The sequence below is a fragment of the Anser brachyrhynchus genome, assembly GCF_964034855.1.
Source record: "Anser brachyrhynchus genome assembly, chromosome: 2".
NCBI classification, from domain to species: Eukaryota; Metazoa; Chordata; class Aves; order Anseriformes; family Anatidae; genus Anser; species Anser brachyrhynchus.
This window is the reverse complement of record NC_137695.1, coordinates 146915994-146976941: the sequence shown is the minus strand read 5'-3', so window position 1 is coordinate 146976941 and position 60948 is coordinate 146915994. Positions and strand designations below refer to the sequence as shown.

General features: G+C 41.2%; 1 protein-coding gene and 2 long non-coding RNA genes across 5 annotated transcripts; 1 reads left to right on the top strand and 2 right to left on the bottom strand.

Moving 5' to 3' along the window:
- Window positions 1-5568: 5568 nt before the first annotated feature.
- On the bottom strand, window positions 5569-21061 carry MED30 (mediator complex subunit 30). Of its 3 annotated transcripts, none has more exons than XM_080581684.1 (5): window positions 20984-21061; window positions 20681-20876; window positions 19312-19470; window positions 15268-15378; window positions 5569-5809 (listed from the first exon to the last, which is right to left on the bottom strand). In XM_080581684.1, the coding sequence occupies exons 2-5, from the start codon at window positions 20852-20854 to the stop codon at window positions 5714-5716; spliced, it is 540 nt and encodes a 179-aa protein (XP_080437810.1). In that variant the 5' UTR covers window positions 20855-20876; window positions 20984-21061; the 3' UTR covers window positions 5569-5713. The 3 variants fall into 3 exon arrangements, with proteins under 3 accessions (XP_080437810.1, XP_080437812.1, XP_080437811.1); XM_080581686.1 differs by lacking the exon at window positions 5569-5809 and adding an exon at window positions 11120-13063; XM_080581685.1 differs by lacking the exon at window positions 5569-5809 and adding an exon at window positions 13123-13416.
- Window positions 21062-24229: 3168 nt separating this feature from the next.
- LOC308189435 lies at window positions 24230-44872 on the top strand. The gene is made up of 4 exons (XR_013946369.1): window positions 24230-24947; window positions 27248-27326; window positions 42496-43269; window positions 43658-44872. It is a non-coding gene; the product is annotated as an uncharacterized lncRNA (long non-coding RNA).
- Window positions 40012-42638, bottom strand: LOC308189436. Its single transcript, XR_013946370.1, has 4 exons — window positions 42527-42638; window positions 42371-42421; window positions 41199-41314; window positions 40012-40497 (listed from the first exon to the last, which is right to left on the bottom strand). It is a non-coding gene; the product is annotated as an uncharacterized lncRNA (long non-coding RNA).
- Window positions 44873-60948: the final 16076 nt, after the last annotated feature.

The following is a 60948-nucleotide window of genomic DNA, read 5'->3' as shown; positions in this document are numbered from 1 at the left end:
ACCGCCCACATTGAACAAAAAATATACGTAACCTATGCAAATGCTCCCTAAGCAGCATGTGGTTTACATAACAATTTATATGACGATGGCTACTTTATATCTGAGGCAAAATACGACCGCATTTTACACATGCTTGGATCCCCCTGTGCCTCTGCACTGGAACAAACGTGCTCTCCCAGCGTGGACTGTGACAAGAGCTCACACTGCACAGCATGCGAGTACTGCAGTTGTTTTTAATCTCCGGTGGTGAAGGGCGGATAAATAGCCTCACATTTCCCTTCAGTAAATGGCCTCGCAAGTCCTGCTGGATCAACAGACGGGAATCAGGAATCAGTTACTTCTACAGCTTGGTAGCAAGATCACAGATCTGTTCTTCCCTAGGAAATGAACCAAAGCTAAGGGAGGGAGGCTGGGGATGTGGGGAGGGGAGGTAGGGAGGGAGAAACAAGCTGCTGCTTCATTTCCCTTACTGCTCCGATTCCTCTGTAATAGAAATCCCATGAAGGCACCTTAACCCAAAGAGGAATTTCAGCAGCAAATCATCACAAAGAAGCCAGGAAAGCCTGTTTAATACTTGCAGGTGGCACCTTGTCCAGGTGCTCTCGGGAGCTCACCACCTGACAAACAGCCATCTGATTACACAGACACTTTATGACTGTAAAATATAAAGGCAGAAAAACAAGTAAAGTCAGTTTAGTACACCTCTTGCTTTACCAATGCAAGATAGGATTTAATTTTTTTATTTTTTTTTTGCCTTTTCCCAATCCATTTTTCTAGTCTTTTTGTGCCAAATAGTTTTAAAATTTACAGGTAACCAAAGCAACACCTTTTAAACTCCTGGGGAAATTAATATTCAAGAGATGTCCCATCCCCAGCTCCCTGTTGGTGTTTGGTGAAATAACTTCAGCGGTTGCTCACCTTCTTTCGCTATTCTGTACTATAGGCGCTCCAAATCGCTCTAATTCTCTCTTCTCTCCTAAGCATTTACCCAAGATTTTCCCTATTTGAGCTTTCTTTTGGCTTTCAGAAGTTATTGTAATGATTTTTCATATGGTAGCACATTGGCATTCTTCTTTTTCACTGTGTGAGTAACATGCTGACCCCAAAACTAATGCAGCATTTCATGCAGAATTACTGGTCTCAGAGCAGGAGCGCTCCCACTTACACTCCCTACCATGCAGTATTTGGTCATGCACCCCAGAACTGCAGTGGCTTTTTTCCCCTTCACTGCATCCCAATTACCTCTTTAATGCGGTTTAAAGTGTGTTTTTTTCCAAATCCTCTTTCCCTGCCGCTATTTGAGGGCCAATTTGTGTGTCTAAGTTTTGATTGTTGCTGTTCTATTTCTTTGTATTTTCCCTTTATTTGAAATTCTTCCCACTTCAACAATGTACTGCAGTAATGGGCTGCTTTCATGATCTTCTTTCCCCTATGACTGTAAATACCGGTAAAACCTCTACATGATGATAAAAACAACTGCATTGCTGTTCCCTGCTACTCAGACAACTTTAAAATCACATCCTTCTTCCTATTTTGGCAATCTGAGTTTATTTTTCAAGTGAGATTTCATGAGAAAGAGCACACATCTAGGAAAGGATTTTGTTGTAGGATATGTACGTAATGCCCTTGTTTCAGCCACTCCTTTTCAGTTCTGTTCTAGCGCATTACCCTATAGCCTTGTAGTAGGGGCAGTTGTCTGAGAAGGGAAGGTGAGAGCACGAGGGGCTGGAGAGGGACTAGCAGATCAGGCCTCTTGCAGGATTTGGGCAGAATAGCACGGGGTTTACACAACCTCAGCAGTGATTATCAGGTATCAGCTGCTAGGGGTGTGTATGAAAGCAGAAGTCTAAGTAAATAGGCAGCTGAACATCACAGCATGTGATGAACTGAGATGCTCCTGGTGTTAAATGCACACAAAAAATGTGCCTCTGCTTATTTGCATCAAATACATCTATATTTACTGGGCCTCATGCAGTGAAAAGCCCTGTAAAACATTTATTCTGCTTCTGACCATATTCACATCAGTACATACAATACTCACGCCTCATAGTAGCGTTATTTGCTGCGTAGTGTTGTAACAGTTGCTAGAATGCTTTCCCCATGCAAAGTGAGGAAAAAAATCCCTTAAAATTTACACAGAAGCTAGATTTAACAAGATGAAACAAATGCAGCATAGTGAAACTTTAACTCCTACATTATATCCAGTTATCCATTACATTTTCTTAAATAAAAACCGGCATTGGTATACAACCTATTGTAACTTTCATTATCACCCATCAATACACATCAGCCAGCTTGCTATATTTGTGTGTAAAAATAGAATAACCTCCAATTCAGAAAAAAAAAAAAAAGAAAAAATACCTTTTATTTCAAAGTCATCCAGCACAGCAATGAAATCTTTGTTCTTATGAAACCAGAATCCCTGACCGTCTCCACCTAAATCCATTATTTACAGTGATGAATTTAAGTAGCACTTGTATACAGGCTCCAATTTCTCTATCAGTAAGAAATACTATGATCAGGGCAGGTTCTTTATAGGACAACAAAAACAGCCATGGTTTATTAAAGCACTCTGGATGTGGCCTTGCTGCCTCTGTGGAAGTCAAGAGGAAAGGTAAACTCTTTGCATCTTTCCTGAACGCTGCATAAATCTGCTCTGCGCAGTCTTTTTCGTGTAAATAAACCTTGGACCCTCGCATACTGCCTAGCAGGCATCTTCGTGTCGTCATGCTGAGTTCAGTGCACTTACTGAACTCAACGCTCAGTATCTGTTATATTATCTGGAAAGCTGCAGGATTAACGGTTTCATCTTGAGTCTGTGTTAACTTGGGGTACTCCTACAAACATGCTACAAAGTCCTCAACATCCCACTTCCACCGCCCCTGTTCCTTTCTGGGCCCTGAAAACCCCATCCAACCCCTCAAACATTTTTATATTCCAACAACAGAACCACCCAAGGTTTTGGTATCTGCTCCCAGGACTGTTTTAACATTAATCCAGCTTCTGCCTAATCTGAAACACAAGAAATAGTCAATGATATACAAATAAAACATTAAAAAATCTGTTATTGCTTTGCTGGTATTTGTAAGTATTACAGTTGGTGCCATTCCATTAACCAGCAGTTAAAGTTCATTTAGCATTAACAAAACATTAATTTTCAGCACACGTTGGTGCCCAGTCATTTCTTTAAGTGTTCCACAGTTGAAGTACTGCCACTTTTCCTAAACCTGTCATCTTCTTGACCAAATCCTACACTTACTCGTGGATGTGGTAGCACATGAATTATATACACTACCCTTACTTTCATCTGTGTAAGTCAAAGTGTATGGTTTTGGTCTTATACCTTGCAAAGTTCCCATTTTGACAGTATTTCCTGTGATAATTTACAATTCTGTCAATTCCTACACTTTGCAATTTAGCTACTGCACTATCTATTCTGGTAGTGGTTTAAAGTGTTTTCTCCTCTCTCCCAGATGAAAAATTGTAGTATAAACCTTGGCTACTGCCAGCAGCTGCACGGAAGAAGCTGAATATTGTATCAGCCTGACATCTACTTGCCGTATTTGCACTCTCGTCCACGGTTTAGGTGACTTCTGGACCATTTATATGCAATAAAAAAGCCAACAAATTTTAGAAAGATTTAATGAGAAGACGTGGATATTAAACAGGCAGTAGAGGAAGGGACAGACTGATCTCCATTTTCCATAATTATTCCAAAACTATAAGAAAACGCTAAGTACTGAGAATTTTACCTCACAATTAAAATATTGGTTCCATTCCAAAATCCACCTGAAATATTTCTTAGGCTGGATGCATGCTTATGTGTACACTAAATAGAAAGGTGACACTGTACCTTGCAAATACAAAGACATGCCTACGTTGTAAGCAAACAAAACCAAAAAATCTCTATTAGCAACCTTCATCTCATTTTTAAAGGCTTTCTTCAAAAAATTAATCAATTTTGTCTCTACCTATGAAATAACAATGACTCTCACGGATGAAGAAATCAGCCATCATTCCTGACTAACAGCAGTGCTGTAGTGGACAATCTCTAAATGGCAAATGAACAGTTCTGCTGCTGGCTTTGCCACTGAGTAGGCTAACAAGCCTTCCATTTGTAAGGTGGAAGAAAAGTGACAGACCTTACTTGTTAGGTGTTTTGAGACCTAGTTAGATCTAGAAATTGTCACAGGTATCTATTACATTCAACACCAGGTAACTAACCAAGATGTTTTCTAAGTATGTATCCATCCATCTTTTAGATCTAAAGCCTTCAAAAAGAAAAATAAAAGACAACTACGTTGTACCTAACGTCAGGAAAAAGTCACACATTGTTAACCAGGTGATCAGACCTATTAATAGCTGATTACCTACCAGTGATTTTTTACTTCAAGGAGTAGGCAAATGGGCTAAAATTATTAAAAAGCAAAATAAAAACAAAAGACCACTAGAACAACAAACCAGTCTAAAATTTTTAAAACCATGCATCTCTAGTCAATGAGAATTCAGTACCAAAACCCCATATATCTTGCAAAAGGTTAACACTTAACTGGACTCTTTAGAAGGTTCTGAGCAAATCTTCCAAAGAAAACTATTAAGGAATCTAAGTGGGCATGGAATGAGAGTTCAAAAATAAAATATAAGAGGCAAGTCACAAGAATGGTTAGTTTTCAACGTGACAAATATTAACAATCAAGAGTTCTAAGGATTTGTATTGAAACAGTATTATTTTAGATATTTATTTATCCTTAAAAAGAGATACATAGCCCGCTTGCAGAATCTATGGATAATAAAAATTAAGAATATATTCTAGACTAATGGAAACCGTGAGGAATACCAGAGACAGTACAAAGAAAGATGAAGGCTGATGACTAATTCAAGATAATGAACTGCTCGTACATGTCAATGGTTTTTGGGACTGGAAGGCATAGGAAAAGGATTAATGAAATCTTTTCTCAGTGTAATTCAGTAAACAAACGTATTCTAACCACACAGGATGCTATATGAATATTAGACCTGACAATGTCAGGAGCAGTACTCAAGAAATGGTAACCTATAGTTACAGAAGAAATTAAGGTTTGAGAATATATACAATCTTCATTTAAAATGACTTACTATATCCATGAGAAGATAGGGGTAGTTTTACGTAGCTTTTGAATTTTGCTCCAATTTACCTAATACCGCAAGCATGCAGTAATAGGCTATGGGATAAAATGAACTTAAGAGGCACAGTAGCCTATAATTTCTGTTCCTACAACACGAAAACATAGGCCATCCTAATATTTGATCATTTATTTCAGTCCTGTAGCTTACTGGAGCTACTTTTCTCCATTGCAACTTTTCCTCTCTATAGATGTGGTTTGCACTGCAGAGCAGCATGCAGATTTTAAAAGCAGTGTATTTCAGTGTATTATAAAAAAATCCTGAAACACTTCATTTATATAGTCCCAACTTGCATAGCAATCCAAATTATTACCATAAATTACAAAATTTATTATATTCACCCTAAGCGAATCACTCAGGTACAAGCTGTAACATGAATCTTTTGTAAAAACAACGCCAACACCATTTATCACAGAAAAAACATTTTAATACTGAAGATGTTTCAAATATTGCTTCAATATGGTTGTAGGAAAAAAAAATCTTAAAACAAAATTAAGCATATCCAAACAAATTTGTATCTTTTCCAATTACAAAGTTCCATTTTCTTTGTTCAGTTTCGCATTGCCAACATGGCATTTATGTCCCAAATGAGATTCCGTAACTGATCCATGATCTGCTTCAGCTGCTGATTCTTCTGTTTCAGTTTCTGTGGGAAGATTTTATGAGAAAATTTTTGTGATTAGTTGCAATAGTACACTCGGAAATACAAAAAAAGTGTTACGAAATGCTACATGTATCTTTTTTCCCAGCTGTCTGAAGGTAACATTAGTGGGATAATACATTATCTTTAAAGTACAATCTCAAAATACAAGCAAGACTAATGACCTTTGCTAGAGAGGGAATGCTGATTCTTTTCACAGCAGTCTTAGCATCAAAACACTTGATCCCTTCAACAAGTGCAAGCCTGGGGGGATTGGCCCTCTCTTACCAAAGTCCAAAAGGCAGCACTTTATGTAGGGAGAAGGAATTGAAAATTCAGACCAAAAGAGGTCAGGGAACAGGAAAATTTATGTTAATATATGTTGTATAAGTTGGGTGCTCAGAAAAGTGAGGTATTAACAGTCAAAGTCTGAAGAAAGCACAAAGTAGAGAGAGCGCCAATCAAGCTTTTCCAGCCCTTCTGCCTGCGTGGGTCCATCCCGATGTGCTAAGCAATCCTGTCTTCCCACGTATGCCGAATTCTTTAGAACTGGATACTTGCTTTTGGAAGCAAAAAGCATTTGACAGAACAGCAGACTCACCTTTATTTGGGTGAGTAACCAGAACGCAAAAATTATGTCTCTACAGAAGAAAGATCAACGCATTAAGCCACTGCAGAATCTCCCTTACCTTTCATGTTCCACTATAATACACGTATTTATTGTCTGATTTATTCGTTTTCCTGCTCAAATCAAAGCTGTCAAGAACTAAGTTATGTGTATTGTTAACAACAAACCTAGGCCCTTCATTTCATTCAAATTTGATAAGATGTCAGCCTTCTCACATCAGAGATCAAACTACTTATTCATAAGGGAAGTCCAGAGTTCCAAGTAAAGCCAAAGCACAGGGAAGACTTGCTACCATTCAAAATGTTTCAGGTTTGACAGAACTTTGTTCTTCTGCACTACACAAATGGCAGTACATTAAAAGAATAACTCAGATCAGTAACGTAACCAAAGTAACTGTAACCGTGATAAAAAAGTAACAAAAAAAGCAGTATGCTGAAAATCAGAGTCCTGAATTTTGATGTGAACAACACACCAATATTTTTGGGATACCAGGGTAGTCAGATGGAAAAGAAGTCCGGAGAGGAAAAAAAAAAAAGGAAGCCTATTCGCTTCAGACCTGTAAAAATGGTCTTCAGTAATACAGTAATCAAGAAAGGGAAACATCCCTGAACACAGACTTTGGTGAACACATTCCCTGGAAGCAAATAGAGACTACACTCAATTTCAGACTCCTGAGAAGCAGGTAAGACAGATGTAGGTCAGTTCACGTGCACTAATTTGGGAGTTCTAACCAAGCATTTGACAGACTAAGAACTATTTTAAAGGTAACTGTGCATTTATCTAATCCTTCTTTTCCAGTTGCTAATTCAAGACTTCACTACACACAGCACAGATCCAACTCCTAAAGACAAGAAGACAACTGAGAAGCACGTAGCTATGACAACATTCAAATGACAGAATTTTGTCTCCCTCCAAAGCCAATGACATAACATCTCGATGCTTCAGAAAGCGCAAGAGGGATGAGATAAACAAGCACTTTCATACCCATGACATTTTAAGATATTTCTGTTTGCCATCCTTAACATTCAGTTTCAGAGAAATCAGCGAATGTTGCATCAAAACTACTAGTTTAATGCAAGCTGCCACTCACCGATACTGAGGGCATGTCATTTCACTATTTTTCAAAGCCTTCATCAATACAAATGAAGGCTGAACAATCAGCGATGATTATTCAAGTCGCAGGTAGAAAGAACCACCATTAACCTTCGGTATTGCAGACTGTGTTCTCTCTCCCTCCCTTTCTAATTGTACTCTTACCTATTTTTATGTAGATATGCTCATATGAACTTTACAGAAGTTACGCCCAAAAGACTCATTCTGGAAGACAATTATTTTCATTTCTTCTGCAACTGTTATGAAATAGTAAATTACTTGATCTTTGCTCCATGCTAGACAAGGGAAACTTCACATTGGATTTCATTTGTTTTCAAAGGGTCTGTAAAGAGAAGTAGTATACAATTTCACCCTATCTGAAGATAATTTTAGATCCTTTTCTTTGGTGCTTTATTTTCTTAGCTCTTCTATTCTACTTTTTCCAGAGACAGGAAAAAAAAAATCTAAGACGAAGCACCACGTCTGGACTGCAAGACTGAAGAAAGAATAAATGGGGAGGAGGAAAGAGCATGGTATCCTAGCTGAAATGCACGTAGTGATCTTTGTTACCAGTCTTTGACAGACCATGGTCCCCACCACAAACTGCTACAAAATTGATAGCTTCTGTGCCACTGGCAGTGCTGGCCTCTGCTTCAGGTTTTGCTGAATCAATAAGAACATCTCAAATTAGCCTTGGGAAGAGAGGTGGAATGGCCTTCTTGGGGAACAGGCAAGTTCAAAATGGCCCTCTTGGGAAACAGTCAAGTTCTGTAAGAAGCTTCTGCGGTGGTGACAAATTTTTATTTCAACAGATTGCTTGCAAGTTGTCTCCCACTCTTTCCTCCTTCTCCTGAAATGACTTAGTTGAACTCTGGACCACTTCTCAGAAATAATGGCTGTATGAAAGAAGAAAAGGCACTTCATCCTACATACATACTGCAGCTTCTGTCTGCATCTGTTTTAAGACGGTATAGAAGAAATGTATGAGGCAGTTTATAATGAGTTTCACTGATCTAAATTCACCTTGTATCTGACAGGCAAGTTTCAGGCTGGATGTTAAGAGAAGGTTCTTCACTAAAAGGTGGTCGGGCACTGGGACAGGCTCCCCAGGGCAGTGGTCATAGCACCGAGCCTTCCGGAGTTCAAGTGTTTGGACAACGCTCTCAGACACAGGGTCTGATTTTTGGGTGGTCCTGTGTGGAGCCAGGAGTTGGACTCAATGATCCTCATGGGTCCCTTCCAACTTGGGCTGTTCTATGATTCTGTTGTTGCCTATCATGAAGGTGATCTCCCTGATCAGTCCTGAGAGGTTTTCTGTGGTGATACTAATTTTCAATGTGATTACCCCTACACTTTGACTGGTGCTGCAAATATTATTGCCACTTAGAAAGGACTGCACTCTTCAGCAACCGAACAGACCTTAGTAGGTTTAGGTCAGGTAGGGCAATTGCAAAAACACATACATAAGCACAAAAAGCAGTAAGTGAAACAAAGAGGGAGAACCATAACACATATCCAGACAATACCCATCTTTTGAGAAACTCGCAATAAACAACTTGACATGTTTCATACAGATTTGGATTCAGAAGGACATAGTAATTTCAACTTTGAAATCAATTTTTGACTTAAATTCATTTTTGGTCCACTTTCATTTCATTTGAAATCAGTGCTGTCTAGGCTAATCCACAGCCTTCTATCAGACATGTATCAAAACTTCCCTTTGCACGCTGATCCATCTCTCTCCTTGTATTAAGCTCAGTTATCTTTCAGATTTTAAAACCTAAACATCACCATGAGTCATTCTGCACTCAATCTATTTGTTAAAATTCTCTTCTTCAAGCAAAGACAATAGTGTAAACTGTGGAAGAGTCAGATTACATTCCAGCTGATGCTTGTAAAAATATATCAAAGGTATGTGCCTGTGTTTTAAAGATACCTCTTCTGCTTAACCCAAAAAAAAAAAAAGAATAATTCTTCTGAATACTGTGCCAGCTATAGTTTATACCTGCTCTGGTCAAGACCTGCAACAGTAAAGTCCAGCAGTGCATCCAACTTAACAGAGCATTAGATGTTTACCATAGTAGTATCTTTACTTGCATAAATCTCAGAGATTTAAAAATAACTATGTTTGCTTTGTTGAATACCACCCTACTATTGGGAGAACTTGTATCCTCTTCTTTTTCATGAGTATTCCACTACTTCTGACCATTAAATTACTGTATGAAGTGATTGTTGAAAGTCTTATCAAGATGACAACAGCCTCTGCTTTTTCATGCAAGTCAAAAAGAAGAAATTTTTACAGAAGCAATGTTTATGATAGGTGAGAACAAGTACTGCCTGCCCTGGCAATTTATACTGTTCTTTTTTTAAATGACTCCTTCATAGTGCAATCTCTGAAGTGAGGAGGTGGGAAAACCTTTTTTTTTTCTTCAGTTTTATAGTCAGAAGACTTGCAATGTTACGTGCACAGAACAGAAAAAAGTGATAGAGAAAAATGCATCAGTACTTTGCTCAAACTCTCTTACAGCTGCCAGGTGACATTCTAAATCATGGCTACTCGATGTATACCAAGGCATGCTTTCCATTCAAATTTCACACATCCAGCTACTTATATATTTTTTAAGTGGTTAAAAAAAGTATTAATCACTGAAACAGTAACCACTGGACAATTAAATATATTAATTGTTCATTAACTACGGCTTTTTCTGATCACAGGCTGTTCATAGGCAGCTGTTTTATCCTTACGGAAATGAGAGATTGAGTTTTCTGCCTCTCTCCAAGCCATACAGGTGGAAGGAAACTGCTCACCTTCCTGAAAAAAGCAGAGGCACCACTGACAGCCTGTGCTCCACTACATGCTCAGTACTTTACGCACATTGAGCCAGGCAGCAATTTCATGTATCCACTGCTGTGTTGCTCAAAGAGGAATAAGAGTGTTCATTAAACTAGTCAAATGTTTCCTTTACAGTGATTATTCATCATTCAGCAATGAAGTCTGAGGCCTTATTTCCTTACGCTTACCTGTAAGCGATGTAACTTTTCATGGAATTATCCATTTTACGGTGCTTCTCCACCACATTCCTTGGTGTTACATTTCCATTCTTAACATGAAAAACCACACGGATGTGTAATGCCTACTTACAGGCATCAAAGTAAGTCACAGGAAGACTATGGATAAATATGGATAAACCTGGGATTCTTCTAATTTTATTTTATCTAATTTTACGAGGCGAAGGGGAGAGCAGGAAATTTTCTTTGCTTAGACATCGGTAAGGCTTTTGACACACAGTCTCTCGTAGTATCGTTGTGGCCAAGTTGGTGAGATGTGGTTGGGGTAGGTAGTTTATAAGGTGGCCAGTTTTCCACCAAGACTACTGAACTCCTAAGTGCTGCAATCAGCAGTGTTACGTCCAAGTGGCAGTCAGTTACTCCTGGTGTCTCTCAGGATTGACAGCAGGGCCAGTACTCCTAACACTCTCGTTAATGACCTATTCACACTTAATGACCTAATCACCGTATCAAGTTTGTGGGCAATACCAAACTGGGGGAAGCGGCCAATATGCTCAGTGCTAGGATGTCCAATTCAGAGGGAGCTCAGCAGGTGGGAGAGGCAGGCTGATGCCTATCTCAGGAACTTCAACAAAAGCAAGTGGCAACACCCCACACCTGAGACAGAATAAACTCCTGCAACAACAGTACAGGGCGAGGGCTGACTGAATACAAACAGCTTTGCAGAAAAGGGCCTGAGGATCCTTTTGAAACTTTCTGACACGCTGAATGTGATTTAGGCAATCTCCAGACCTCCTACTGAGCCTAAATTCTTCTAGGGTTCTGTCGTTGCAGACAGCCAGTTTGGGTGCCCAAACTGGCAAAGAACTGTGCACTGTGCAGATTAATGTGCTGAGAAGGTGCCCATGTAAACAATTCTTCCTCTCTCGCTGAAGGGTTCCTTGGTGTGCATTTGCATTTGGGGTGAAAAGAATTCTACAAATACAGAACAAATTAAAAATACATGCAAATACGGTGATGGATAGCTTTAAAAGAATGCAAGTTCGCAGCATTAAAAAAAAAAAAAAGTAGTTTTCAGGCAAAGTTCTTCCCTGAGAAGAAAGCCTAGTTGCAAATTGCTGTTATTTTAAGGACTACCTCACAAAACAACATCAGCTCCAGTGCACAATGGTTTTGTTACCAAAAAAGCCCCGAGGTAAATTCATAACAACTTAACTCAGAAGCCTGTAAATTGTCTCTTCCCCTCTTAGCAAGATCACTGTTAACCACTTAGCAAAGATTCATTAAGGGTATCAGATGCGATTATTTTCAGGAGGGCTACCTGCAACGTGTCAGCAGTATTTTCACATCTTTTCATTTTCAGACAAATGTATTGAGACTACTAATTATGCAATGGTTTTCCTATGTACTCATTTGAAACCAGACCTGCAGCATCTGAAAAAAACAAACCTGTATTTGCTTTATTTCTAAAAACAAACAGTAAAGAAAATGTAGCAACACAGATTACAGCATTCTCACTCTGAGATTTGATTTTCTGTCTTAAGTCCTGCTAAATGTACTACAAGACCTGAGCCTGACATCTTGAAAATATTACAGATGATGCCGTACTCGTACGGTTAGACACCTGTAGGCAGAAGATTATGTACAGATATGAAGACAATTGAGTACATTTTTGTAACAGCTGCCAATTGTTGCAAATAATAATCACCTTCAATAATAACTTGCAGGACTTGGATTAGTAGACCAATGCAACAACTAAACTGATTCCGGAACAGTAAATTATTTATTACAGAAAAAGAGTGAAACATCTCACCAATTTACAGCTCTGGCAAGCAAATACCAATAAAAGGAATAAGCAACAATTTTGGGAAGAACAGGAGAGAATTGTCTCACACAAAAGGTAGAGCTAGTTAGTGCTGACTAAACAGCTTTTTGTTTTGCTTTGGTTTTGTGTTGTTTTTTTCCTTCTAATAGCGGTGCATACTTACAAGCGTTCTGTTTAGTAACTGCTTGTATGGCAAAAGCCCCTTTTGATTTAAGCCTAATAGGCTCCATTTAAAGTTATGGTTGCTGGATATTATTGAATTGCTAGGACAGAAATTCATTACCTTGTAAACTAATCTATGTTTTTAATTAACGGACAGGGACTTCGTAGCCAAGGACAGGGCATTAAACTTTCTGACCTAAAATGTAAGCCTAATGCAGCTGAATAAATAAGATGTCACTATACAGTAAGCTGATATCAGAAGCTACTGCAGTATTTGAGAGTACTGCTGCATCAACAGGTTCTTCTGCCCCAAGAGGGAGGAAGCGAAGGAAGCACACGATGGTCCCCCCACCTCCTCTGGACAACTGCTGGAGCAAAGCAGAGCTGTTACGTTTCAAGTCAGTGGTTCCTGGAAGGAGGCACGTCTTTGTGTGAGAATACATGAGCCACGAGGTTTTATATGATCTACTCGTTTCCTTTGTGCTTCCAACTGCAGGGGAGTGTCTTTCATACACACACAGGGCCACCAAAGAGATCAGACTTACTAGGAAGTCAAAGCAAGAAGGACAAAATTAAGTGACCCATGCACGGAAGGTCCAAGAATTCAGATGGGTTAGGCAATAATGCTTTTTTGATACCAGTAGCATGAAAGACTGAAAAGGTAACTGCCCATCACAGCAACCAGGGTGAGCTGAGAGCGGGACAAGCAGCTGCAGGGAGAAGACAATAGGTGAAGAATATAAAAAGCTTCTTCACCTGTCACACTGATTTCCCTGTCACAGCATTTTCATCAACATTTTATATTACTGAAATTTTGCTGAAAGAAATTAAGCAAAACTGAGCTGGAGATGGACGTTACATATTGCAGAGGACTGAAAAGCTGTCAGGAGTGCCTGCCTGTTAAGAAACAGAGAGGGCTGTTAAGTCCAGCAGCCAGTGACAGAAATTAGATCAATTAACCTGATTCTACCACATTTTCTTTGCAAAAGTATGAATTGTTTCCTTTCTAGTCATGAAAAGTAAAGCACTTCCTGTTCTGTAATGGATTAAAATTTGGTCTTGGAAATTGGAGAAACACAAAAGAACGGAAAAAGAAAAACAGTGAAATCAGTGCAGTTTCAAAAAGAAGCAGTTTAAATTTCTGTTGCAGTACATAGTAAGTATTTGTCCACAAAAACACTACAGAAAGTTCAACTAACTTCTGAAAATTTACTGTTGAAAATCTGGTGTTAGGCATTTAAGTGTAAATAGAGGATTTCAGACCAGATTTAAGTGCCTGTTTGAATACATCCTTAATCGCTGATTTGCTACTAATGCTCCTGTAACCCCACCAACCTTTTCAAGATTTAAGGCTCATCATAAACATTTATGAAATTCTCTTCACAAGATCACACCAAGGAGGTTTAAAAACACATTAGCATACAAGTACAACAACAAGGGCAAAAACATGTCATAAAACTATCAAAAACACAGCAAATATGGACAGTTAAACTTATTAGCACTTAAATATTGCAAATAAATGTGCATAAATTCACAGTATAACATTACATACAATATAATATATACAACCCTGCTACATCAGCATGCAGCAGAAAGAATACAACAGTGAAGCTGACAACTGCTTTTCTCTACATTCACAGTCCCCGTTTTTGCTTGTACCATATGCATGAATTTTTCTAAATAGGTTTTAAAAAAATTGGTACATCTCTAATTGTTGAAGACAAATGAAAATATTGGAAATATTTAAAAAGACAAAAATCCACCAATTATTCTCTGCAAGAAGATTTATTTTAGACATTCACTTCCTTTCTTCTGTTGTTTTGGTAGATTATGCCTGCCTTTTAACAAGAATTTACAGATATTACAGCTACACAAATATTTAGAAAATCCTGTCTTTGTACTTTACAGACTGAAGGAACACTGCTCAATATTGTGGTCTGGTAATACTACTTATTTTTAATCTCAATATTATATTAGCATTTACTATAGAATATTTATTTTTAGATTTGAATTCATCTTTAGTAATTGTACTCAAATGCGTACTGCCACTCGAAATAAAAATTTAACAGCATCTTTATCACATGTGGCACATTTTTTCTGAATGTGTCAAGATTCTATGAATGCTGTACTTAACAAAAGAAACGTTCTTTCCTGAACTGACAAAATATAGAAAGTAACCCTGAAAATTCTCTACCAATACATATTGTAATATTTACATACCTGATGTTTAATACTCATTTTTTATGTACTTGCACAATAAAAGTTTTGGAGTGAAGTAAGTTCAACAGGCACCTTAACTCTAACTCCATGAGGGTGGTGAGGCCCTGGCACAGGCTGCCCCATCCCTGGAGGTGCTCAAGGCCAGGCTGGATGGGGCTTTGGGCAACCTGGGCTGGGGGGAGGTGTCCCTGCCCATGGCAGGGGGGTTGGAAGCAGATGGTCTTTCAGGTCCCTTCCAACACAAACCATTCTTTGATCTGTACTACCAACATCTAGTGGGCTAACCATAAACTCAATATACCATTTCAGAAGAATATATATTAAAAAGAGCCACAGGTTAAAACTGTTATGGTATCTAAAATCTACAGCGAGAGCTACATCCAGAAGGATTTGTTTACTAGCGGCAATTCTGAAAGTTACATGCAAGAAGTTTGATGGTAGTCATCACACATACAGCCTTCGGTGCAGCAGGCTAGAAATCCAAGCAACATTTTCTGTTTTATGTAAGTCAATTTAAAACTTTCTTACCTTATTTACTTCCATGATTTCCCTTCTCTCTTCACTAGCAAAACGAAGCTGACTAGCGGCACCACGATCATCGTGCTTGGAGCCATCTTCTTCAACATACGGAATAAGTTGCTGAGAAGACAAGAAACATCAGCTTTAAAAAAAAAAAAAGAGGGAGGGGAAAAGGAAGAGAAAAAAAAATGAAAACAGGAGATGTATAAATTACTAATATTTTCTCCAAAGGCTCAAACTTCCTGAAAAGAAAGGAGTGGAGAAAGCCTTCCTTCATCACCTCCAAACCAAAGGCCTAGACCTAAGCCATCTCACAAGTGCAGGCACAACCCAGTATTAGCTTTTTAAGATGTTTATCACAAGTAATACTTGTATTCTTGAACTCTATAGACTTTGTTTTTAAAATTTACTGTTCCACATCATGAAATAACACAATGGTGAACTTACCATTTTTGTCAATTATTTCAGTGATGCACTAAACATAATTTATGACTGGCTTTACACATGCAGATTAGCTACTTGGTTAATACCCTAATTATCACTTACTATTTTAGTGGGTGTCTGTTTGGCTATTCTTGAAACCAGACACACAGTTACCTAATAGGAGTTTCTCCGTAAGGATTTTCCACTGGTATCTCCTCAGGCATGTAACACACTGTCTTTTTTTATAAGGTTCTACAAAGCCAACCTTTGATAAAGAATTTTTAAATGAATACTAATGTACGTTCCTTTCCATAACAACAACAAAACTGAAGGATCAGTAAATGTACTAGATAAAAAACAAATACACGCTTTGTCTCAAAACATTCGCAAGCTAACATCTTATTCAAAAAATAATTATAAGCTGTAACGTTTTATATATAACATACATACTCAAAGTCTACAGTCTAACAGTCTATTTTTCCATCCTGAACTGCGAGAAGCTAAAACTGATAGCAAAATTACACCCTTGTTAATATACGTATGTATCACAGACAAATGAAAGACAAGTAATTCATGCAAATGAGCAAGAAGACATTAGCCCAAAAGCCAGGGGACGTGTCGCTCATCAAATACACGTTAACTTGTTGCTTAAGTTGAGGTGTAATATTATGAAGCCTTCAGCTGCGTCCTTCAGCATTCTGATGTGCTGTAACTGTGTGTAACTCACTGAAAATTGAATTATCTTCTACACAAGCTTTTATCAGACCATTCTCATGAAGCTTCTCAAAATGGACAAAAAGTACCATACTAAGCTTGGCCATGAAAAATTAGTAAAGGCTCACAACTTGTTGCATCTCCATACTATAAAGCAAACGTAGTGTAGCCAGTATGTACTCCTGGAAAAAGCTCCTTCTCTCACTTATGGAAAAATAACATACATCCAGAGTAGATGGAATGTTATCCCCTAAAAACCTCCCATCTATCAGAAAAGCTAGGAATTCAAACAAAGAACTACAATTAATACACAAATAAAGCAGTTCTCTCTAGAGAGGGAATTTTGTAACAAGATCTGCTTCACAATCATCTTGTAACTTGTTACATTGGTTAAAAGGAAGTCAATAAGAATACCTATTAAACTAATAGCATGTAGTAATGAAAGAAATATAACATTTTAATATCAATATTAATAGACTAAGGAATATTAATAGGCACTGATTTTATTGATAGAATGTAAGGACAGAATTTCTTGCCATAAACAAGATGCAAATAGGAAATAAGAGAGAGAAAACAACAAAACGTTTTAGGTAGTTTCTCAACTCTACGTGGAGATACCTCATGTAGGTTATGAAAGGTGTAACGTAAAACTAAGTTTTATAGCCTGGACATTCAGAGGGCTTGCCTTGGGATCTCTGCATTAAACAGCAAGCTAGCAAACTCCTGCACACCATCTGCAATAAAACGGATAACGCGCAGCTAAAAATATACGCCTGCTATTGCACAGCAAATAGGAGTTACATTAATATACCTGACACCAATTGTTGAAGCAGATACCTGATTTTGCAGTTACTATAGACTACTCAGGAAGAAGTGCAGTGACAAACACTGACACTGATTAGCTGCGTATCATAGAACAGCTTGGGTAGGAAGGGACCTTAAAGATCACCCAGTTCCAACCCCCTGCCATGGGCAGGGACACCTCCCACCAGCCCAGGTTGCCCAAAGCCCCATCCAGCCTGGCCTTGAACACCTCCAGGGATGGGGCATCCACAGCTTCTCTGGGCAGCCTGTGCCAGGGCCTCACCACCCTCACAGTGAAGAATTTCTGCTTTATATCTAATCTAAATCTACCCTCTTTCAGTTTACAACTCTTCCGCCTTGCCCTGTCACTGCCTGCCCATGTTCCAGGATATGCAGAGATATGTTGGAAATTTAAGGGAAGAAGACAGGTTGAGGAAATATGGACATATATGTTACACCCTTTCATAACTAACAAAAGTTAAACAAAAGTTCAAAACTACAAGACAAAAAGATCAGTAACAAAGGCATTGCACATAAGTATTGTCAGACACCGATTGCTAAAGAATTAGACAGGGAGCCACAGAATAATTGTCTTGTTCATTGCAGTATCACACGAAGGTTAATAACTGGAAAAAAAAAAAAAGGAAGAGCAGCATACATCTATTCCACTAGTGAGTCAGGAATCAGTTAAGTGAAAGGGAAAAGCCATTAAATAATTTGACTGATTAAAGAAGAGATTTGTTGATATTCTTCAAAGATAAGGTTAGAATGTCAGTCATTAAACAATATGATTGAGACTATCACTTAAAAGCCGAAATAGGAATTTAAGAAATCAGATCAAGATAAACGATGTGACACTTTCATTCACCCTAACTCATAAAACATGAGGAATCGGGCATTAACTTCAGAGCAGCAAAGACCAAGCAGATAAAAGGAAAAAGAAGTCGTCCAACTGTTGATATAAAAACTCTGCTGTGCATAAGGTTATCACTGAGACCTTATAATATAAAAGAGGAAAAGAGCAACCTCCCCAACCGTACGTGAAAATAAGACAGATTGAAAGCCTCTAAAGGGGATTCAGCTATTAAGCTTTTGCACACAAGCCAACTCTAACAAACCATGAATAAAGTGTTTGTTTTTGTTGGTTTTTTTTAAGGACAAGTTATCTCACTCCCTCAGTTGTTGTAAGGCTCCCCCATAGTTTCTCTGAAACACACAGCAGTGACCGCTGACAGAAGGACATGAAGGACATTACTGGTCTAGAACGGTCTGCAAAGAATGGACTCCATTTCTTTATTCCTATGCAGTGAAGGAACTCAAATATAAAACATTACGTTTAAATGGTTGATACTCAGTGGGCAATCAGAAGTCGATACAGTAGCCTCTAAATCCAGAGGTCAGTAATTAAAGATCATCAGTTTTGGCTGATAAAGAGCTGTAAGAATTCAAATCATAACATAAAACAGGCTTAAGAGTATTACAAAGAATCATAAACGACTTATGAGGGGGGAAAATAAATTTTGATTTTACTAGAAAAAGCATTTTTATTATGAAAAACATTTGGCCAATCCTATTTAAGTATTCTGTTGTTACCTTTCCCACCACCACTGCACTTTCAGATTTGGTTCACATTGGCTCAGAAGGTTAAGGATAGCTAAGTGAGGAAACTATGAAGGCACAGGCTGATGGGCAGAGCAAGGGAATAATAATCCTCATTACTCAGGCCGCCAGGCAAGCAGGTGAGGGCTTAAAGCAGACTAAACCAACCTCTTTAAAAAAAAAAAAAAAAGACCCTTTTTTCCTAGGGGAAAAATATCAGTGAATCAGAAAAGAGGCCTGAGGAAAAAGGAGGAAAAAGGCTACAAATTTAAATGAAGTTTGATTTCAAAATTGTACCGCTTCCAGGTGGTAAGAATTGGTGAAACTTTCACACTAACATCGCCATGTTTCAAACAGCTCCTAATAATAAACAGGATTCAGCCCACAGAAGTATTTCAGTCTCACTTAAAACCTGTTTGCTCCAAGCCTGATGCAACCCGTGAGAAGGGATGATATGCTAAACACAGTGCGGTGATTCTGAGTTGTTATTTGTACATATAGACGGCTACTTACTTCGATGGGAACAGGATCAAGCCCAGCACAGTTCTCATTGCATTTGTCATAGACTAATCTCAGTTTTCTGAAGAGTATCGATAGCTGGCGGAGGTGTTCCTGCAGCTTTCCCAGTCTGTCTTGATACGTTCCAGTGTGATAAGTAACACCATTTGGTAACTTAAAGGAAACAAAACCCAAAAACATTAAAAATATTTCTCTCATAGGAGTTAAATAACCTAAAAATAAATTTGAGGATTTTTTTGTACATTTTAAAATAAGATAATCACACTATTCCCATAAAAATCACTGATATTTCTCTTGTTTTTTGGTACAATTCTGTATTTTCTCTGCACATCTCACGTACCAAATCACTACTCTCAAAGAGCTTCACGTATTCTACATGTTGGTCACTGTCAGTCCCTCTGGAACTTTCAATGAACGCCTTCAAAATGCTTAAGCATTGCTGTTACCTGAGTATTATACTCTGCGTCAAGAAACGATTCAACGTCTGGTCACAGTTCAGACAATCAAAGCAAATTCAAAGTTAGCAAATAACGTATCTGTACCTAAAATAATTACAAAAGGAAACTTCCAAAGACATGAAAATACATAGGGAACAGGGGGGATCACTTGCATGTTTATCTTTGAGGCTGAGTGCGAGCACTTCTGCTCTCAGCAGAGAAACGTGACCCAGGTTTGTACGTTTTCTCAGTAAGTAACTACAACAAGGATTTTGTCCACTTTAACAACATGAAAAACGTCACAAAGTTTTGGTGGAAAACATTATAGAAGAATGAAATCACTGATCAATGACAATTCCTCTAAAATTACTCCCCGGAGGTTAATAAAAACACAGAAAAGTAAATGGCATATAAATACACTTCACTATTCTTAAAGGAAAACATGAATATCAAGTGTATTTAGAGCACATTTACAGTGGGCAAAAATAACAATTGGTCATTTCTGAACATTCTCCATGTTCCCTCAATATACAGCAGCACACACTGCTCCAACCACCACTCTCTTTTCAAAGCACTATGACTTTAGAATCATTAGGGCTGGAAAAGCCCTCCAAGACCATCTGGTCCAACCACCCCACTACCACCAATGCCACCCACTAAACCATGTCCCCAAGCACCACGTCCAACCTCTCCTTGAACACCCCCAGGGACGGTGACGCCACCACCTCCCTGGGCAACCCGTCCCAGTGCCTGACTGCTCTTTCTGAGGAGAAATGTCTCCTCATGTCCAACCTAGACCCCCCTATGATCTAGTCATGCATGTAAATACCCTTAACTATCCCCAAGCAGACACACTTGGTAGTGAAAACACTAGGAAGGGAACTGAGGACCGCTAAACCAAGCGACCCCGGCAGCAGCTGCCTGACCTGCATGTTCCTGAGGAGCTGGAAGATCTCCATGGTTCGGAACACGATGTCCTGCACCGTCTCCTGCCCGATGCGGCACAGCGACGCCGTGTTCACCTCCCGCGCCGCCTGGGCCTGCGCCCCGGAGAAGGCCCCGGGGGGCATCGCCGCCCCGGCCAGAGGCGGAGTTGACATCTCCGCCGGCGGACCGCTCCCACTGTTTAAAATTAAGACGGAATGATTAAATTATTAATTGATCCTGTCATAACAAGCCTCGGAGCCCCCCCGCCGCCGCCGCCCCGCCCGCGGACAGGCCCCACACACCGCGGGGCCCGCCGAGGCCGCGTTGCCCTGGCAACGCGCGGGCGGAAGCGCTCGGCGGCACCCGGAAGCGCGGAGGAAGTGACGAAATACAAAAGGGGGAGGGGGGCGGGGCGAGGGGCGGGTGGCGGCCGTTGGGCTGAGGGGGCGCTGAGGGGGCCCCGGGTGCCCCGGGTGGGGCCGGGCTGGGCCGGGCTGGGCCGGGCCGGGCCGGGCCGGGCCGGGCCGGGCCGTGCTGCGCCGCGCTGCGCTGCGCTGCGCTGCGCTGCGCTGCGCTGTCGGGGGCGGCGGTGGTGTGGGAGCTTGTCGTGGTTTTGGGGGCAGTTTTTGCGTTTGTCTGGATTTTACAGATAAATTAGAACCCAGGTGTGCCCGCCCGGAGTCTTGCAGCTCAGTTTTTGGGGTTGGAAAGTTAGGTCAGAGCCTTAACATGTCCACACGTGTAGCGCTAGAGTCATAAAATGGTTCAGGCTGGGAGACACCTCATAGACCACCCAGTTGCAACCCCCTGCCATGGGCAGGGACACCTCCCAGCAGACCAGGCTGCCCAAAGCCCCATCCAGCCTGGCCTTGAGCACCTCCAGGGATGGGGCATCCACAGCTTCACTGGGCCGCCTGTGCCAGTGCCTCAGAGAATCACAGCATCATTCAGGTTGGAAGAAACATTCAAGACCATCAGGCCCGACCACCCCCCTACCACCAATGCCACCCACTAAACCATGTCCCCAAGCCCCACATCCAACCTTTCCTTGAACGCCCCCAGGGACGGTGACGCCACCACCTCCCTGGGCAACCCGTCCCAATGCCTGACTGCTCTTTCTGAGAAGAAATGTCTCCTCATGTCCAACCTGAACCTCCCCTGGCACAACTTGAGGCCATTCCCTCTGGTCCTGTCACTGGTTACCTGTGAGAAGAGGCCGACCCCCAGCTCCTGACACCTTCCTTTCAGGCAGTTGTAGAGAGCAATGAGGACTGTCCTGAGCCTCCTCCAGCATCAAACGCTACTAAAATCTAGGTAGACAGCAACCACAGACGTTACCTCATCCCACCCTCTGAGTGAAGAATTTCCTCCTAACCTCTAATCTAAATCTCCCCTCTTTTAGTTTAAAACCATCCCCCATCGTCCTGTCATTATCTGATTGAGCAAAGAGTTTCTCCCCATCTTTTTTATCAGTCCCCTTCTAGTAGTAAAAGGTTGCAATGAGGTCACCCCAGAGCCTTCTCTTCTTCAGGCTGACCAGCCTCAGCTCTCTTTCTCTAAGCCTTTCTCTGTAGCAGGCTACCCCTGTAGCTAATGCTGGCAAGGGTTTGCTCATACCATTTTGATAGGTCACACTGATAAATTATCAGTTGTGTGTTTATAGATGGTATATCTGGACATAGACACACCTACATTAATTTTATACGTCTATAGGCATACCACTACATCTTGAATTGGTACTCTTGTTAACAGAGAAACAAAATAGGATAGAAGCCTTCCCCTATCCCAGTATTTATATGGCTATAAAACACTTCTGTGTTGTCTACCTTCTCTGCTTATCCTACACTAGCATAGTTGGTACAGTTTCAAAGAACAGACAATGCTTTCTGTGCAAGGAAAAAGAAACACCCTATAAAAGAAACAGGGAAGGGGTTGTGAGGACTGATAGGTATGAATAGACTATACAGTACCTACTGCTTATTGTCTGTCTTTATAATAAAAAGCAAATTTCTTCATAAGCAAAATTGGTGTCAAAGTATCTCTTTTTGCAATTGAGGTCTTACCTAAAACTCGGAGTGGTTTTGACAATAAGTGCCTGAAAATGCGGAAGAGGGCATTTATTGTAGTTGTGTTGTATTAAAACTGATGTTATGAATGATCTTTTGTACGAAATGCATTGCATTTGTAATGCAGTTTAAAAAAAAAAAAAGAATTGACTCATAATATACCCCTTTTGTTAAAGAAGAAAGCAGTCAAGGAACACTCAGAACCGTACAAACTTGCTGTCAGAGGCATTTTGCTGCAGAAGGCATTTTTTTTCCCCAGAAACAGGTTAATGAGGAGAAACACTGCTCTATTCCCCACACTGAAGCTTTTTGCTGGCTAAATGCTCTTTACAGCATGCTCCTTTAGCCAAAGCACATTGTAAATAATTACAAAGTATTTTAACAAAATCTGAACATCAAAAATACAAAAGTGGTTTCTTGAACTGATTGAAAAAAAATTGCTCATAAAAATAAGAGGGAGATATTTTCAGACAGGAACAGAATATCCCACTGTGTCTGGCTAGACAACGCTTGGGAAAAGCAGCCCCCAGAGAGTTTCTAAGGGCTTATGTGAGGGCTTGCATCTCGGTTTACTGTACATTAAGGAAATGATGCAAGAACTGTTCAAGAGCTGAGCACAAAGGATAATGTTTTCTTCTTTTGATTGTATGCCCAAGAGCTCTGTTCACACTGCTTAACTTGCTGCTCCAAATCCGATGGCATCTTAAGTTCCCGAGAGCAGCGAGCGATTCAGACCACCTACTATTCAGGGCTGCCAGACACAGACTCCAGATACTGTCATATACCGAAGTGTGTGACTGCCGCTTGCAGTAGGCAGGGGAAATGCAGAGCCAAGTCTGCATGCGGAGGGTGCTGGAGAACGTTGCTAGGAGGCCTCACGTTCTCCGGTGCCAATTTGTGGAACTATCTAAGTCTGATTTTTCACTCCCAGACAAAGGAATCTCCTCCTTTCAGATAAGGAACGTTCTCTTGTTTGGATGAGAAGAAGATGAATAAATATTTTGCTTTCTAAAATAAATGGGTTAAGCTGCCTTGTCTGTCTTCAGTTTGGTCCAAGTGCTTTCATCTGGAAGGTGTCCAGATCAGGCCGTCCATCTTTCACATCCATTTCAATTTCCATGGCATCAGTTCAACCAGTGTCTTAGGATGCCGCAGCCCCTGCCAAACATGACACAGTGTCAAATCCCTGTCTTCTTTCTTCCTACACGGGGTTGTAGAGAAGCTACCAAAAAAATAAAATAAAATAACAAAGAACATACGTCTACATGTAACCTGGTCAAAAGAGGTTTAAACTAAATTTGTAATTAGAACTCTTTAAAGAGTAACGAGGTCAGTGTCATGTTCACAATAATAATGGCTTATGATTTTATATTTTTTATATTTTAAGAGGTTCCAACTCAAACTGTGAGCAGCTCCAAAGTTTTCATGGCTCTGTTCTGTCAAGAAAGCAAAAAATCCTCAGTAGTAAGGCAAGAGGAAAACTGTTGTTTTCTTTCAAACAATTTTCTGTAACTCAGTGCCTGCAAGGCAATTTGAATCATTCTATTTAAAAATAAACAGAACTGGTGGAATTCCTGGACCATCATCTGTTTTCCTTGACTAAAGAAGAGCACGCTCCCTCCCAGGTCCCCTCGCAGTATTTCTTAGCAGCCGCGCTTCGACGCTGCTTTGAGGGTGACAGATGGGCCTGGGGGAAATGTGTTAACCAGGAAAGGACTTTCATTCTCAGTCCTGTCCCAGTCAGTGTTTATGTGCGGATTCAAGGAGAAATAATAGGACTTTCTGGAACCTTTGCCAACAATAAGCAGGCAAGGCACGATTTTGCTGTTACCAGGCTGTGACAGAGAGCAGCACCGCACGTAACTTCTTTAGCGTGTTTGTGGCCAACACAGATGGTAAAACTGGGTGGGGTTTAATTCAACAAAGATCGCGTTTATAGGCCAAAGGAAACATTTAAGGACTGTGATTAGGCGAGGTGGAGCGGGGATTTGCTTTTTGTGCCTGTGGGTTTTGTTTTGTTTTGTTTTGTTTTGTTTTGTTTTGTTTTGTTTTGTTTTGCCAGTGTTGGTTTCCCCACCCAAACAAGTATCTCCATGATCTGTGAAGGCAGCAATTTACAGGAAAGCAAGACCATCCACAGCACGGCTAGGTAGGATGGAATAAATTAAATCAGATGGGAGCCCCAGGCTTCAGAGCACAGGTCAGTACTCCAGGCCTTTGCTCAGCAGAGGCTGTGTACAGCAGTTTTCTGGACGGAGGGCAAGCTGTCAATGGAGCAATTATAACCACCCTGCCATTACGTGCTTCTGTCACACAGCCTCTGCTGCAGGCAGGAAAAGAACCGCAAGAGATCAATGTGGAAGCCTCCCTGATTGCTTCTTTTCTCCTTCATTCTCTGCATATCCCCTGTGCAAGCTTGTCTGTGTTTGCTATATGTTGTTGGCACCTTCTGCTAAGGCTGAAAGATGCAGGGTGAGCGTCGTGGCTCCTGGGTTTAATGCAAGTGGTAACCAACTTAAGTGGTTTGCCATAGCCCAGCCTCTGCGTGTTCACAGAGTTAACAAAGTGATTTGTAAAACTCTGAATTTCAGAATGGCTCTGTGAGGTTCCCTTACAAGATAGATACTGTCAGGACCCGCATTGCCTGCATAACTCGGTCACATCCATTTCCCATAATATGAGAACACAGTAAACTTTGCAAGCTTTGTCGCCTGATGGCTAAATCAGGTGAAGTGTGATAGTTCAGTGTACGTTTGGGGGGCTTAAAGCATGCAGTAGCTTGTTTTTTTGTTGTCCTTTTGCAGTGGGTCCTGCAGTTCCATTTCTTGAGCATGGCAGGTATGTTCTCTATCTCTCCAAAGTTTTCTTTCTGACCTTCATCTCAGAAATGTTGCTCCTTTAAACACCGTAGAACTTGTTTCATCTTCCCTGTTTTGGCGTGAAGATTGTTGAAATATCTTTCCCCATGTTTCACACGGTGGCCCATTATGGCTGGTAGTCTGCACTCTCAGTATAACTGTGACAGAAGAATAAAGGAAGAAATTAAAGGAAGTGCCTGATACATTTATTTATTTATTTATTTATTTACTTATTTATTATTTTTTCCCCAGGGTATCCCAATTCAGCAGTCTCATTCTTACCATCTTCTTGCTTTTGCAACCACCCAGTTGCTTGTCTCTGAAGAGACATCTGAGAGTCCCAACATGATCTCGGCATGGTGCCCTTAGACCCAAGCCCACTAGCTGGTATCTCCTTCGGTCGCTCACTATCCAGCTCCTCTCTCACAGCCTCCAGCTGTATCGGTGCTCCAAACGCTGACAGTGGAAATTATTCAAACACAACAGTGTCAAATTTTTCTTTTTTGCCCCAGAGTAGCTGTTGGCTGTGTGTGACTTCTTGTGCTGGACATTCAGCATATTCCCCCGGTCCTATTTTTCCTGAGCAAATGGTGTCTTGTGGGACTAGCTGTTTGGACAAGGAGGCTTTCCAAATTGCAGTTCATATAAACTGTACGTCTTCATCAGCCAGATGTGCATTAATGATGCCTATGGATGAATTTTCAGCATGCTCGTCTGATGGTTTCTCCTGGGGCTTGCACAAAAACGGCTTGGAAATGGAACATTTGCAAAGAAGCGGATGCTTGCAAAAGGAAGCATCACAATGAGATGTAAAATATGTGCACTGTAATTTATACAAGCAACTAGCTTCTGGAAAACTTGACCTCTGTCCAGCAGAGGACAGAAACATATCCAAAGAGACCACCGAAGCAGTGACTGGTACCCAGTGGGACAGAGATGGAAGGACTAATTATATTTCTGCAGCTGTTAAACCAATGCTGGTGACAAACGACTTTGTGTTGGACGGCACAGTAGTTAATACTGGAGAAAAACTAGTGTGCACCGTGGTTTGACTGCTTAAGTGCTATTAACATTATAAGCAGGTGTGCAAAGGTGTGTTTTTTTTCTTCAGGGGTCACTGCTAGTATGCAGTTTCCCACTGTCCCTCCGCAGTTGGAGCCACAGTTCCCATTACGGTTTTGACAGACGATAGTCCTGTGACTCATTCCGTGGTAGCAGAGAGATGCTGTGCTCTCTTCTTTCATGAAACGTGTCCTCGTTGTGCGAGGAGATCCCTCCTGTGCTCTGCATTAGGTGGCTTTTTGTCCTAGACCCTGGAAGGCACAGCACCCTGGGGTTTCTCTCGTATCTGCCTCTATTAATGGTTTATTTCTCTCTCTGACTGAAAACCACTAGTAACGGGTGAAAACTTTCTCTCTGACTTTACAGGAACAAGCCCGCACCACTGGCACATGTTGGGTGCTGCCCATCCATCAGCTGACTGCACAGAATATCTGTATTCCTGAATTACTGAAAGCCTCATCATTTCTTATATCTGTGGCAAGAGATGTTATCTTTTGCCTGTAACCTCGTTTTTATCAGTAAAATTAATTGTAATTTATTCAGTGTCAATTTGTTTAGATTGTGGTTTCTTTTCCTACAGGTTCTACAACCCTTCCTGCATGTGAATCAGATATTGCCTGCAAACTCGGATAGCATGTAAAATATGTATGAACAAGAAGGTAAGATCAGCCCTTCTAGTGTTACAGATCTGGTCCCGAGAGTTTTTTGCATTCTGGTCAGTAGTTCCACTATGCATGTAACTATTCATTGAATCATTCTGCCTCTGTTACCTCCTCATTTGGACATTCATTCACGTAATCTATTCATCCCAAGATGCATTTTGCTCATCTTATTTTCTTATTGGTAGCTTTAGAATGATTTAAACAATAAAAAGACGTGTTATTTAGCAGTGGCTAATACATTATGGTAGCAGCAGAAGACTCCAGGCAGGAGTATAACCTCATTCTGGTGTGTGAGTGCAAAGAACAGTCCCCGTCCTGAACAGTTTGCGATTCAGAGATTGTATATTTCACAGCAAAGAAGATAAATTAAAAAGGGACCTAATAGCTTCTGGGTAAGTTGTTTGGAGTGTCCTAATTTACCATGAAAGAAGTCAGCAGTATAGCTGGCAGTACAGGAAAAGTTATAGGGACAGGAAAGATATATAGCCTACATCCTGTCCACAAAAACCATCATCTCTCGATGTAAGTCAAATGCCACTTGTGTCTTCCCGATGATATAAGACTATGTGAACTAGGGAATGGAACAACAGATAGCAAAAAAACATAGCTGGAGGCAGATGTTTGAACACAAATCAACCCTCCAGGCTGATGCATCGTTGCGGGCTTCCTGGATTGACTCATTGACATTATTTATGCAAAACTTCTGGCCACGTTCCCTCTGTGCAATATTACAAGCAATACATTACAGAACAGGGTGGGGGGATGTCCTATATTTCCCTGCAGTTTTCCATCCTGTTCCTATACAACCTTCTAGATGTATCTCATAATTACTAGAAGCAGTATATTTCTCATAATAGCCTGGAATCTATATACAACATCTGGCCGTTTTTACTGACTGCCTTCCCAGCTAGTGCAGGCTTGGACAACAGCAAAGCTCATCATCTGCCTGATCTGTGCTAATTGCATATTAGATTGTAGGCTTTTTTTCTTGCATGTTGTATATCCTAATTTTGTTATGGAGTGTTGGAAAGTGTTTTGTAATTTAGAGGGTACGCTATGTGTGAAACATGCTCAGCAGACTCTATATAGCTGCAACTGTCCTAACAAACGTTCATCGGTCTGTTGTCTTGGTGCAAGGCCAGTTGGCATGGCCACGTGCATACTACTTGACTCTTAGACTTTGGAAAAGAATAGCAACATGCATACTGCCTACTGGGAATGACCATTGTCTCGTGTTAACTTCTAGACTGTTGGTGGAAGGGTGTTAGCTGAGCGAGGTAGTCTACTCTTCTTTTTCTAATGCAGTCTCACCAGAAGATATATCCATAATAAATAATTTTTTAATTTGTTTATATGTCTATTATCTTTGAAATGCAAAATGAGATGGAAGAGGAGAGAGTTACTAAAGAAAAAAAGCTCAGAATCTTGTATTCTGTGGCATTTTTAAGAGGATAATGGAGTTTGGTGAAGTTTTTGTTTTTTGTTTTTTGTTTTTTTTATTGTTGTAGAGGCTTTTTAACATGAAATATAGCATGAACAAATGCTGTCTCCAGGAACTGTGTGAAGTGAGTGAGAAGTCTGGTGTTAGTTCAGTTTCACAAGTTTGTCAGTATCTGGAGCAAGGCTTCTTCCTGGAATGAAGATGATAATTAGTGATCTGAGATCTGAATGTGTTCTGAGGTTACAACTCAAAAAGGCTTATTAGGCGAGTGAGCATACTGTCAGATGCAGGATGACAGCATGAGGGTCTCTGAACATGCTAATGCTCCGAGTATTCAGATAATTCCTGCTTTGGATGGGAAAAGCATACTTTCAGTCATTTGTGAGCAGAGACTCGACCACAGACAGTGGCAGTGCTTTTGCTGAAAATAACAATGACAAAAGGAAAAAAAAGAGCCTCAGCCACACAGATTTCAAATATCAACCTCTCTGCTACTTTATCAGGCTGGTGTAGATGAGAAGTACAGTGATGTTCCTTTGATAGGGGCTGCCATTTGCTGTTGAGGATGCTTTAACAGGGACAGCAGAGGAGCTGTCTCAGCCCTAAGAAAACTCTCCTGGCTGCTTCTGTCTTTACAGTTAGGCAAAAAGCAAGGTTGCAGGCAGAGAAACTTTAAGGGTAGTGAGGCAGAATTCTTTAAAATTACTTGGTGCCGTTGCAATGGATTCTGAGAAAATGCAGCTGTTTTAAAATAATGCAATGAATTGTCAAAGAAAAGGAAAAACAGGAAAGCACAAGCCCCCCTACTCATGTTGAGACCTACTGCCAGCTCCTCTGAGGGGATCTTCAGCTCCACTTCAGAGCTAGCTGAAATATTGCTGCTTTAGTGAGTGACATTGTACTGTTTTAATATGCACTGGCAACGCTGACAAATCACCTTACCTCCATCAGTGACTGCTGTGACTGTTGCATTGGGCTGTTATTGTGGTGCACTTCCATCCTTAAGTTCAAAGCAGCCATAATGGGGCCCTCTAGCTCTAATTGCCTGCTTCTTGTAATAACAGGAAGGTTTGATTTGGAGGTTAAAAGACCCCATTAAAAAAAGGTAAAAATAAAAAACCCATAAATGAAAATTCTAGAAGTCAACAAAGATGTTTCCTCCACCTATTTTCAGTCTCCATTGAATAGTGCACATGTGGTGCAACCAAACAGAATTAGTTAGAAAACATATTATTCTTGCTATTTGTTTTTCATTGATTTTTTTTATATCTGAAATGGGAGGAAGAGGTGCCCTAAAAGTGCTCCTCTTTTGATGTATGATGAGAGAAGTAGCTAAAGACAGTCAATGGAAAAGAAGCTTTTCATTAAATGAAAGTTTTTGATGGAATGTTTCTGGCCAGCACTATCTGAATGACATATCACATAGCTTTTCTCAGTTTGAGAAAAAAAATGAAGTGAAACAGACCAGAAAGTGGCATCATGAGAAGAAGCTAATTAGTTTGATTGCTCAAGGAAAAAAAAAAAAAAAGGAAAGGAAAGGAAAGGAAAGGAAAGGAAAGGAAAGGAAAGGAAAGGAAAGGAAAGGAAAGGAAAGGAAAGGAAAGGAAAGGAAAGGAAAGGAAAGGAAAGGAAAGGAAAGGAAAGGAAAGGAAAGGAAAGGAAAGGAAAGGAAAGGAAAGGAAAGGAAAGGAAAGGAAAGGAAAGGAAAGGAAAGGAAAGGAAAGGAAAGGAAAGGAAAGGAAAGGAAAGGAAAGGAAAGGAAAGGAAAGGAAAGGAAAGGAAAGGAAAGGAAAGGAAAGGAAAGGAAAGGAAAGGAAAGGAAAGGAAAGGAAAGGAAAGGAAAGGAAAAAAGGAAGAAGGAAAAACACAACAAAACAAGCTAACAAAACTCCTTCAAGCATACTATTTATTGTTCAGGTAGGGATTTGAAATCTCTCCCATTATAGTGCTCTAAGGGCGTTGTTGGCACATGTGGCAAGTATTGTAGCTTAGGGGTAAGAAGTTGGACTTTTAAAATGTTATTTTAACTAGCACTAACCCTTTTTGAAAAGCATTAGGAAACACCACCCATGTGGTTATCAGCTAAAGAAAGGCTCAAACATGAAAACAGGTTTGGGCTCTTGATATGACGCTTGTAACAATAGTCCATGCATCACTCTAAGACCGAAGAGCTGAAAGAAATATATACCTAGAGGAGCAGAAGATACTCTGCAAGGAGCAGTACTTTACTGTAGACTTATTTTTCCATTTTTAATTTCTACAGGTATTATCCTCTCACTGCATAAGCTGAGGATCTTCAGAGCCATATGTCTTTATTTCTCATGTGCAGATGCCAAATTACCATATGTAAAAAAATGCATATGTAAATAAAACATAAAAAGGTGATATTTTTTCTAATTCAGAAAAATCTGTGAAATCCTTTTTTGCAGTCTTTACAGGATGAAAGTCTGGGTCTAGAAGGAGTGCTTACAGGTAAAAGTCTGTGCCCTGCTGCTGCTCCTGCAGCAAAGATGAAAAGAATTTTTAGTTTCATTTAGCAGGATTATAATTTACTGTTATAAGTTCCACGTGCTATAGGAAAATCCTTCTCTTGGACCAGTAAATACAGTTCTTTCAAGTACTCCTTTTTGTTCTGTCAGCCTGTGCACATCTTCCCATCAGAGACACAACTCGGCCAGCCCATCTTTCTTCTTCATCTTAATATTAAATGATAGAAATGTATTTAGGGATGCTGCTTCCATTAGTGCCAGAAGTGACAGAGCAAACATACCCTATTAAGAGGGCGTGGGAAGAGGTCCTTCAGCAGCCGATATCTGCTGAGTAATAGCTGCAGGCATGAGGAGAATTAAAAGCTTATCCTCAAGCATGAAAAGAAGAAAACTACAGTGCAAAGGTCAAGTCAGTGTTTCATCATTTGTCATTTAAGTTTAACTGTTGTGTTGTTTTTTTTTTTAAATCCACATCCTCTGATAGCATGAAATGTGGAGATTCTAAGTGACTTTTCTTTTGTCTATATGGCAGCGTATGACAGCAGTGGCAGTATCCAGCGATTCATGTCTTCGGGGAAGTGGATAACAGGAGGAAAAAATGTATGTCGGGGTTGATGGAAATTGTCATGGTTCCACTGACGTCAAAGAGCCAGCTATCAGTGGCAGGGTGAATTTACATGAGTTGAGGATCTGTGCCATCCCGTGTTTCATTAACTGACAATCCTGACTGAAAACTAATGAGAGCGACACTTTAAAAATTTGATTCATACAGATTCGAAATGTGAGCTGCAGAATTTAAATCTTGGTTTGGGAGACTTCAGAATGTGGGATTGATGAACTTGGTCTAGCTGACAGTAAATAAAGGGCCATTTCTAAGATGTATGTGTTCGCGGGCGTAACTGAAATTCAGACTGAGAGTAGATTCTTCTTGTATAATCTAGCTAACACAAGCTGAGGGGAAGAAATGTGGCTTGTCAGGCCACCTAAGCACTGATGGTATTCTAATAATGTATGATAGAGAAAAGCCTTTCCCTAATTTTAATTCATTTTTACGATACTTTTGTTTGTGGTTAAAATTCTTCAGAATTAATTAACCCCATAGTTCAGCCTTCCATGACCAACACAGTTTAAAACTTGTAATATATCAGCTAAACTAATTAACACAAGCCCAAGCGATATATTTCAGATGTTAATCATAGCAAATCCACAGGCTAAATGGGGAAAAAAATGACATTAGGGGCAGGCCTACAGCTACTGAAGTAAAGGAAAAGACTTCATTGAGTCATTAATTGTCTAAACATCAGGTCTGAAATAACAATGCTTCTCAGACTCATAATCCCAAAGGGAGCAACAATCTTTCATCCTCCCAGAGGAAATATACTGAGGAGTCAGTAGTTTTCTATGCCTTGGTCTTCAGTGTTAGAATTTTCAGTCTCAAGATCTTGTGTTGCATATGGACAGTAAAGATCTTACTGGAAAAGTGGGGTTTAGTTCATCCAACCTGTTTTTCTCCAGATTTTTATCTACATATATATACCCCACTTCTGTTTTTTTCGTTGGTGCTCTAGGTTTGCAACACAGGAAGAACATGGGAACTGTAAACATAAACCAGGAATTCAGGCTGAGGGCAGTGCTGGCGTCTGTTATACTGAAAATACTGAAATAATGCTGTGTAAAAACAGAAGTTAATTAATCTATTAAATCCCTTTGCAGACCATACTTATATTCGTATACTGTACATACACATAATTGTTTATCAACTAACAGGTGATCCTATTGCATCACTTCAGCTGTGCATCTGTACCATGTTTTCGTTTTCTGAGGAAAATCCAGATTCAGTTTCCATCAGCATCAGAATGTTTTGCAAGTCTCTGAATGTGGACATAAATGACGGATGTGAATGCACGTGGAATATCCAATACGCAGAACTGCACCTGCTCTGCACCTATCCCCATTGCTCAGGGCCATATTAAGATCAGTGGAAAGCACTAGCAGTCTTGTTTTTACACATGGTCTGAAGGAACAGAGTCAGGTTCTTACTGGGATGCTTTTGGCAGATCCTTCTCTTCAACTCAGCTTCCTGAAACATCCAACAGGGGTAGTTAACAGTGTCTCTTTTCTTCTCTTTGTTTGTTACCATCTTCCGTAATCTACTTAAAAACCTTCAGCGACCATTTCGGTGCTAGCAATTCATAAGTCTACCTTTAATGAATCCTTCATCTCAGCTGGTTTTATTGGCTCTGATCCAGGGAAGTACTTAAGCATGTGCTTATCTTTGAGTTTATTGACATTCCAAACTCAGGCCAGCATCACACTTTGGAGAGCTGTCAAAATAATAACTAATTTTATTTTTGAAATTGCTGTGCTTTGTGCTGTAAGGTTGACACGAAAATCAGATTAGTATTGACCCTTCTAAATAAGGGATGTTAGAAAGTCATTCAGCACATAAGTGATTTCTGAAAAATTGAAGAAACAGACACCACAAATAAATTTTAAATCAGTTATATGCAGCTGAATGTCACATCTTAATAATGTATCCAACACACAAATCTACATCCAGGAGAGGGAGCTTATGAAAGCATATGAAACATATAAGATGTATTATTACAAATGCTGTATTGTACATTATATTTTGTAGGTGTGTATCTGTATCTGTACAGGCCTGTGTATCGCTCTGAAATGTGTGCAGTCATCTGTATACAGGTATATCCAGTCATCCGTATGTTGTAAATCATTATATGCAAAATGTAGATGAAAAAATCGGTTCTCTCTGACCCCTCATGTATTTTAACTATTTGACTAGGATTCTGAGAATCGTTTGAACAAGACTGTTTGCCCATCTGTTTTCACACTAGAATGATAGCAACTCATGTCTTGTCTTGTCTGACGGTTATTTAGTAAATGTCAGCAGTATAATTGGTCTACAGCAATTGTGCTGCTGCTGATAATGTTCCCTATATACACCATGAGAAGATGCCAATATATGCTGGTGTGTTTATAACAGGGAGAACATTTTCAGAATGAACTTCACTGAAGTGTTCTTTAGCTAAAGGAGAAATTAGAAGTAGAAAATAACTTCGAATGAAATGTTCCTTCGGCAGAGATGTGATCCTGATTTGACCATATATGGCAAGACCTAAATTTGAGCACAGCCTTCATATGAGCGTGAGAGCCAGGAACAGATTGGCTTCCTGGCGAAAAGCGAGTGAATTGCTTCAGCAGCCTCTCTTCATTATGTTGTTCCTGATGCCTTCAACTTTGTTATAGTGATAATTGCTGCTTCTGGATCTCTCTGTCTTCTCAATGCTGGATCAAGACTAGAGGTCAGCTCAGGCCAAAATGCCTGGGGCTCACGATCCTTGGGATGTTAAGAGCAGGATCTGAACTCGAAGAACCTTCTTCCCTACCATTTGATTTATAGGATGAACCGAAAACTAGTGGGGAATTTTAAGCCGTGGTGGATAAATCCACACCATTTTGGATCTGTTCTTAGAAAACAGCACTTGACCAGTGACTTACATGCATATTTCTGAATTCTGGAAATTTGTGACTGGATATGGGGTGTAGATTTGATTTTCATATTTACCTTAATCTTAATTATCATTGGAATCAAAAATTTCAATTCTGAACATTCAGGGCTTTGCAGCTTTCTCCTCCTCAAAGTCTCAAAAAGTCAAGAAGAGGAAGCATCAGTCCGGAAGGCAAAACTGATCAGAGACACAGCTGAACATAGTTTGCAGGGCAAGCAATTGCACATACTTGATGCTGAATCTATTCTGTGATAATAACAAATTCAGCAAATATGAAATATTTGTGGAATATACGCTGAATATAGGCCAAATTAAAAGGCTATTGAAAATCATTCTCAAGTAAGCTTCCTGCTGGCTAGCAGAGGAAAGCTGGATGGATGTGGTTGACTGCTGGTACGTCTCTCCACTGCCGCTGGAGGATGGCTGTGTCCTCCCCTGCTTGGCCTGATGTTTGACAAGGGCTGGAGTGGTGCTGCAACCTTTTCTGCAGTAGAGGCACACGTAGTCCCTCTTTTATCTGACTTTGCACTCTTCAAACACAGAATGAGAGTGTTATAACATTTTATATCCTGAACAGAGACAGCTGGTAACAGATGGAAGAAGGGCATCGTTGTTTTTACCATATTAAAGCTCTGGGATGGAGAGTGGGTAGTGATAGGATTTCCTTATAAATATTAGTCATCTGAAAGCTGTGGTGCACAGATGAAGCCTGTTGTCCAGACTTTCCCATCAGCCACAGGAGCGTGAAAGACAGTTGCAGCAAATGATGTCCCCCAGAGTGCTGGAGATGCTTCTCTGAAGAGCTTGGAGTGGACAGCTGAGTCAGGAAGGCAAACCCCATTCCCATTCCCAGTGGCAAATCTACAGGAAAAGTCTGAGGCTTCTGGCTGAAAATCGGAAGCAGGCGTCCAAGCTCTAGTGTCCTAAGTGCAACAGTGTTCTTTATTTTTAAAGATGAATGTTAGGTGACGCAGAAGCATGGAAGGAGGGAAGTCACCTGCTGAGGCAAAACTGAGAGTCATCAGCGTAGATCTGGAGCTTATTCCTGAGAAACCGTCTCCATTTCAGAGGGCTGAAATGCATCTGAAGGCAGTAGAGAATGTAAAGAAAGGAAAATGCGGCTGTGAGGCAGCCAAAGTGGGTTTAGTTAGCAGACAAGCAGATTCTAATTGCAGTGGAGAGCTGAATGTGACAAAACAGACCGTCCCCCTCATCTTGCAGAGATGGCCTACTGTGCCATGTGGCGATGGCAGTTAAGGGAGTCTCATTTAAAAGAACAGAAATTGGGAAGCAGTCTCTTTGTGGGTCTGACTGATGAAGCCACACAGAAAGTAAGATCTCCTCTGAAGGGGCTTAGTGATTTAAACACAAGACTTGCTGTCCTCCAAAGGACTTCAAAGGTGAAAGGCCATCATACCGAATTTAAAAATGACACTTTGGTACTTTGTCTTTGTTCTCAGCATGAATTGTAGGCAAGGGAAAGGAGAGTAAAGATGTCAAAAAAAAAAAAGTCAGTGAAAGAGTAAGAAAAGGAAAAGAATTGTAAAACCATTTAAGTTCATTTGTGGTGAGATAGAACCTCCTTACAGAAATGTCTACAGCAACCCTCCTTAATCTGAAAATTTGTATGCTCCTGCATGAGCTGAAGTTAACAGGACTTGTATCTGAGTGAGATTTGACTTTTATGCAGGGACGTTTTCTTTGATTAGTTTTGTTCTCTTTTCTGGCACTGACTACCCTGCCATGCACTTAAATTATATTTTACTTTCTATGAAATAACTTCTTCACTGCTTGTACCATAGATGTTCCCCTTTACAAAACAGCTGATGGTCCCTACATGCAGCATGGGTACGTGCATGGGTCCTTGGGTTCTGCCCAGTGTCCTTAGACACAGCCTTCCCTTCACAGTGGCTCACTGGCAGCTCTTTCAAACTCACCACTTATAACTCACACAAGGACTTCACTTCAAGGTGCCCGCTGTGGACTTCACAGCCATTGCAGGTCTTTCACTTCTCTTCTAGTGTAAGAAGAGGAGAGTGTGTTGGTAAGTCTGCGTTACTCTGACATGAAAAATGATATTTTCAAGGAGGTGATCAAGGAGACAGTGGAATTCATATTATAGAGTCCATGTGCATACAAGGAAAAAACAGTGTGTCAACAAAACTGTCTCAATACAACTATCTGGCATAGATGAGATGCAGAGACTAGTGACCTTAGTCACCTCACTGCGTTTGAGGACACAAGGGTCTTGTTTTTATCAGTGTCGTCACCCATACCTTGTCCAGCCTTTGTTTCACTTCCCCCATCTCGTCCCGTAAAACGCTTAATCTGTCTCAAGGATGTCTTAAGGTCACTAATGATACGGTTTGATTGAACTATAATATACCCAACCTGAAGTCTCTTTCAGGGAGTGCCGAGTGCTCCTCTCTAAACATACCAGCATTTTGTGAAAAACACCAGTGGCCAGAGATCCTGAAATCAAGTACTTCTGAAAGCTGAGTCACCTTTGACAGTTCTGCCCTTAGTCCCCTGGTTTCGGAAATTTGAAACGGCATGTCTGAGTCATTGGACACTAAACAAAAGATGCAATTTGTGCTATTTAGCATGTTTGCATTATTTAGCAGATGCACCTGGCAAAAGCCTACACTCTCATTGCATCTCCTGCTTTCCCTCTCCCTGCACTTTCAGTCCTGGTCAGGTAAGGGATTCAGTTTCCATTCCCATGCTGCCTGTATTGACAGATTATTTCAGATGAAAGAGACGAAGAAAAGGGAACAGGAATTCAAAGAAGCAGCTTGGAACAACAAGAGATGCATATTGCCAAACGCCCAATCAATCACCATCAGCATCACTGAATCCAACATCTTTCTGCACTTTCGAATCATCATGGGCTTTATAGATCCCTCCTTCCCCCAGCTTCTAAATCTCTTTGTTGTCCTGTATCATTTTTCTTTCTAGTGGATATTATTTTCTTGGGTTTCTCTTTGCTTCCACGCATATTTTTATGCAGTCAGAAAAGATGTTTTGTCACCTGCAGCTAAGCTGCCAACTGAAACTGGCTGGCGAGTGCACATTAGGCCAGGAATCTGCAAGCTTCACTGGCTGCTAATAAAGTGGTGGATTGATGTTGAGATAGCTGGCCTTTTAAGTCCCTATATATAGAGCCAACCTTGTTAGCCTTATTATTTATTTATATTGTAGCATGGGTATATGTGGCACTTTACTAACAAAGAGGAGATGAAGTCCCTACACTGAGACACTTAGAGTCTAATTTAGATTGCTGTGACGTGTAAAAGATTAGGGAACACAAGCAAGCAAATAGCACTGAGGAGGAACTGAGTCACGAAAGGGTCCGTGAAAGCAGTGAAGTTTTAACGCTGATGGCTTTAAGGACATGCTTCATGGTGACTGTGGGTAAAGTCGTTGTACTGCAGCTCCAGAAAGCTGAATTCAGCAGCTGAGTCTTCACCAGATTTCCCCTTCAAGACATTTGGGGCTTAACAGTGCGTAGCGTGAACTGCTGTTCTGCTTCAAAATAAGGTCTTAACTATGTGCTTAGTTTTAACTTTTGGCATCATGACTTCATTGGACCTGTGCCACCTTACATCAGCTGAGGACCCGTCCCTAAAAAATAAGAGAAAACACTAACTTTCTACAGTAGCTGGGTTCGGAAGAGACATCTGCAAACCTTTGTGCTGTTTTGTCTGATGTTACCAGGGTATTTGTTCTTTAGCTGGCACCTTGCAGACAATCCCCAGGAGAGACATGTCAGAGAGAGTAAATCAGTGTTAGCATACTTAATGCTTTTCAGCCTTAAAGTGCATTTTCTTCCGTTATTGTACAAGACACACAAACAACTTCAATTCATTGTATGAGTTTTGTGTGTGTGTGTGTTGGTTTTGTTGTTGTTGTTGGTTTTTTTTTTTTTTTTTCTCTTGACTTGTTGACAAAGCAATGAGCCAGCTCTAACACGGATCTCTAAGGTATGCAAACATTCCTTTCAGCAGGCGAAGGATTCGTTTATGACAACCTGTTATTCTTATCCCATTGTTCCACTTTCTGCCTTATCTGTTGATGCCTCTTTCTTCACATTAGACGTTCATTGCTGGTGGGCTGTGTTATCAAGTGCTCTAGGACATCTTAGCTAAGGGATGCATCTCTCTTGAGTAGCATGTCAGAGAGATCTTCAAAGAAGTCTTAACAAAGGATGCATTTGAAGGCAAGAGAAGCCTGGCTATTTTAACTATTCTTCCTTTTGATCTCTGAAAGTAGATTGTGAGTGTGACTGCTCTGTATTTTCCTGTCGGGTCCCTTGACTCTTTTTCTAAAAGGTTATGTTAGTTACTTTCTAGTCCAAAGGGACCCTTTCTTGTACTAAATGCATTTCTGAAAATGTCAGCTGAAACTCCCCCGCCTTCTATTGTTTGTTTTTAATATTCTCAGTTTCATATTACCTGAATCTTAGCGCACCATCGGTTTTCAGATCTTTCCAACTTTGGAGAGAAGTTTGGTGCTATTGAATGTCTTATTTGTCCTTATCACTTTGCGGTCTGACACAGGCAGTGTTTCACCTTTTGCATTTCAGAACACAGCTTATCACTTCATTACTACTGTTACTGTACGCTTTCCTACAGCTTCCGCTGCCCCTGTGCAACAAACAGGCTCGAAAATCTGTGTGCCAAGCTTTTGTTCTCTTGCTGCTCTCTGAATTCTTTGGTTTGGTTTTCGCTGCTTTAATTAAAAAGTAACAACAACCCATCACTTTAATTCTGTCTCAAGGTAGACTGAAATAGAACTTATTGTTTAAGACTCGGAAGCAGAATCAGCTTCCTTTCAGTTTTAGTGCCTGTTGTCTATAAATTGCCTGCTGTTGTTAAATTAGCATAACTAGAGCTTTACAGGAACTGAATTTCTTCAGATTTTAATTGTTCCTTTGAAATCTGAATAAAACAAAATGGCAAATTGAGAAGAAGCAATCCATGAATAAAAAGATTGCCTTTTTGGTCAGCTGACATATTTTTTTCCCACTAAAATCAGAAATTTGATGTCAGTTTTGACTTCCTTAATTCTCTAGAAATAGAAGATAAAATGCATTTAAAGATCAAAGTGGTTTGAAAAGGAGTACTAATGCACTTATTGCTCCAAAAGGGAAAAGTTCAATGTTTATGTTGTATCCAGGCTTCTCTTTTTTTCTTAATTGCACCATCTGGTCTAATAAAATATCTTCTTACAAACTGATTCAGTGATGGATATGGTTAACATATATTTTAAAATCCAAACTAGTGTGCTGTTTATAAAACTGTTACAGTTTTCCCTCAGTGATAATTAGAATGACTAGTGCTAAGAAAGGTGAGAAAGAGAGATGGATTTCTTAAAAGATACATGGGTGTTAGAGAGGGATGCTGTACCAGAATGTGGGAACTTCAGAATTAAGACTAAAATGGCTGTAGGGATACAAGCAAATGTGTTTGCTTCACTAAAAACTAAATACTAATGTGGATTTCTTGTCAAGTCTTTTTATTAACCATTTTCAGGATGGTTGGTTATAGTGTCTGATGGGAAAATCTCTTGATGGCTGTAATCTGCCACTTTACTGTAGTCAAGTGTTTCTCTGGGACTGCTCAATTCCATTTCTGCCTGCTTCAGACATCAGAGACAACATATCAGCAATCTACATGGGTGATGTGGTTAATCCATCCAGAAGGGAGCTGAGAGAGATGGGAGTAATTTTAATGAAAGATTATTATTCATAATAAAAGTAAAAGCTGTTCATTCTTTTTATTAGGGCTTTCCAGTCAACCTTGAGCTGACTCCTAGTTTAGTAAGATATAGTAGTGACCAGTATGCACAGTTGAAATTAGAGAGACACGCACGGAAAAATCAATGTGTAAAACTGAAACATAGTACCAGAATTGGCTTCTTCAATTGGAGACAGTTTTAGCCTGTGCTTCTTTGCATATATATGTTTGTAGGAGAAAAAAAAATGAGGAGGAGGGAGGAACAGCAATTTTTCCACTTCACCATGGGGAGTTTGACAACTATGACAAAAATGACAGCATAGATGAAAGGTGGACTGATACAAGCGTGATTTCTAGTACTCAGTGTATCTCTGCATGGTGTAACCAAAGCTCAGGGAGTGAGTGTTTTAATCCAGGTCGCCTTGGGCTGACAGCTTGTAAATGAGTCTTTACCTGTGTCATGAAGGTGGGTGTGCATTAGTTAATATCTTGAAGGCACTTTGAAGTATCAGCATTCCAAATGCCTTAAATTAGGAAAGATTTCAGTATTTGCAGCTTCATATTATATCATTTTATTTAATTCCCATTCAGTCTTTTTCAAAGAGAAGACATTCCCAAATGGAAATACTTAACTAGCAGGTTCGCTTCTGGAGCTGTGCAACAGCGCTTACCCGTGTACTGCCGAGCAGCTGGCACAGGGAATGGACACTGCAGGAGCTGGAAGTGTCTGTGCCAGGAAGAGTCTAACACCGGAAAGCTGCTGTACAAAAAATGAGAAGTGTCTTCACTGAAAGGAAAATTAGGATATTATTTAACAAAGGTCACCAACAGCTACTGAGTATCTCAATTTGAAAGGCTCTACCAAGTTTTAAAAGGACCCCCCCAACACACATTTTAAATAATGCCAAAAACAAGGGCTCTACCATTGTCTCACTGATCTCTGAATTTTTATCCAATCCAAAAGCATCACATTCATCTAGTAAAAGGAATATATTTTTATTTCATCAGTCTCAGAAAATTATCTTACAATTTCCATGTTTGTTATTATATGAAATCTGTTCACTTGTGTGATATGGAGGAATGTTAGAATACATTGTTCATGAAATATGATTCTTTTCTTTTCTATTTTAGTTCAAGTCTGAGTTTTATCCTTATGGCCCACAGTGTGGGAAACTGTTACACATATATACAGCAGAGTCTGTTTCCAAGCTTGAAGGGCTAGAAGAAACAAACCAAGCCAACCAGCCAAACACATGTTTTCAAGTATTAAAAAGAAATGTGTCCAAAGGGAAGGATAGAAATTCTTTACAAGACAAAGGAGCTGCTTCTTTATCCCCTGATCTCTCTTTTGAATGTAAAATCTAAGGATGTGAATGGGATGCAATCCAAAGGGGTGATTGCTTTTAGCACAGATGTATCTGAATTAGTTTTCAATTAACATGTTTGGATCTGAAAAGCTAGTTACCAAGTGCTTATTAAGAATTTTATCTGACTTTATGCAGCCGGTACCATTGGGCAAGATGCTGTTTGAGAACCCGAGTAAAGTCTTTTATTTTGTCCAGCCAGAGAAAAGAGCACTATGAGGGACCCTGGCAAGTCCTCTAGTCCTTTCTCAGCTGCCCTTCCTCCTTAACCAGTTTGTCCCACTTGTTCCCAAAAGAGTGTGATGAGGTCTCCAGAGCCACCCTGTGCAATCATTTCCAGTGCTTCACTCTATTACAGCATTTTGTCTATAGTCTAACCTAAATATCCCTTGTGTCAGTTTGAGCCCATTAGTTTTTATGCTATTCATGGGGAATGCAAAGGTGAATGCAAATGTTCTTCTTATAAATTTCTTACATACCTTTCAAAACTGTTACTCTGTCTTTTTTCTCTCTTCTCTAGAGATGATCCTCTAAGAGTAATAGAATGAGAAGTAATAATAGTAATAATAACTACCAAATACTATTCACTGGTATGTCTTTCCAGGTTACCTACTTTGGGTATCTTATGCCCTCACCGTGAGATAAAGATAGAGTAGTAATCTGCATTAAGGTACAGGTTCCTAACTGATCGTCTTTCCGGAATACAAATGTCGTTTGCAGTCGGAGAAGAATCCCCACAAGCCTGCCCAGAGGTTTCCCCAGCATCCTGTCCACCCGGGCAGGGAGAGCCTTTGTTTCTGTCCCGGTGGAAACGCCTCGAGAACAGCGAGACGCGAGTGCCACCTGGTGCTCGCACTGCTGCCTGGCAAGGCAACAGAAATGCCACGAGCTAAAGAGGATGCGGAACTTTCTGCAAATCGCCAAACAGGCTAAGACAACTAATAAAAATAAATTCCCTAAAGCAACGTATGAGAAAAGCTCCTTGCTGGCAAGAAGTCCAAGCACAGAGTTTGTTTTTTAATCTTTTCTTTTAGTGGCAGGAGCTACCTCTTCTTCGTGACCCAAACTCTGGAAGACTTTTCAGCGAGATAAACATTTTCCTACCTGTTTTGAAGTCAGCATGAGACACAGACATTTAAGCTTTGAAACAAAGAAAGTCTTTAGGAATAATCTCTGCCTCCCACTCTCTGATGTCAAGATCCTGTTTTAAATGAAGTTGACTCGGCACCAATTAAGCAAGCAAACAGCTGAGCACTATGAGAATTGTTCTGAACTTCATCATCTGTCTCAAGTAGAGCAGAAAACTTCTAAGAGGCTTGATTTGGTCTGGAAAATTACAGAACAGCCATGTTTTCGAGCTTCACCTGAAGGGTCACGGGTAAGTCACGCTTAATACCTGGTGGGCAACTTCCACCAGCAGTTTCTAAAGGAGAATAAATTACTGTTGCTATTGACAACACTCGAGCAGGGGAATTGTAAATGTAAGTAGAGCTGGCCAATAATTTCTATCAGAAAATGCTGATTTGAGGATATAAAAATGCTAATTAGATGTATTGGTTGCTTGATATTTAATGAAAAATATAGAAATATTAAGTTTTGGCAGAGGCAAAATATTTTATATCAGACTCATCAAAATGCTTATATATAGTTATTTATTAGAAAAGGTTAAGCAAAGGGAAAGAAGACTAACTCAGCAACACTGAGATAATTTACTGAGGAATTTCCTTAGTAATTTTATTTTTATATTTCTAAAACATTTTTTTTAGATGGTTCCTTCCCAAGGAAATTTGAAACGCTGCATCTCTATTCTCATTGCATATGAAAGCAAATTCTGAAACACTGATATTTCCCACTGAACGGAAATTTTGTCCTCTGATAACCTGCCACTCTGTGACTGCTTGCCTCTGATACGATCAGACACACTAATAGCATCTATTGCTTATCTCTGTAAGCTTTCTGCAAGATCTATTGATGACTCACAAAATCGCAGCATGTTGATCTCAATTAGTTGGGCCAGCTTGCATGACTGCAGTGGCATTTTCTTGTAGGGAGGGCAAGAAGCATATTCCAGGATTTTTAATATTTTCGTCCATCTATGGAAAATCCAGGTTCTCTACAGGAGAAAACTGGGAAAGTGGGAATGGTAATTACTGACAGTAACAGAGAGAACTGGGAATTGAATTGCACAAAGCAGTAGGATGGAAGGGAAAACCACAAGAAATTAAAATGCTGGGCCAGAGAGATAAATAATTGAACTAGCAAAGAAGGGAAGGAGGAACAAGATCATCTTTTAAAGGCCATGGACATTACTATTGTATTATCCAGTAACTCAAAATCTGTTCATGCATTACAGTATATGAATTTTACATTAGATTTACCCAAGTACTTTTTTTTTTTTTTTTAAACATACTCATCCTGCACAGCAGAAATCAGTTGCACTTTTGCTGTTAGGTGTGTGGAGCAGCAGGCTGTCAAGTGGGCCTTAAAGTCTCCTATTCAGCTATCCATCTATTTATGAACTGATTATTTTTTTTCTTGGGTGGTCTTTTGGGGACTCAAGAATTGGACTCAGTGATCCTTGTGTGTCCCTTCCAACTCTGATATTCTATGATTCTATGATCTATCTATCTGCACATTCCCTTAGAAACTGCAGACTACCCGTTGTCTTGGCACTAACTGACCTTCTAGAGCATCCTTGATACAGTAAGGTTAGCACAGAAAAATCTAGGGAATGTCAGGCTTTTAGTCAGGAGCAAGAAAATATCAAATTAGTTGCAACAGGAAAATTACCATCAGCTTAATCTTGATGTGCCAGACCATTGTGGTGTACTTGCCATTTACTTTATCAGCTAAGAAGAATGTGCAACAGCTGGACACGGCTTCAGAGAAGAAGCTGATGTTGTCATCCCCCTGTCAGCAATTAAAGAAGATTCATTAGTAGGTACTGCCATAGAGAGTGATTTTTGTTATGAAGTGCACAGGGGTACACCTGTGTGAAGGATGTTCCATGATGATTAATGGAACTAGTGGATGTTTGATTGCCTTTGAGTAAGATAGATTTTGTCATGTATCAAAATAATTTGCGACATTTTAGAAGTATCAGAAAGTAAATTGTCTGAAGATAAAGTTATGAAGTAACCCAGGAGTTTAAGACATGACGTGTTTGACAGAGGGTGATCCATTGCCATCTTCCAGAACTGCACTGATTATTCAGGCAGGTGCAGTGGGTAGGAAGCTGGTCTCCCTATCCCTTCCAGCCATATCGTGCAGTTAAGTCGTAACATTCATCTGGAGGTATTTGCTTAAGTCTGCTTCTCCTCACCTATATTAGTTATCTAAAGGGTAGCTACTCTGTGCTACTCATCCAGCCTGCAGAGGCACCTGCAGAGGAAAATCAGAGCATCTGTGGTGGATTTCTGTTGAATCCCTCAGGAGAATCCCATCTCTATCAGCTACCGCTGATAGGGGGGAGCTGCCGCCCGTGGGGGACCCGTGCTGGAGCAGTTTGCTCCTGGGGGATGGACCCCGTGGGACGGAGCCGTGTGGGAGCAGTTGTTGAAGAGCTGCTGCCTGTGGGCAGCCCCCGCAGGCTCAGTTCGGGCAGGACGGCATCCCGTGGGAGGGACCCCACGGGGAGCAGGGGCAGAGAGGGACCGTGAGGGAGCAGTGGAGGCGAAGTGTCAGGGACTGACCGCAGCAGCACTGGATGACACTAGTCTTCTGCTTATCACTGGCACATACATTTACTGAGAATTCCTGCCTGTGCTTCTATGATATTATTTCTATGACAGAAATCAATAGACAATGATTTTTAATTTCTACATGCAAAGGACTGTGGTTTCTTAGCTGGGAACTGTCAGGGATATCCAGCCTGACTGCCCTCCAAACAATAACAACTTACAACGTCATCCAAAAAGCACCCCTGTGTAAACTTGTCTCTGGAAATCCCTTGACCTTCCTGATGCCATCTCAGATCTTCATTTTCCTCCTGCCTCCAAATCTTTGCAGTCCCCCAGGGTAAACTCCTACTAAAATACCAAGCCATAGCACATCTCTAAGATGAATTCCTCCTTTGCATCTTAACCCCTGTCCTAGCTGCTGATCTTTAGCCATCTCCTACGTTTAAAGTATTTTCTGCAGTATCTCATTACCAAAACCTTGTCTCATGCAAAGTTGCCTCACCCAAGGACGGTAGTACATAGGACAATACCTGCTTGATTGTCAGCTGTCTTCTCTTCCCCAGTAGCCCCAAATCACAGCTTCCCCATTTTAATGCCTGTGGCAAAAACAGAGAGGGGATGAAAAAATAGTCGTCACAGGGCAGGGACTTTTTTCACTTGAACTCTTCCTTACAGAATCACACAATGTTTGAGGTAGGAAGAGACCTCTGGGGTCCATCTGGTCCAACCCCTGCTCAAGTGGGGACATTCAGAGCAGGGTGCCCAGGATGGATCCAGGTGGATTTTGAGATCTCCAAGGAGGGAGACTCCACAGCCTCTATGGGCAATCTGTGCCAGTGCTCCATCACCTGCTGTATTGGGTTTATGTGACAAGGTTTTGGTAGTGGGGGGCTGCAGAGGTGGCCTCTGTGAGCAGAGCCCAGCAGCTGCCCCATGTCAGATCAGAGCCAGCTCCAGCCAGCTCCAAAGGGACCTGCTGCTGGCCAGAGCTGAGTCAATAAGTGATGTTGTTTGTGCCTCTGGGACAGCAGATTTAAGAAAGGGGGGAAAAAAATGCTGTGCCACAGCAGCTGGGAGAGAGGAGTGACAAAATGTGTGAGAAGCAGCCCTGCAGCCCCCAAGGTGAGTGCAGCAGGAGGGCAGGAGGTGCTCCAGACACGCAGCAGCAGTTCCCCTGCGGCCTGTGGAGAGGCCCCAGGTGGAGCAGGCTGTCCCCCTGCAGCCCACGGGTCCCACACGGAGCAGATCTCCACGCTGCAGCCCCCCCGTGGAGGAGCCCCCGGTGGAGCAGGTGGATGTGGCCTGGAGGAGGCTGCGGCCCATGGAGAGCCCCCGCAGGAGCAGGCCCCGGGCCGGAGCTGCAGCCCGTGGAGAGGAGCCCACGCAGGAGCAGGGGGTCTGGGGGGAGCTGCCGCCCGTGGGGGACCCGTGCTGGAGCAGTTTGCTCCTGGGGGATGGACCCCGTGGGACGGAGCCGTGTGGGAGCAGTTCTGAAGAGCTGCTGCCTGTGGGCAGCCCCCGCAGGCTCAGTTCGGGCAGGACGGCATCCCGTGGGAGGGACCCCACGGGGAGCAGGGGCAGAGAGGGACCGTGAGGGAGCGGCGGAGGTGAAGTGTCAGGGACTGACCGCAGCCCCCATTCCCCGTTCCTCTGTGCTGCTTGGGGGGAGGAGGTAGGAAAGGGTGGATGGGGGGAAGGTGTTTTTAGTTTGCTTTTAGTTTCTCACTGCTCTAGCCTGTTGGTAATAGATATTATAGGAATTATGTTGTTTGTATATAATCTATTAATAGGAATTATATTAATCTCCCTATACTGAGTCTGTTTTGCCTGACACAATAATTGCTGAACGATCTCCTTGTCCTTATCTCAACCCTAGAGCCCTCTTCATCATATTTTTCTTCCCTTTCCCCTTGAGGGGGGGAGTGAGAGAGTGGTTGTGGTGGAGCTCAACTGCCCAGCTGCATAAAACCACCACAATGCACAGCATAGAAGTGCTTCTTGATGTTCAGAGGGAACCTCTTCTGTTCCAGTTTGTGCCTGTTACCACTTATCCTGTTGCTGAGCACAACTACAAAGAGCCTGGCTCCATGCTCTTTGCACTCTCCCTTCATGTGTTGATAGACAGTGATGAGATCCCCCCTGAGCCTCCTCTTCTCCAGGCTGAATGGTCCCAGCTCTCTGACACTCCTTGTAGGAGGGCTGCTCCAGTTCTTTTATCATCCTGCTGGCCCTCCACTGGGCTCTTTCAAGTAGGTCCATGTCTCAGTTGTACTGGTTCCCCCAGAACTGGAAACAATACTTCAGGTGCAGCCTCACCAATACTGAGTGGAAAGATCACTTCCCTTGACCTGCTGGTGATAATTTGCCTAATACAGCCAAGAATACAGTTAGCCTTCTTTGTGGCAAGGGCACACTGGTGGCTTGTGGTCAACGTGGTGTCCACCAGGGCCTCCAGGGCCTTTTCTGTAGAGCTGCTTTCTGGATGATCAGCATATCCTGGTGCCTGGGGTTGTTCCTCCCCAGGGGCAGGACATTGCATGTTGCCTTAACTTCATGAAGTTCCTATCAGCCTATTTCTCCAGCCTGTCCAAGTCCTTCTGGATGGCTGCATGGCCCTTTGGCGTATCCACCACTCCTCACAGCTTTGTGTCATCTGCAAACTTGCTAAGGCTACGCTCGCTCTGCTCCATCATCCAGATTGTTAATGAAGATGTTAAACAGGACTGGATCCAGTATTGACCCCTGATGTATACCACTAGTTAACTGGCCTTCGACTGGACTGACTCCGTGGCACTCATCACCACCCTTGGAGCTCAGACACACTGCCACACCAAATGAACCCGTTCCTACCCACTGGTATGGGGAATAAAGACCACTGGGCCCTTACTTCTTCAGTTCATGCTGCACCATAGCATTATTTGTCAGCAATTTCAGTAGAATACATTTTGTTCTTGTTCTGAATGTGAACATTAAAGTGCTTTTCTTACATGAGTAATTGCAGCAAATGGATTTCTTTCACCTTCCTCCCCCCCTTGCCATCTTGCCCTTAGTACCTCATTTAATATTCAGCTTTGTACTTCTGGCAGCTGGCAACCCCTGGGCCCCAGTGGCTGTGAGGCTGAAACCTACAGGACTGGAAGGAAGATGTGGTGTCTTTAATTGATCCCTGAAGCAACATGCAGGAGTCCAGAGGAGGATATTCTGGTGATTACACAGCTTAAATATTTGATAGCCAGGGTAGGTCTTGGAGAATTGTTTTGTTTTGTTTTTAAATGATAAGCAGACAAGTCTGCAAAGTGAGGCTTGGCTCTGAGGGGTGACTAAGCTGTTATCCCATATTCCACATTTTTCTATCTCTGTGGCTTTCCATATTGAGTTTGCACCTGCTTACAAATGCTTTTTCCCCTTCAGTGTTACATCTGTAATGAATCAGCCAGAAATCTGAGTATTTGACATCTGGGGTTTTTCGGTCTCCTCAGCAATAAAGTTTACGGGCTACAATCATTTATAACTTGATCTCAGTGTGTTGAACATACAAGCATGGTTGCAGATGCATCACAGCTAGTTTTGTTGAGTGCTGCAGCAATTATCAGATGGGAAGTATTTTTCTTTCTTGGATATGTCCTTGGGTACACACACAGAGCTGATTTCTGAATAAATGAGCTTGCTCAGGTTTTTAATTTTGGGTTTCATTTTATGGGTCTTTTTTTTTTTTCTTGCAATCCCAGTTTTACTACATTAACTTTGAAAGTGTTTCTCCTGATATGAGAACAGTCAAGCTGAGTATTTCTAATGACCTTAATACTAAAAAGAAGATGCCACTGACTGTGTGACATAAAGATGTCAAATAGATATTAAATGCAGTCATAATAAGTAAGATTTTATTGTCTGTGTTATTCAGCTGGAACAGAAAGTTACTTGCTGCTTTATAATTAATCAAAATACTTTCTATAAGATCTCAGGTCTTTAAAAAACCCTAAAAGAGCCATATATGAGTCCAAGAATCAAAAAAAAAAAAAAAAAGAGGCAACAACATTTCATTGTGATGTCTTAGGTAGAATGCTTCACAGTAAAAGTGAAAGGAATCACTCCTGGAAACATCTAAGATTAAATAATATTTATTCTGAAATGTCTGAAATGACACATTACATGTATCCCACGTATACTATTTCATATTGTTTAAAACAAATTATCCTTGAAAAAAAGTAGAAAGTAATTTTACAATGATTTAATATTTTCCATTTCAACTTTCCTGTAGTCCATGCACCTTCCCTGTCTCATGGAGGGTCTGTGAGAACAGTCTGCAGAATGCCATGAAGATTAAGTCAAGGTGGCAGCAAAACTATGCTGAAAACAGTCTGAGTTAGTGTCCCTGCAACAGCAGTAATGAATTAAAAACAGTCATACTGAAAGAAAAACATTTATGAAATCAGAAAATTCTTTCCATCATTCTTGATGAAGCAGAAATTTTCATTTCACATTGAAAGAAGGAGAGAAGAATACATTTGGGGTCTGAAAGTCTTTTTTTCTATTTGATTTATAAACTGGAATAAAAAATAAAATATTTTTAGCAAATAAATGTCAATCTTTTACGAGTATTGATTTAATTTATAATTTAATATTAATTTTAATTTATATTTTGTTTTCACGCAAATATTTCCCCCCCAAAAGAAAATTTAGCAAATATTTGTGAGATGCAAATATAAGTTTATATGCAACACAATATTGCATATAATATTGTATAAAAATCTTTAATGGCAAATGTATATGTATGTATGTTTTCATGTTTTGTACTGCCTCACCTCATATCCCTCTCTGGCCTGTGAATACGATGCAGTGCTGCTGGTTTGGGCCCCCAAAATGTTTCCATTGCTGTGGTACGACACCAGGCGGGTGAAGCTGCACCTTCGCCGGTATGGAGGTGGCTGGTGCCCTATCTGATGGAGAGGGAAGCGGCCGTCCTAGGGCCAGGCCTGAAGGACAACACACAAAATGTGAGACGAGGACGTCTGCTCATCCAGACTGAGGAGCTGAAGGGATGGAGCAACGTGAGGCTGGGAGTCACGGCGTGGAAGCCACCCATGCAGCCTGTCACCATGCGGGGTCACAGCTGTGCTTGGGCATGGCCGAAATGGCTTTGCGGACACAGAGGTCAGGGATGCTGAAGGTGCAGGGTCACCTGTGTTTTGTGGGTGGATGAAGTCATTGTGCTTTCCATCTCCAAATCCTTCTGGAACATCGACTTGGGTTTTGACACCTAAGGAGTGATATCACTGCTTATGGACACTGGAGGTCAAATGGCCTTTCCAACAGAACATGCCCTAATCACCATCAGTATCTCATTAAACACCGTCATGCTTATAACAGATGTTAACCATGTCATTTCTGCTGGTTGCTTTACCAAAACCTTCCCCAGAATCTCTGCTGATCTTGGCCCCGTGGCCTTCAAAACTTCTGATGCATATATGACATGGTAGCTGGAGGCCTTAGGTCGTACTGTGGCTGGTGTTACACTGCCTTTTCACACAGAAACAGATTTTTTGCTATCCACTGAAGCCACCATGGAAAGCTCTGGGCTAGTTGTCCACCATGGCAATGCTTGAAGAGTTAAACTCCAACAGCAGCATAGAAATAGTAATTCCAATTAAGGTAATCACCAGGGAGCAATTGAAGGAGAAATAAAATTGTGTTCTCATTTCCATAAGCAAATGAAAATAATTTAGATGACTTGTATCTAGATGAAAGAGAACGCCCATGTAAAAACTAATTACCCTCTGTGCTAATTACGACAAAGAGGATAAAGGACAAACCTTTTGAAAAATATCCAAAGATATTAAACGGATTTTTATTAATAGATGAAATAAGCTGAAAATGAGAGTTATGATATATTGTGTTTGGACCTAAATTCAATAAAAATTCTCTCTGGCTTCCGCTTCACAGCAGCCCCATAAAATCAATTTATTATATGAAGCCAGATGGGTCTTTTATTGAACCTGGACCTTATTCATTAAATAAAAGTAATTATCATCAGACGTAAAAGAAACAATACCTGCTGCTTCATGAATCAGTCACTATCCCCACACACTTAACTGATAATGAGAAAGAAAAATATATATTTAAATCAACAGACATACAGTTCATCAAATGTAAGAGCAGGGCCTGTAATACACTCTTTGGTTTAATTTGTTGCTAACCAAGGGGTTTGTTTAAATCATAATATCTGCTTTGGCTGCTCAGCTTGGATCAACCATCAGCACCAGCCGCACTGAGCACGATGGCTCTTGATCTTTCTCATATCGTGGCTCCCCGATCCTCTCAAACACGGGAGGAAGAACTGTGTTTCAGACGAGGACTGCAAACAGCAAGCAGTGGTACCAAACACAGCTCACCTCTCTGTTTGAAATAGGCTTTGTTATAATTCTCATGTTGGCAGTGCTTTACCCAGGGGAACAACTTCCACTGACTTCTTAAATCCTTTCTATACCTCTGACATTGGTCTGGGCAGGACCTGGCGTGAAATAAAATGAGACGCAAAACCAAGGATCCAGATTTTCTCAAGCACAGTTATTCCAGGGAATCAGACCTCAGATAGGTCATGAATAGATGCCAGGGCTTAATAGCGTAAGACATGTAGGACGAACCAACAGATAAGTCACACTACCTAACCTAACATTTTGGTAGTGAATGAGAAATGACCACACATGGTAGGGCTTTTGCTCTGTACGGCTTAAAATGGCACGTTTTGGAGGAAATTGGAGGAAAACGCAGGGAAGGTCAACCCAGCCCAGGGGACTGCCTAGGAACATGATGTTTGCAACAGGATTGGGAATGCAATTAATGCTGGACTAAGTCAGACAAAGAAGAATGTTCCCAGCAGTTTTGATGCTGTTTACACAGGTGTCTTGTACAGATTTTCATATAAGTCACCAAATGGAGTGAATAGACTTCAATTTCAGTGTGTTTTAATATTCAGTATTTTTAGTATTAACATATTGACTTATGTCGTTATATTAACATGCTGAATTATGTCATCGTCACCACCACTGATGTGAACCAATGACTTTTGTGAAAGTAATCAATTCAACTCAATACTAGTGACAAGAGCATCATTCAATACATTAATACTTAAAACCAGAACACGTGTCTTGAAGTCTAATTCGCTGTATTCAGCTGGTGTTTCTAGTACAGTGCCTTTCTCCTGCTTCCCTGGAGGAGTTTGTATTTGGGTTGCATCTGTTTAGTTACATCTTGCTGTGTACTTTATAACACACAGAGGATGAAAACTTCTCGCAGTTGAATCACAACTCACTAGAGTGCAGCCTCTAGTTTAAAATCTGATCTGGAAAGTAGGCTTCCCTTTTCAATTTTGTTTCTGTTGGTATTTTTCCCACTGTCTTTCAGGATGATAATAATGATGATTTGTGTTGCCGCTATACCACTGTGTCAGCTACTCTCTGAACATTGAACAAAAAGGTTTCTCTGCAGGACTTTCCTACTGCTTGTTTATGGGATTTATTCGTGGGATAGCAGCAGTGGGATTCCTGCTTGGCAGAAGAGCTGAAGTGCTTATCTTGCGGAGGTGTAAGTTGATTTTTCCTAAAACTTTAAAGCGCTCAGGAGGGTCAGACCCCGAGCACCAGGAGGTAGCCCTGTCCTGCGGTGAATTCTTTAAAGGCTGACAAAGTAGATTAGTTTAACCACTCACCAGAGGAGTCCCTGATGTCTTCAAAAGAGTGAAATCTCACGGGCTCCACTTCTCATGGCTGCTGAAATGGATGCGCTTTGTACTTGCTAAGACTTTCCTGGCCTCCACTATCACATTACAGCTGGTGAGGTCTTTCTCTGGCACCTGTGTTTCTTCCCTGATGTGAGCTGGCTTAGGCCTGACGTACCAAATGGCGGTAGGTGCTCTGGGTGAGCTGTGGGAGCATGCTGGTGGTTAATGCTCTGCTGCCCTTGTGCTCCTCTTCCTTCTCCCATGTTTTCCTCTGAGCTCTTGCCAACTTTAGGGTACCGTCCCTGCCTGATGACTACATTTGGTTTCTTGGGTGGCAGAAATAGCTTTAAATGCACAGAGTCTTCCTTCAGATCTCCAAAGACTTCATCTGGATCTGTAGGACCTGGATTGTAGGCAACTGGAACATTCCCAGCCTTAGGAGTTGAAGCCAACATCACTAGTACAGTATGTAAATATATATATTTTATATATATATATATATATATAAGTCCTGTACAGTTATTGATAAGTTATTGAAAAAGACTTGTGCAGAGCAGGGAGGAATGCAAAACAGGCTGGAAGGAACTGGTAATAAAGGGATGCTCCTGAAATCTGTCCCCTTAGGAGTCAGGCATGAGAGGAGGGAGGCCAGGGCCCAGAACTGGCTCCTGACAGCAAGCAAAGACTTCTCTCAAAAGCAGAATAGAACTCAATTTTAAATCACCAGTGCTGAGGATTTTTGTTCTTTAGTGCTCAGAACACAACCTCAAGAAGATGACATAGCTTCCTGAGCCTTCTCCTCACCATGGAGTTTACGCTAAACCAACACTACACGAGAAATTCAAAGAGTCTCCTTCACCCACTCTATTAAGAAAACAGATCTGCAATCATACACTGTTTGCAGGCTGATCCTCTTTTTGTACATTAGGTATTTACCAGGCACAGATGTTGGTTGCGGGTGCTGAGGGGACTTGGGCCCTGCTCCACAGCAGCTTCGAGGTTCAAGCAGGGCTTCAGAAGGAGCAGAAGGTTTGCTGACACAGAGCTCTGGATCTTCCTGGTGGACTTTCAGATTTCAAGTGAGTGGCAGCCGTTGAGAATGAATGTTGGGGTTGTATTTTAGGCTGAGGCAGCTGACATTTGACTGGCTATACTGCATTGCGCTTGATGGACAGGTGAATTTGATGGGTGCACAAGAGCAACTATAAACACACAGGCTCATGGTCCACTTGCCTTCAGACCACACAGCTATCTCATGCGTAGCCTGAACACAAACTTTCTGGATGCACTTGACAGCATCCCACCAGGTGTATTTGGCACACAAACGCCCTACAAGGCAGGTCTTAGCTGTGCCTGCAGCTCAGCTTTCCTATTTGCTGCTAAAACAGCCGACAGCATGGTATTGAAGGCAACCTTCAGGCAGCACTCCCGTTGCAGTGCAAACACATATCCTGCAGCCTCATTTGCTTCCCACCTCAAGGCTCTCACCCTGCCATATCCACCTCTCCCTGTCTTTGTCCTCCTGCCTGAGCAAAACGTAGCTCCTTACCGAGAGGGTGAAGAGCCTCTGGCTTTGAAGTGTGAAAGCTGAGCATAGCAGGGGTGTTTAAAACTGGCAGGGCAGTAAGCAGCTCGGTTAATACAGCTGTCATCCCTCTCGTGAAGTACCTGAGACCTGCATAAAGAGCTGGGCATGTTGAAAGAGGCTCTAAATATATCTTGGGGGGTCAGAGTTAAGTTACCAGCCAAACAGGTGGGTTGGATGGCAGCGTGAGCCTGGGTGAGTGGAGGGAGCTGCGAGCGTGGTGCAATCATTATGTAAATCCCTCTACTTTTGAGAGCTTAGGGATATTTAATTGTAACATGCTGGCAATGCATTTTGTATGAGGTTTCTATTAATGACAGGATCAGCCTTCATTATAAGTCAAATTAATTCGTGGGCAATAAACATAAGGATTGTTCTTTTCCAGTCTCAGAGAACTCTAAAAAAGATCCATCTTGCACTGCCTTTTTTTTTCTTTTTTCTTTTTTCCCTTTGGGGAGGTGGGGGGGGAATGGTTTATCTTAGATATTGATTCAGGTCTCCTGTATTATCCTCTTGCTCCAAAATGTTTTCTTTCAGAGAGACTATTATGAAATATATCTGATAGATAAAATCTTCAGTCCACCAAAGCCATGATCCACAGGACACCTCTTTCCCATTCCCAGCCCATTCTTCACTCTGCTTTAATCGTATGTGATATCAGTCTTATCCTTGTCAGACTCTAATCAAAGGTTTGATACCTGATTAAGGATATTTGGGATACAGAAGGGAGAAAATCCCTCCTGGTAGAGATTTTCAGAATGGCAGGAAAGCCTCTAGATGGCAGAAGTGCTCCACATAAAACTCGAGACCTTAATTAAGCAACAAGCTTCAGAAGGATTGTGTGCCAGCTGTGGGGAAAAGGTGCACTGGTTATTGACTGGTCCACTGACCTCTTCCTCCTCCTCCAACTTTAATTGCTGCAGCAGATGATCTGTGCTTTACAGCGACATGGACGTGATGCCAAACTGGGGCTGAATGAGGCTGTTCATGGCTGTAGATTTTGCCTCTCTGCAAAATGACACTGCAGTTGTTGTTTTTTTTTAAAGGTGAGGCAAAAGGCTTTTGGCAGCTGGCAGTATCTGGAGTTCAGAGTTTGGGCTGTCTTCAGTTTGCAGTTAATGTCACCCCTGAAACTTCCCAAGGAGCTACATCCCTTATGATGCTTTGTGACCAGCCTTTGGGAGGTCATCAACAGTCTTCAGTCACTTCAGAATTAAAAACCTTATCATCTGAAGAGGTGGACAGTACAGATTTTGAGGTCTTTTGACTTTAGATACAGTGCAGAAGTTTTCAGTGCCCTTATCTTTCTGACAGAGCTGTCAGCAGCTCCTGTTGTAATCAGTTACACTAGAAGAACCCAGTGAATTCTGTCACTGAAGCAAAGAGAAGAAAATCCTTTTGTAAATCTGGGTTTTAAGCAGTATTAATGGCTGACACACTGCTAACTTCTGTGCCTGTGAATACTCTTACAGCTTGGACAGGAACTCCTTGCACAGTCACCTAGAGAGAAAACCCAACTGTTTGGGCTTGCACGGAGCCAGAGCAACTGCATGCAGAAAAAAGTCCAGTTCCCATCTCTGCAGTCACACCCGGGTCTAGGTAGGAAACAACTTGAGATTTCAGTTTTCTGACTCAAAGGAAGGCCTTTTGATGTTGTCTTTTTTTTTTTTTTTTTGGTTGATGATTAAAAGCAATTAGATGGTACTCAAAATGCTTGGATGGGACTTCAGTCTGCCATATGGCAGGCGTGTCCTAACATGTAGGCAGCTGCAGGGATAAAAACAGTCTTTCTTGAGATTAGCATTAAATATATTAAGCAATGGGGGAAGCTTGAACCTTTTTCTTCCATACCTAGTGCGAATGTATACAAAACATGTCCAGCAAGACAGATTGAGACCCAACCCCACAAACAGGAGTGTGGGACACTCCTAACAGTGGGAGATTCCCGTGTTAGTCCCAGGTCCAAAGCAGGAACCTCTGCCCACAGCAATATCTGGCCAGCTTTAATTTGGCAGCAATGCAGACGACTCCACGGGCTCCTGCCTCAGGCTCTGAAACCAGTGCCCCAGACTGGCTGAGCCCAGCAGCCATCACATACTCCTCCAGACATTTGTGATAACCATGAGTCATCTGGGCTTCAGTTTATCTGCCACAGAAAAGCACTGTGGCGAGAAAACAAGCAAAGCGAGACCTTTTTTTTTTGCTTTCAGACAATTTGCTTTTGACAGCATGTAAAAATGAAAGGCTTTTCATGACAGCTTTTGCCCACCAGGTCTTCCTTCCTTTCATGGACCCTAGGGGTGGGCCAGGAACCAGGCAACAGTCAATAATATCAATTGTAGATTACAGCTTTGGTGGTATCTCAATGGAACTCTTGTAGTGAACTATCAAGTGCTGTTCAGCTGCATGAAAAGTAGGCTTAAGTTGCCCCACAAAATTCTGGCGTTGTATTTGTCACATAGCAAAAACTGAGTTCATCATTTCACAGAGACGTACCAGCTCCAGCAGAAGGAGTTCTTGGGCAGTCTCGTGCGGCCAGTGGGACCTCCTGAACACTGTCGTCATAACCATCTTGGTAAACTTTCATGGGTCTGTCCGTCTGTATTTTTCCAGGAATGCTGACCTTGTTTTCTTGGCTTTCTATTTTTAAGGTGCCATTTGTACCTCAAGCAGCAGATTTTGCATTCTAAGCAAAGGACCTCAGTACCTGACTTGGAGACTCCCAGAAGTGCTGCAGCAAGATGGATGACAATAGTAAAGACAGGTATACTCAATATAGCTGGCCAGAAATCAGTGAAGAGGTGGCAGCACAATTTTCAGGGCAGTCTAGTGATTCAAGTGACTACTCGAGCTCCCCCATGGGCCTGTGCACCACATATATCAGTCTAAGTGACCGCAATTTCACTGCTATTATTAGCATTACTGTCTAGATAGAAGCTCCTGACACTATTTCTGCCTGCTTCTGCAGCATCAGAAGCATTTGTCCTTGTTCTAAACATACCCGTGCTAGTGATGGAAGACGGAATTGTTTATCTGTTTAGTCTTCTATTTTTTCATCCATACTAACTGCTAAATCAATGCATCATCATGAGGCTTGAGGGCTGCTAGCCAGTTCTTCAAGTAGGAAATAAAATCAAGATCTTTGCAGTATTTTATCTTTACATATTTTTAAACTGACCTAGATTTTAGGCCTGGTGTGGCCAGAACTTCAGCAGTCACAAGGTATCTACCTGGTTTCAGATAGACATGTCTTCATGGTTGACTGTGCTCTGTTCTCCAGCCTTGCATTCCAGAAACAACTGCATGTCAGGGAAAGGTGAGCTTTTTTCAAGCACACTACGTGGGGCACAAATATTTCTTCAATAGATTCTCCTTGCTTTTTACTCAAATTCTCAAAAGGTTAAAACTAGAACAAGGAGTTTGTACTTTGTGTTTTTCTTCTTTTGGAGAAAGTTTTGCATTGCAGGCAGCTTGGCCAAGGTTTAATAAAATGACTAATGCTCTGTAGTGATAAAAACGAAATCCTCACTCCCATTCACATTTAGAGGACACTTGAATAGCTGTTACTTGAGGCTTGAATTAATCTGAGAGTTTGTTAGAAGAAACACATACTGCATTTTTGGCAGCATTTGATAGTTTTAGAGTGCTTTTCCTTCTGAGAGCCTGTCAAAGCACAAAACAACCTCCATGAGTGAAGCCCTTGAGAAGCTGGAGGTTGCATTACCCCCATCCACAGGCCACAAAAGGGAGCCACTGCGCTCGTGACAGCAAAGCCAGGGACAGAAATACAGACAGGATGCCCCCTTCTCCTCCTCTGTTCTGAGGGCACCCCTGCTCCCTGATGCCTTTCAGGAAGTTGTTAGGATCTGTTTTAAAACTGGTTGGGTTTTTAGCCTCCCTGATTCCCCAAGCTCACTCCTGTTAGGATTACAGTCTTCTAATTTCACACTTAAATCTATTTATTGTCTCGTTATTACATGTTGCTTGCTAAATTCAGCAGTTCTTTTCTGGTTGGGCCTCCCAAGGTTTATATACCCATGCAAACATCGCTTCTCTAAAATTTCATTTTCTGAATTTAAACAAACCTCCATTATTGTAATTTCCACAGAACCAGCTTTCAGCACAGCCCAGCATGTTAGTGGGGCAGCAGGATTTGCCCAGGGAGTCTGAGGCTGGAGACAGACACAAAAATCCTTGGGAAGTGGCACTTCCATTGTGAATTTTCTGATGGTTGTCCTGGGGTTGGTGTGGAGACACACAGAAGGGTAGGTTTCCTAGTGAACGGCCTCTATAGGAACCTAACCCGCCCCCAAAAACCAGTCTGAATAAAACTGTATTGGAGGTTCAGAATTGCGTTTCAGAGCCTAGAGATCAGTCGGATTTTCCCGTTGTCTCACCGAGATCCTGCTGAGGGATGAGCTCTGGGTACCTGCAGATGGTTTCTGTGAACACAGCTGGCAGTGCTGCAGCAACCCTGCGCTACTCAGCCATAAGAGAACATGCACATACACAGAGGCATTGATGCATAAAGTGACCACTGTATTTACACATGGGAGAACTAATGTTTTATACTCTCTTATATGTAAATTTTTTTTTAATTCACAGGTAAGCAAACATACCCACAGAGAGATCCAACACATTACCTTCTTTTAGGTTTTATATCTAAATATTTCACAATTAGGATAAAGTTATTTGGTCACCTTGTGCATATAACTTAATATATACTATTTACTCTAAAATTGTTTAGTAAATACAGATTAAGTACTTTGAAAGTCTGTCATCATACACTGTTTTTTCTGTAGACCCTAGTCTTAATCTCCATGCAGAAGGAATGATACTTATTAAACAAAGAGAAAATACTTTGTCTTTCCTTTATTATCTGGTAGATGCTCTTATTCACTACAGAATATTATTACAATATTTTTGTCAAAGCTTCCTTTTTCCCCTTCAGCTCTGAAATCTGTGAATACTGTGCAAAAGTTCATTAGTTTTTCCTCATTTCCATGAGGTTAGAGTCCTTTTGCATTTTTCAAAGTTATTCTAAAAGTTTAGCAAATTAATTAAAAAAATAATAATAATAAAGCTTTCAATCTAGAAATCATGCCAAGATGACAGTATATGGACAAGTCACAGAATTTTTCTTCTTTGGTGGGAAATCCATTGAAAGATAATTGGTTGGTAGTTTCACAGAGAGTGTGATTACTCCATGTAGGTAGTACTGCCTGATCTGTTCAGATGGGCTTCATGCATAGGCTTTTTTGCATTTTCAAGCAGGGAATCAAGTCGGTGAGAGTTTAACATCAAAAGTATCTATGAGAAAGCCATTTTGAGAGACAAAACATTTTTCTTCATGGTACACAACAGCATGTAGAGCCACTTGCAGGCCAACAGCCCAGATACAAGGTGCCTTTTGACATTTTAAATTCATTTGTAATCTACACTGAGTTGTAAAAGATCCTTAAATTTTACTGTGAAATTGGAACTGTCAAAACATTTGTTGGTCAGACCATGACACTGGTGTGCCAGAGACTCTGGATGGATATGTGTTAGTGTTTTAATTTTGGTCAGGGGTAACTTAAAATGACTCTCTTGATCATCCTCATTGACTGCTTTCCTTCTGGGTGAAACTTAATTAAAGGACGTGCTTTGGAGGACACCTGATGCTTTCCAACCTGCTGGTAGACACTAAGTCCACCAAACCAGGCTAGAGCTAACCCTGGAAACTCTCATACTCTGGGACTTGGTCCTTCAGCACTAGCTGTTCTGTTCTACTTGTTCATCCCTTGCCAATGCAGACATAGCCTCAGGCTGATGTCTGTGCTCAAATGCCTACTTCAAAGCAAAGCTTTCCGTGTGTGCGTGATCACCTCAGATCTGGCTGAGTGGGGACTTGACCCTCCTGCTGCTGTGGTGTGCTCATGTCCTTACCAACAGGTTCTGTTTTTCTCAAAATAGAGATCATGAAAGCCACCCGTGCAATATTTTACCTTAGATAAAGTGCCATCATGCCAAAGCATTTGGAGCATCTCTAATTAATGTGCTCTGATCAGAGTTATCACTGTTTTCAGCTGAAGT

Excerpts from the sequence above, each read along its gene's own strand:
- MED30 (XM_080581684.1), bottom strand. The coding sequence starts at position 20,854 with ATGTCAACTCCGCCTCTGGCCGGGGCGGCGATGCCCCCCGGGGCCTTC. Across the intron at positions 19,471-20,680 it reads AGCTCCTCAGGAACATGCAG|TTACCAAATGGTGTTACTTA; the intron begins GTCAGGCAGCTG and ends GTTTCCTTTAAG. Across the intron at positions 5,810-15,267 it reads AAATCATGGAAGTAAATAAG|AAACTGAAACAGAAGAATCA; the intron begins GTAAGAAAGTTT and ends ATCTTCCCACAG.